The sequence below is a fragment of the Balaenoptera borealis genome, assembly GCF_965194805.1.
Source record: "Balaenoptera borealis genome assembly, chromosome: 1".
Taxonomy (NCBI): Eukaryota; Metazoa; Chordata; class Mammalia; order Artiodactyla; family Balaenopteridae; genus Balaenoptera; species Balaenoptera borealis.
This window is the reverse complement of record NC_138860.1, coordinates 7,708,470-7,780,558: the sequence shown is the minus strand read 5'-3', so window position 1 is coordinate 7,780,558 and position 72,089 is coordinate 7,708,470. Positions and strand designations below refer to the sequence as shown.

The window sequence follows — 72,089 nt, the reverse complement described above, 5'->3', positions numbered from 1 at the left end:
TGGCAATCAGAGAAGAAAACGAAATAAAAGGAATCCAAATCAGGAAAAAAGAAGTAAAACTGTCACTGTTTGCAAATGAGGTGATACTATACATGGAGAATCCTAAAGATGCTAGCAGAAAACAACTAGAGCTAATCAATGAATCTGGTAAAGTAGCAGGATACAAAATTAATGCACAAAAATCTCTTGCAGTCCTATACACTAAGGATTAAAAATCTGAAAGAGTAATTAATGAAAAACTCCCATTTACCACTGCAACAAACAGAATAAAATACTTAGGGATAAGCCTACCTAAGGAGAGAAAAGAACTGTATGCAGAAAACTATAAGACACTGATGAAAGAAATTAAAGATCATACAAACAGATGGAGAGATATACCATGTTCTTGGATTGGAAGAATCAACATTGAGACATTGACTCTACTACCCAAAGCAATCTACAGATTCAATGCAATCCCTATCAAACTACCACTGGCATTTTTCACAGAACTAGAATAAAAAATTTCACAATTTGTATTGAAACAAAAAAGGCCCCAAATAGCCAAAGCAATCTTGAGAAAGAAAAACAGAGCTGGAGGAATCAGGCTCCCTGACTTCAGACTATACTACAAAGCTACAGTAATCAAGACAGTATGGTCCTGGCACAAAAACAGAAATATAGATCAATGGAACAGGATAGAAAACCCAGAGATAAACCCATACACATATGGTCACCTTATCTTCGATAAAGGAGGCAAGAATATACAGTGGAGAAAAGACAGCCTCTTCAATAAGTGGTGCTGGGAAAACTGGACAGCTATATGCAAAAGAATGAAGTTAGAACACTTCCTAACACCATACACAAAAATAAACTCCAAATGGATTAAAGACCTAAATGCAAGGCCACACACCATCAAACTCTTAGAGGAAAACATAGGCAGAACACTCTATGACATACATCACAGCAAGATCCTTTTTGACCCACCTCCTAGAGAAATGGAAATAAAAACAGAAATAAACAAATGGGACCTAATGAAACTTAAAAGCTTTTGCACAGCAAAGGAAACCATAAACAAGAAGAAAAGACAACTCTCATAATGGGAAAAAATATTTGCAAATGAATCAACTGACAAAGGATTAATCTCCAAAATATACAAGCAGCTCATGCAGCTCAGTATCAAAAAAACATAAAACCCAGTCCAAAAATGGGCAGACCTAAATAGACATTTCTCCAAAGAAGATATACAGATTGCCAAGAAACACATGAAAGGATGTTCAACATCACTAATCATTAGAGAAATGCAAATCAAAACCACAATGAGTTATCACCTCACACCAGTCAGAATGGCCATCATCAAAAAATCTAGAAACAATAAATGCTGGAGAGGGTGTGGAGAAAAGGGAACCTTCTTGCACTGTTGGTGGGAATGTAAATTGATACAGCCACTATGGAGAACAGTATGGAGGTTCCTTAAAAAACTAAAAATAGAACTACCATATGACCCAGCAATCCCACTACTGGGCATATACCCTGAGAAAACCATAATTCAAAAAGAGTCATGTACCACAAAGTTCATTGCAGCTCTATTTACAGTAGCCAGGACATGGACTCAACCTAAGTGTCCATCGGCAAATGAATGGATAAAGAAGATGTGGCACATATATACAATGGAATATTACTCAGCCTTTAAAAGAAACGAAATTGAGTTATTTGTAGTGAGGTGGATGGACCTAGAGTCTGTCATGCAGAGTGAAGTAAGTCAAAGAGAAAAACAAATGCTGTATGCTAACACATATATATGGAATCTAAAAAAAAAAAAAGGTTCTGAAGAACCCAGGGGCAAGACAAGAATAAAGACGCAGACGTAGAGAATGGCCTTGAGGACATGAGGAGGTGGAAGGGTAAGCTGGGATGAAGTGAGAGAGTGGCAAGGATATATATACACTACCAGATGTAAAATAGATAGCTAGTGGGAAGCAGCTGCATAGCACAGGGAGATCAGCTCGGTGCTTTTTGACCACCTAGAGGGGTGGGATAGGGAGTGTGGGAGGGAGACGCAAGAGGGAGGTGATATGAGGATATATGTATATGTATAGCTGATTCACTTTATTATAAAGCAGAAGCTAACTCAACTTTGTAATTATACTCCAATAAAGATGTTAAAAAATATAAAATAAAATTAAGAGGAAAAAAACCAAAAACAATGCATGATGAGTACCCTTCATTCTACCCACCAGGTAGTAGGTGCTCTGTAAATGCTATCGCTGTTTAACACCTAATGTCATAACTCATTGCATTTGATCCAAGACAGAAAGTAGTTTGTACCTGCATATTTCTGCTTTTTAAATTTATCTTGATGTTTTACATAAATTTAGTGTGGTAGTGTAAGAGAGAGCTACTGCTGTCTAGTTGGTATGTGTAGTTTTTTCTTTTTAAAGAAATATCCATTCCAATATATGTCAGTAAAATCAATATGCTGTATACTTTAAACTTATGCAGTGCTGTCTCAATTACATTTCAATAAAATGGAAAAAATACCCCCCCAAAAAACATTTTTATTTCCCTGATTATTGGCAATGTTGAGCATCTTTTCATGTGCCTGTTGGCCATCTGCATTTCCTCGTTGGAAAAATGTCTATTTTGTTCTTCTGTCCAATTTATAATAGGGTTGTTTGTGGGGGTTTTTTTTATATTGAGTTGTATAAGTTGTTTATATATGTTGGATATTAATCCCCTATTGGTCATATCATTTGCAAATATTTTCTCACATTCAGTAGGTTGTCCTTTTGTTTTGTCAGTGGTTTATTTTGCTGTGCAAAAGCTTTGCAGTTAAATTAGGTCACATTTGTTTATTTTTGCTTTTATTTCCTTTGCTTTAGGAGATGGATCCAAAAAACTATTGCTGCAATTTTTGTCAGAGTGTTCTGCCTATGTTTTCCTCTAGGAGTTTTACAGTATCTCGTCTTAATTTAGGTCTTTAATCCATTTTGACTTTATTTTTTTATATAGTGTTAGAGAACGTTCTAATCTTATTCTTTTATTTTTATTGAAGTGTAGTTGATTTAGAATGTTGTGTTAATTTTGCTGTACAGAAAAGTGATTCAGATATATATAGTCTTTTCCATTATGGTTTATCTCAGGATATTCAATATAGTTCCCTGTGCTACACAGTAGGACCTTGTTGTTTATCCATTCTATACATAATAGTTTGCGATCATATTTGCTATTATAGTTTGCTATCTGCTAACCCCAAACTCCAAATCCATCACTCCCCCACTTTCCCTCCCCCTTGGCAACCACAAGTCTGTTCTCTATGTTTGTATGTTTCTCTTTCATAGATAAGTTCATGTGTGTCATATTTTATATTAAACATATAAGTGGTATCATATGGTATTTGTCCTTCTCTTTTCTGACTGACTTCATTTATTATGATAATCTCTAGATCCATCCATGTTTATGCAAATGGGATTATTTTATTTATTTTTTTATGACTGAGCAGTATTCCATTGTATATATGTACCACATTTTTATCCATTCATCTGTTGATGGACATTTAGGTTGTTTCCATATCTTGGCTATGGTAATTCTATTTTTAATTTTTTGAGGAATCTTCATACTGTTTTCCTTAGTGGCTGCACCAACTTACATTCCCACCCACAGTGTAGGAGTGTTCCCTTTATGCCACACCCTCTCCAGCATTTGGTATTTCTAGAATTTTTAATAATGGCCATTCTGACTGATGTGAGGTGGTACCTCATTGTAGTTTTGATTTGTATTTCTCTAATAATTAGCAATGTTCAGCATCTTTTCTTGTGCCTGTTGGCCATCTATAGGTCTTCTTTGGAGAAATGTCTATTTAGGTCTTCTGCCCAATTTTCGTTTGGGTTGTTTGTTTTTCTGTTGTTAAGTTGTATGAGCTGATTTTATATTTTGGAAATTAAGCCCCTGTCAGTCTGATCATTTGCAAATATTTTCTCCCAGTTCGTAGGTTGTCTTTTCATTTTGTTTATTGTTTCCCTTGCTGTGCAAAAGCTTTTAAGTAGGTCCCATTTGTTTATTTTGATTTTATTTCTATTGCATTGGGAGGCTGACTTAAGAAATCATTGGTTCTATTTATTTCAGAGAATGTTTTGCCTATGATCTCTTCTAGGAGTTTTATGGCACCATGTCTTATGCTTACATCTTTAAGGAATTTTGAGTTTATTTTCGTGTATGGTGTGAGAGCATGTTTTAACTTCATTGATTTCCATGCAGCTGTCCAACTTTCCCAGCACCACTTGCTGAAGAGACTGTCTTTTCCCCATTGTATATTCTTGCCTCCTTTGTTGAAGATTAACTGACCATAGGTATGTGGGTTTATTTCTGGGCTCTCTATTCCAATCCATTGATCTATATGTCTGTTTTTGTGCCAATATCATGCTGTTTTGATTACTGTAGCTTTGTATTATTGTCTGAGGTCTGGGTGGGTTATGCCTCCTGCTTGGTTTTTTTCTTCATGTTTGCTTTGGCAATTCTGGGTCTTTTATGATTTCATATGAATTTTAGGATTATTCTAGTTCTGTGAAAAATATCATGGGTAATTTGATAGGGATCACATTAAATTTGTGGATTGCTTTGGGTATAATGGTCATTTTAACAATATTAATTCTTCCAATCCAAGAGCATGGATATCTTTCCATTTCTTTCAATCATCTTTAATTTCCTTTATTAATATTTTATGGTTCTCAGCATATGAGTCTTTCACCTCCTTGGTCAGGTTTATTCCTAAGCATTTTATTATTTTGGTTCAGTTTTTAAATGTTTTATTTTTTTACATTCCCTTCTGATATTTCATTGTTAGTGTAAAGAAATGCAACTGTTTTCTGTACATTAATCTTGTATCCTGCTATCTTGCTGAATTTATCAGTTCTATTGTTTTTTGTGTAGAGTCTTTAGGGTTTTCTATATATAGTATCATGTGATCTGCATATAATAACAATTTTAACTCTTCCCTTCCAATCTGGATACTTTTTACTTCTTTTTCTTGTCTGATTGCTGTGGCTAGGACTTCCAATATTATGTTAAATAGAAATGGTGAGAGTGGGTATTATGTGTTGTTCCAGATTTTAGCAGGAATGCTTTCAGTTTTTCATTAAGTATTATATCAGATGTGGGCTAACTTCATTCTTTTACATGTAGCTACAAGTTTTCCCAGCACCACTTATTGAAAAGACTGTCTTTTCTCCATTGTATATTCTTGCCACCTTTGTCATAGATTAATTGATCATAACTGTGTGGGTTTATTTCTGTACTCTCTATCCTGTTCCACTGATCTGTTTCTGTTTATGTGCCAATACCATACTGTTTTGATTACCCTGGCTTTCTGGTATGTCTGAAGTCAAGGAGCATGATCCTTTAGCTCTATTATTTTTCCTCAAGATTGTTCTGTCTATTTGGGGTCTTTTGTATTTCCATACAAAGTTTAAAATTAGTTGTTCTAGTTCTGTGAATAAGCCATTGGTATTTTGATAGAGATTGCACTGAAACTGTAGATTGCCTTGGGTAGTTTGATCATTTTAACAATAATTAATTCTTCCTATCCAAGAACACAGTGTATCTTTCCATCTGTTTGTGTCATTTTCAATTTGATTCATCAGTGTCTTAATAGTTTTCTGAGTACACGTCTTTTACCTCCTTAGGTAGGTTTATTCCTAGGTATTTTATTCTTTTTTAATTATGGTAAATGGGATTGTATCCTTAATTTCTCGTTCTAATGTTTCATTGTTACTGTATAGAAATGCAACAGATTTCTGTATATTAGTTTTGCATCCTGCAACTTTACTGAATTCATTGATGAGCTCTAGTAGTTTTCTGGTGTCATCTTTAGGATTTTCTATTTGTTGGTTTTTTTTGTTTTTTTGTTTTTTGTTTTTTTTGTAATTGTTGGCTTCTAGAACTTACAATTACAATTTTCTGACTGATGACAAGCTTTCTTGTTTTTTATGGGCTGTCAGGCATGGTCTTTCTATGTTCTATTTATATTAATAGTCCTTTGTGCTCCAGAAACAGAAATAAGACTTCTATCTTGATATTAATTCCACTTATGTATTTATTGTTTGTTATATTTTAACCAAAAACTTTTTGTCTTACAAAAGAAAAAGGAGGGATGTCTTCTCATTTCCACTCAGTCTGCCAAGTCTAAAAGTAGGAGAAAATAATTTTTAACTAAGAGAAAATAAAACAAATATATAAAGAAAAAACTTACCAACTCAGTTTCAAATATGAATGAGGCAAGAAATAATTTTGTAGATAAATTATAGATTTTTAAAGGTCTACACACATATACTGATATATTTTTAATATCTATACTAATCAAAGAGCTTTGACAAATGGATTTTTTAAACTTTCATAAGTAACACAAAAATTTTGCTGGAAGTATCTATAATAGAAATATGTAACAAAGTAAGTGACTACTTTAGCATCAATTTATAGCCACCAGGATTTTGAACATTATAAAATGACCTATATCACACAAAATATGGGGAAAGGGAATATTAACATACTGCTAGTGGAAATATAAATCGTTACAGTGTTTGGGGTGAGTGCTAAGTAATCAGTAATTTCTATCTTGGAAATCTATTGCATACATCTAAAGATCACAAGTACATAAGTATGACTGATACTATATATTAATTTGTTCAGTTTCCCCCTAAACTATTTCTAACATGCAGAGGCTTGCATCCTTTGATATTTGGGTTTCAGTTAGTATTTTAAGATCTGTTAGTTGGATGAATTTGTACGGGCTTTGATTTGCAACTGAAGTATTCAGAGAGAAGAGCATTCAAGAAAACAACAATTTTGCTTGTATTGATTTGATTTTGGAAAAAATCAGCATAGTTCTGATATCTAAAGTTTTAAGGGAAGCTTCCTGATTCAGGATTCCAGATTGCAGCAGTGGAAGTAGCTTACTGGAAAGCAGACTTTTGTTGTTGTTGTTCATTTGTTTGTTTGTTTGTGAGGTGTTATTCCTGGAGACTTAGGCTAGTGATATTTTAATCCTCTCAATGATCCTGGAACATTATACATGTATATTATGTATATGTTTATATGTATACCCTCACATACATACACACACATTTCCTTCATAAAAATCCCCTTGTATGTATTCTCTCAAGAGTGATACATGTTATCAGTGACTAAGAATATTGATCAATACAGTAATTGAGACAATAAACATTTAAGGAATAGGGATCTGTATTGGTTTCCAACCTGTTAGTTTTGTTGGAAATGAAGATCCAGTTTCAGTAAAGAAACTTGGTAAATGATGGCACTCAGTGCTCAATCAGTGGGATACTTATACAGTCAACTGTGGTCATCTGGAATAACGTGTCTATTGAAGCAAAGCTTTGACAGACTGATTGACTGAAAACAGTAGACTAGCATGAGGCAGGCATCATAAAAAAATGTGAGAACTGTAGGGCTCTATTTACCTGCTATTTAACTGCCTGCTTCTACTTACCATGGAAAGCTAATAGGCTTATGTTTTAAAATTTTTATCTTAAGGCATGGGAGAAAAAAAAGCCACAGATGGTTTCTATAATTTACTTTAAAAAGCTCTTATATCAAAAGCCTAAGGGCTGACACAACTGAAATTAATGAGCAGTTTCTAATTTTGTAGGTTGGAGAATTAAAATACAGGTTTAATATATAACTTTCCAAGTCTTTGTTCATTTGTTTGTTTCAGACTTAGAAATCTGATTGGGATATAGGAAACCCAGATCTTGACTGGTGCCATCAGAGAAGAATGAAATGTCTTATTAAATAATAAAAACAAAACATTCCTGATGGTTGTTGAAGAATGATAAGGCAGACTTTATTCAGGAGGTTTAACACAATGGGGGTTTGCAGCATAGGAGAGAAGTGGAGCTCAACTCCAAATACTAGAAGGAAAAGTGGGAATTTATAGCCAAGGAGTAGGGTGGCTGTGAGTGGATGCTTTTGATTGAAATACATGATAGAGCCTATCATTTCCTGAATTACACTAGTGGCTTCTTAGGATTCTGAGCAAATCTCAATTCCTCTATAACTAGAAAAAAATTCCCCCTTTTAGATTATCTAGTTTACATAAGGTTTTGCATAAGATGCTTCCACACAGAGGAAATGAATGATTTTAGTATTACAAACGAATTCAGGGTTGGATAAGAAGGACAGTAGGGGTAGAGATGGCTTGTGGAAATGCTTCTATCAGCACTTATTGTTGTCCACTTTCCCTGGTAGGACAGATGCCATCTTCTAAAAAGCAGAGATCCATTCCAAAGTATAGGCAGTGGTTAATGGTATTGTTTGAGCTACTGGATGGTCAAGGATTTAAACAAATAATATTGGAGGATTTTTGAAAAAAAAAGATATTTGGGGAAAATATTTTGATTGAGCTTTCAGAACAGACATTGAATGTGAAGATGCTTTTCTCTCAGGGTATTGCTCATGAAAACCCTCCTGCCTTGACAATTCTTTATCTGGTAAAAAGATAATCTACTCCATGAAGTCACTGAGCCTCTTTCCCAGTCAATCCAGTGTTTCCTCCATGGCTTCATGATCAAATGTCTAGGGTGGCAGTGATAGAATTTGTGTATTTAAAAAAAAAAAACTTAATTTCTTGAAGGCTGATGAGGACACTGTCAATTTTAATACTAATTCAGCAGCAGTAGTGAGCAATGTTTAATCAATGACACCGGTCAATCTCTGGACCCATTCTAACATGGAAGAGGTAGAAATGTTTTCTTCACAGAACATAATAAATCAGGATCCGAGGGATTTGTTAAGCTAAAGTAGGAGAAATGAAATGATAGGAGATAATCAGAATTTGACAGAATATTTCAATGTGATTTTAGTTTTTCAAAAACACATTTAATACAAATAAGGAAGCCAAGATGAGTTATTATTTTTTCTTATATCCTACCTTGTTATTTTTGTCATTAAATAATTTGCCTTTTTTGAGAAAGAACATGGAAGGGAAAGTGACAATACTTATATATACAGTTATGGAAAGTTGGTTGAAATTTGTTCCATACTTGTCAGAGTGTGACAAAAGTAATACTCTGTTCTATTGTCATGAAAAAATCCAGTCATACAATTAGCAATAAATCATAACTTAAAAATGCCAAGTAAGAGATATAGTATATTCCCACATTCTGTAGGAAATTGTATCAATACTTTTGCACATAGAAATATTTGTTAAGTACCTACTGTTTTGGGAACCATTCTGCATGCTCTGGAAAAAAAAATACATAAAATTCCTTACCTAAAAGTACTCAGAGTTTACCTGGATAAGACAAACAGATAAGTATACTGTTCCAAAATAGTACAATGTCTGTACAACACTGGACAGAAGTTCTGTAAGATTAACAGTTTTATTTAAGACTTTACATGGTTTTAGATTCTTTATCTCTGCTCATCTGCTTTTCTCTCCAAAAAGTGGTCCCAACAGCAGCACATCCATACAAAAAATAAAAATAAAAATTAGTAAATATAAAATAAACACCTCAAGTGACAAGATAACTAGAACATGTAAACCATGATTGCAGCAGCCAGCTGGAAACTCAAGGGCAGAGCACAAGTGCAATCCATTGATAAAATAATCCTTTATCCACAGGGATGATCACTGTAGGTGTGGGACACTACTACATAAGTGGAAATAAGTACCCTCACTCTGTGAAAAGGAAGAAGGATCTCTTCTGAGTCAAATAATTCTAAATCTCTGAGATCAGTGGACAGATGCCTAATTCCACAGAGACATAAGGAAGAAACTTCAAACAAAAAAAGCAATTAAACATATTATGCTATAAAATTTTAGGGGTTGATCAGAATTCACCTGTATTTTACAGATTTTTATCCTCACTTAGGTATAATTACTATCATGAAGAGGTGGCTTTCTGATTGAATACATTTACTTAAATATGCACGCACTTCCATCTGACCATTTTATAAGTTCATCCTTTAATTGATTCACCTTTGTTTCTCCATCACTAAAAAACTCAAAAGTTAAATTACAAAATAAGTTTCTGTAAACAAAATAGGTATATGTAAATGAACAACTATTTTAACAATAAATGTATCTTACACCATAAATTTTTATATTTTTAGTTCAAGCAAATATTGCAGAAAGGGTACTCTTTGCATCTAATAAAAAATCAACTTGCATTTTTAAATGATAATATATTAAAGTTTAGTACTTTATATTTCAAACACTATGCAAAACTGCCTTAGGAAATAGTTTATATGCCATGTCATATAAAATAATGTTGATGATACCTGGAGTCAAAAATACTGCTAGTTAGGAAAGAGTCAAATTGAAATGGAAATTAAAAAAAATAATGTTCCACTTTAATTTGTGTTCATTTCCTTTTATAATTTTTGGTTTATATTGTAGTATAGTTCATTTACAATGTTGTTTTAGTTTGAGGTGTACAGAAAAGTTGATTCAGTTATATTGGGTTGGCCAAAATTTCATTTGGGTTTTTCTGTAAGATGTTACTGATACATATACACATATATATTCTTTTTCAAATTCTTTTCCCATTTAGGTCATTACAGAGCACTGAGTAGAGTTCCCTGTGCTATACAGTAGGTCTTTGTTCGTTATCTATTTTAAATATAGCAGTGTGTATATGTCAATCCCAAACTCCTAATTTATCCCTTCCCTCCCACCTTTCCCCTTTGGTAACCATAAGTTTGTTTTTTGCGTCTGTGAGTCTGTTTCTGTTTTGTAAATAAGTATATTTGTATCATTTATTTTTTAAAATTCCACATATAAGCAATATCATATGATATTTGTCTTTCTTTCTTGCTTCAGTTAGTATGATAATCTCCAGGTCCAACTTACTTCAGATAGTATGATAATCTCCAGGTCCATCCATGTGGCTGCAAATGACATAATTTCATTTTTTAATGGCTGAATAATATTCCATTGTATATATGTACCACATCTTCTTTATCCATTCATCTGTTACTGGACATTTAGGTTGCTTCCATATCTTGGCTATTGTAAAGAGTGCTGCAATGAACATTGGGGTGCATGTATGCTTTCAAACCATGGTTTTCTCCAGATATATGCTCAGGAGTGGGGTTGCTGGATCATATGTTAGCTCTATTTTTAGTTTTTTAAGGAAATTCCACACTGTCCTCCACATGAGCTGTTTGTAAATTCTGGAGATTAATCCCGTGTCGATTACATCAGTTGCAATTTTTCTCCCATTCTGTGTGTTGTCTTTTCGTTTTGTTTATGGTTTCCTTTGCTGTGCAAAAGCTTTTGAGTTTAACTAGGTCCCATTTGTTTATTTTTGTTTTTATAAAACAAAATAGGAGGTGGATCAAAAAAGATCTCGCTGCAATTTATGTCAGAAAGTGTTCTGCCTATGTTTTCCTCTAAGAGTTTTATACTATCCCGTCTTACATTTAGGTCTTTAATCCATTTTGAGTTTATTTTTGTGTATTGTGTTAAAGAATGTTCTACTTTTATTCTTTTACATGTAGTTGTCCAGTTTTCCCAGCACCATTTATTGAAGAGACTATCTTTTTCTCCATTGTATAATCTTGCCTTCTTTGTCATAGATTAATTGACCATATGTGTGTGGGTTTATTTCTGGGCTTTTTATACTGTTTCATTGATCTATATTTCTGTTTTTGTGCCAGTACCATACTGTTTTTATGACCGTAGCTTTGTAGTATAGTCTGAAGTCAGGGAGCATGATTCCTCCAGCTCTGCTTTTCTTTCTCAAGATTGCTTTAGCTAATTGGTGTCTTTTGTGTCTCCATACAAATTTTCAAATTTTTTGTACTAGTTCTGTGAAAAAAGGCATTGGTAATTTGATAGGGATTGCATTGGATCTGTAGATTGCCTTGGTAGTATAGTCATTTTTACAGTATTGATTCTTCCAATCCAAGAACATGGTTTATCTTTCCATCATTCTTTTTAATGTTTTGACTATTTTATATGGAAAAACAACTTCATGGATATAAACAGGTAAAATCAAATGGCACACTTTTTTGGGATTTAATATTTTCACTGAATCTGCAAACATACCAAGGTGTTAAAAATTGTAGCGTGGAAAGATACTATTGCTCTCAGTATTTTTTGAAATTTATCTTGCATAGGATAGTACTCTAATATATTTAAAGTTGACTAATTAGAACCAAATTAATTTAGGCAAATGACAAATACGAGGTTTATCACATGATTAAAATCTCTTTCTTTAATATACTTGCATTTTTACATCTTCATTAAGTTAAATATTTTCCCCAAAATTACCCATGTTCTTAAGCATTCTAATTCTTAGTAATATCTATATAGTATATTCACAAAATTTACCTCATTAACTTAATATTTCTCATTTTAATATAATTGGCATATTTCTTATTTCTTAAAAATATTTTAAATTGCTTAATTCTCTTTGGTTTAATAATTTTATCTTGCTATTGAAGCACCTGGATATTTGAATTTTCTATTAAAATAATTAATTTTGACTTTATTTTATGAATTAATTTTTGCTCTATTTTTCAATTGTTAATTTTATTCCAGTTTTATTGAAATATAATTGACATATAGCATTTTATTAGTTTATGGTGTACAACATACTGATTTTTTATATGTATATATTGCAAAATGATTACCCCAGTAAGTTTGGTTAACATGCATCACCTCATAGATAGTTACACATTTTTTTGCATGGTGTGAACTTTTAAGATTTACTCTCTTAGAACTTTCCAGTGTACAAAATTATTAACTATAGTCATCATACTGTACATTACATTGCTAGAATTGTCTTATTAGTGTAAGTTTGTACCTTTTTAATATCTTCTTCCATTTTCCCCACCTCCAACCCCTTCTTCTGCACTCACCAATCTGTTCTCTGTTTCTGTGAGTTCATTCATTTGTTGTTGCTTATTTGGTTCTTTAGATTCCACATATAAGTGAGATCACATAATATTTGTTTTTCTTTGACTTATTTCACTTAGCATAATGCCCTCAAAGTCCATTTGTATTGTAGCAAATGGCAGGATTTCCTTGTTGTTGTTGTTTTAATTTTATTGTAGTATAGTTGAATTACAATGTTGTATTAGTTTCTGCTGTACAGCAAAGTGAATCAGTTATACATATACATATATCCACTCTTTTTTAGATCCTTTTCCAATATAGGTCATTATAAAGTATTGAGAAATGTTCTCTGTGATATACAGTAGGTCCTTATTAATTATCTCTTTTATATATAGTAGTGTGTATATGTCGATCCTAGTCTCCCAATTTACCCCTCCCCCCTGGTAACCATGAGTTTGTTATCTACATCTGTGACTCTCTGTTTTGTAAATAAGTTCTTTGGTACCATTTTTTTTTTAGATTCCACATATAAGTAAGATCATATGATATTTGTCTTTCTCTGTCTGACTTACTTCACTCAGTATGAATCTCTAGGTCCATCCATGTTGCTGCAAATGGCATTATTTCATTCTTTTTTATGGCTGAGTAATATTCCATTTTATATATGTACCACATCTTCTTTATCCAGTCTTCTGTTGATGGACATAGGATTTCCTCCTTTTTTAAGGCTGCAAAATATTCATATATATATATATATATATATACACACACACACATATACATATGTATATATCTATCCAGGGACACTTAAGTTGTTTCCATATCTTGGGTATACTGTAAGTAATGCTACAATAAACATGGAGGGGGTGGAGATATATCTTTGAGATAATGATTTCTTTCTTTCAGATATGAACCCAAAAATTGAATTCATGGATCATATGGTAGTTCTATTTTTAATTTTTTGAAGCACCTCCACACTGTTGCTGCACCAATTTACACTCCCACCAAGAGTTCAAACGGGTCCCCTATTCTCCACATCCTCAACACATTTGTTATCTCATGTTATTGATGATACTCATTCTAACAGGTATAAGGCAATGTCCACTGTGGTTTTTATTTGCTTTTCCCTGATTATTAGTGATGTCAAGCACTGTTTCATGTACCAGTTGACCATCCATATGTCCTCTTTGAAAAAGTGTCTATTTGATTGCTCTGTCCGTTGGTAATTGGATTGTTTGCTATTTTTTGCTAATGAGGTGTATGAATTCTTTGTAAATTTTGGATGTTAACACCCTATCAGATATGGGATATTTTATCCCATTCCATAGGTTGCCTTTCCATTTTTTTGATAGTTTCCTTTGCTATGCAGAAGCTTTTTAGTTTGATGTAGCTCTACTTGTTTATTTTTGCTTTTGTTACCTTTGCTTTTGATGTGAAATAAAAAAGAAAAGAAATTATTGCTAAGACTGGTCAAGGAGCTTACCCTCTATATTTTCTTCTAGTTTTACGTTTGCAGGTTTTATGTTCAAATCTTTATTTTCTGTTGATTTTTGTGTATGCAGTAAGATTGGGCCCAATTTCATTATTTTGCATGTTGTGGCCTAATTTCCCAACACCATTTATTGATGAATTTATTCTTTCCCCATTGTATATTTTTGGCTCCTTTGTTGTGAATTATATTGACCATATATAGGTGCGTTTATTTCTGGGCTCTTTATTCTGTTCTGTTGATCTATGTGTCTGTCTTTATGCCAGTGCCATATTGTTTTGATGACTATAGATTTATAAATTGTTTGAAATCAGGAAGCATGATGCTTCCAGCTTTGTTGTTCTTGCTGAAGATTACTTTGGGTATTTGAAATCCTTTGTGGTTCCATACCAAAACTTCCAATTCTATGTTGACTAAAAGTGGTCAGAGTGGCACCCTTGGTTAGTACTTTTTCTTAGATAAAAGGCTTTCAACCTTTCACCATTAATTATGGTGCTAGTTGTGGGCTTGTCATATACAGCCTTTATTTTGCCAAGGTATGTTGTCTCTATACCCAGTTTGTTGAGAATTTTTATGGATGGATGCTGAATTTTGTCAAAAGATTTTTCTGCATCTTTGAGATGATCATGTGATTTTTATCCTCTGTTAATGTGATTTAGCATGTTGATTAATTTGCAGATGTTGAGCCATTCTTGCATCCCTGGAATCAATCCCACTTGATAATGGTGTATGATCTTTTTACTATATTGTTCTATTTGATTTGTTAATATTTTGTTGAGGGATGAGCTGACTTGTTGAAGATCACACTGCTGTGCCAGGAAGATGATACATTCTGATTACATGAAAAGAGAACACAGAAGCTCTGCTTTCTAGACCCTCCTACACTTGCCTGATGTGTCCATTCATTTGGCTCATCATTTGTATCCTTCAATATAAAACTATAATTTTCTGAGTTCTGCCATTCTAGTGAATTATCAAACCTGAAGGTATATGCAACCTCTGAATTTGTATTCAGTTGGTGAGAAGTGCCTGTGGCCTGGAGATCCCCAAACTTGTGGCTGTCATCAGTAGTGAGGATGGTCTTTTGGAAACTGTGCCTTTAAACTTGTGGAATCTACTAACTCTGGGTGGTTAGCATAAGAATTTCATTGCACAATTGCAGCTTTAAAATCTATCAATCATCAGGCAAACAAAGTAATGGAGTCAGACTCCTTATTATACATGTGAATATCCAATTGACCCATTGCTTATTAAAAGGACTGTCATTTCCACATGACACTGCAGTGTGACCTTTGCCATAATTTAGGTCACTGTATGTGTGTGATTCATTTCTGCACATTCAGGTGCCTTCCATTCATCTGTATGTTCTTATATCAAAAATGATCTAAATTACCATCGCCTTGTAATAAATCTTGATACCTGGTGGTCCAAGTTACCACTTTTTTTCTTCAAAAATTGACTTTGCTAAGTTGGTCAGTTGTATTTCAATATATGTTTTAGAATCAGCTTATCAGTAGTCACAAAAAATAAGACTTGGGGTTGTGGTCGGGATTGTGTTGAATCTATAGAATAATTGGGGAAAATTTTTTATATTACAGTACTAATTCTTCCTTCAGTGACTATGGTATAATCTTAATTTGTTAAGGTTTTATTTATTTTTCTCAATATTTTTATATTTAAGTACAGATATTTTACACATTCATTCCTAATATTTGCTATAGTTTGATGTTATCACTGATGATTTTAAAATTCCATGTTCTATTCATTTATTGGTGATATTGATATGATTTCACTGTGATCTGTAAAATATCCTAGTTTCAAAATTTGAAATTTGTTGTGACTTATTTTATAACCAAGTATATGATCTTTTGGGGTAAAATTTTAAAAGTACACATAAAAATAATGTGTGTTCTTAGGTTTAATGTTCTTTTTACAATAACATAGTCATTGAAAAAACCCATTAATTAAACCACTTCTATTCCATTTAGTGTGATATTTAGATTTTTTTTTAACAAGGCCCCATCTAAATGCTTAGACTTTCGTGGGATTATTTCACACTTAAGATTTCAAATTATTGCTAGTTTTTTCCCACTTGTATTTTAAGAATATTTATTTGTTTTTAAAGATTTATTATAAAATTTCAGGTATTTTACAACTATCCATTGATATTTATATGTGTACTATATTTATATAAATATACCATATTCACTTCATTATATACTGTCAACTCATTGTACTCTAGTTCTCTCTTTCCATCAGCAAAGCTTAGAAAAATATACTTTAAATATGTTGTGAAATTCATTATTCTACTTAGTTTCTACTGTGATATTTATGTTTTGCTTGAACTTTTTAGTTGGATTCTTTTATTCAGTTGTGAGTCATATGTCCTCACTGTCTCTGAAAACTTCGTAGATTATTTAAGCTAAGAAATTTTATGAGGCTAAGACTCATATTAATAGCCTTCCTATCATTCCTGTCTATAATTCAATAGTGAAATTCGTTTAGTCTGAGGGATAAAGTTTTTAATGTTTCTTTTGAATTAATTTTACTTGAAATATTTATTACTTGTATACACAGACTAGACAAAATAACTCAAAGTGCAACTTTGTCAAATCTTATCATTTTGTCAGGTTTGCTCCAAATATTATTTTATCATTTTTAAGCAAAAATAACTTACATATAAAAAAGATTTTTATGTATTTCTCCACAACCTATTCACCTTCTTCTTTCTCCAGAGGTAAAACTTATAATGAATTTAGAAATTCTTAAACAGTAGAGAGATTGAAAAATGTTTTTCTTGTGATAAAACATGAAATAAATATCTACTTCTGTAAATATCATTTTATATTCAACAAAGGTCTTTTGCATTTTACCAGTCTTGATGCATATAGTATCTCTATATAGATTTGAATTACTTTAATATATTTCTATATAGACATGTATATAAATACATATATTTCTAGTGTTTATTTTATATACAATTTATGTCATCTGATATTTAGATAAGTACATATATGTGTATATATATTCAGATATATATGTAGTCTTAAATTATACATATATGTAAATATTTAGTATTCATTTCCAATTTAATGTACATTTAAGATATTTCAAATATGGCTATACTGAATAATCCTATTTGAAAAATATTTTTATATTCTTGAGACATATGCACATACCTTTCTAGAATATTTCCTTATGAGAGAATTGCTAAATCTTGAGGAATATTATGTCACATGAAGTTTAAAATATGTTCTGAATGGCTTGGATAATTTATTGTCTTCTATTAGAAATCCTTTATTATAGTAAATCTATAAAATATTTTCATATATTTTATATAATCAAATAACACTTTCATGTATTTTGATATTATTTGAGATATATATTTTCAGTATGAATATCAGAAAATAATTAATGAGGAATAATTTATGGAAAGTTTGTCTTCTGGAATTCATATTTGTGTATGATATTAGTTAGAATACTCAATTTCAAAGTACCATTTACTTAATATTTCATTGTTGTCCAATCCCTATCATAAGCCAAGATGGTACCAAGGACACTGAGCCTTTCGGTTGTGAATTAGAGTGACACTGGCTCTGTTTTGAGGAACTTTCATAGGTGCAAGAGACCCACATACACCTGGAACATTGCCAATGGCTCTGACACCAACGTTAAATGAGCTGATGCAACTTGCCTACTACATGGATATTTCTGCACCAGAAACTCAGACCAAGGTACATATGCTCATAATATCTTGTATTAAACTGAAATTTCTCTTAAGGTGATGAAAGAGGGCATTCCACTGAGCCCAAAGGCAATCTTGTTGCTCTTACAAAAAACAACAGCAAAAATGTTAATTAAAGTAAGACTTCTACAGTCAGATTTTAGTTCCATATGTACTTGAAACGTTTTTATTTTTGTGTGTGTATTGGATTTTCAATATCTGTTATATAAAGCCTGTTAATTTCAGCCCTTTCTAAGGCTTTGCTAGTCATGATCTGTCAACTACCAAAACAGTGATTTACTGAATAGTTTTCTTATAGTGACTGTGGATATATAAAATTTTGTTTTTTCTCTACATATTTGAGAGTATGTAATTATATCCATCTACCAAAAAGTTAATTATTATATCCTCCTGATGTCTTTTTTTCATTTTATGATTACACAGTATCTCTCTCTTAATCATCAATTATTATTTCTTTCTTAAGGTATGGTATGAATTTATTGTGCCTATTTTCTTTATATGTATATCTACCCAAGATATATTTTAGCTTTTTATTTTCAGAAATTTTTATTTTCTTGTTAAGTGCTGACAAATGGAGTTCTACTTTTAGCCAAGATGTAGAAAGAGATAGATACTAGGTTTACCCTCTAGCATGAAGCAACTAAAAGGCCACACAAAACATAACAATGATTTTAAGACACTGGACATAAGACAATGCAGGATAATGATACCTGCAGGTGGGGAAACAAACAAACAAGTTGAAACCTCTGTTTGCCCCAGTACTGCCTGGAAAGAGTTTTTAGGCCACAGCAGAGGTAGAGAGAACTCTGGTGGAGCATAGTGCTTCACTGAGTGGAGAAGTGGATTTGGGGAGAAAGAAAAGAGCAAGGCAGTTAGTTAGAGATTTCAGGGCGGGCAACTAAATTGAAGAGAGCTACACTGAGGAGGAGCTTTGAAAAATTACAAAGTGTCCCCATCAAGTTAATAGTCTCAAAACAGCTTTTTCATCATTCCATATCCAGAGGTAGTCAGTCAGACTGTTGTATACGGTTAAATAATTAAGGTTTTACCACTTGATATACAGGACTAAGTAAGAGTAAATCCTGCATCTTACTAATTTGACAAGAAAATACTGGAGATCATCCAAGAGGGCAGAGTACAAAGACCCTGAGCTCACATCCTCTCACAAGCAAGCCAAAACCACAACCATCTGCAGAACAACCATGACTGAAACCTAACAGAGATCTTCTACAACTAAAGACATAAAGAAGGAACCACAATGAGACAGGTAAGAGGGGCAGACTCACAATATAGTCAAGTCCCATACCCTCGGGTGGGTGGGCCACAAACTGGAGAATAATTATATTACAGAGGTTCTCCCCCAGGAGTGACAGTTCTGAGACCCATGTCAGGTGCCCTAGCCCAGGGGTCCTGCACTGGGAAGATGAGCCCCCAGAGCATTTGGCTTTGAAGCTTAGTGGGGCTTAATTTTGAGAGTCCCAAAGGATCATGGGAAACAGTGTCTTCACTCCTAAAGGGTGCACACAAAACATCATGTGTACCAGGACCAAGGGAAAAAGCATTAATTTGATAGGAGCCTGGGCCAGACTTACCTGCTGGTCATGGAGAGTCTCCTGGAGAGGTGTGGGTGGGTGACTGCAGTTCACCCTGGGGACATAGACACTGGCAGCAGCCACATTTGGGAGCTTGTTCTACCACATGAAAGCCAGTATTGGCAGGTGCCATTGTGTGGGATCCTAAAGACTTCCTGAGCCCACAGGCACATCTAAACATGTCTCTACGCATGGCCTTGCCCCCCAGAGGACCAAGACCAAGCTCTGCCCACCAATGGGCAGGTACTAGCCCTGACCTCCAGGAAGGCTGCACCAGCCTCCAGACCAGTCTAACCAACCAGGGGGCAGACACCAGATGCAAGAAACTCAGTCCTATAGCCTATAGACCCAGGCTACATACAGCAGGCCCGGCCCTACTCTGGGACCAGCTGAGCCTCAGTCCTGACAACTACCAGGCCAACACAAGCTTTGGGACACCATATCCAAATGTGTCAGGAACCAGCTCCCCACCACAGCAATCTGACACCAGCTCAGGGATCACTGGGCCCTGCAGGCAGACTCTAGGACCTGGCTCTGCCTGCCAATAGTCTGGCACTAGCCTCAGGACTTGGCTTCAGCCACCAATGGAGCAGGAAACAGCACCAGAGTCTCAGGACCCTGACTCCTCCCAGCAGTGAGGCAGCACTAGTGCCAGTGTCCCCTGGCATTCTGCAGTCAGCCACTTCAGGACCAGACCCCACTAACCAACAAACAAACAGCATCCACACAAGGAAGGGTTGGGCAACCAAACGGGCCAGGGGCAAACCAAGCCTACCAGAAGCCCACATAGTCATCCCACCACAACAGAAGGACCCATGAAGACCTCTTAAGGGGAATCCCTAGAGCATATAGCTCGGGTAATGAGAGGAATGCACTGCACAGACACATAGGAAGACACTTCTCCAAGATTGTGAAACATAACTAACCTACTACATACATAAAAATACCAATAGCAACTTAGATAAAATGAGGCAGCAGAAGAACAAGTTCAAGAAGAGGAAACAAGATAAAACCCAGGAAGAACTAAGTGAAGTGGAGATAGATAGGTAATCTACCTGAGAAAGAATTTAGAGTAATGATTGTAAAGATGGTGAAAGAACTCAGGAGAAGAATGGATGCACAGAACAAAGAGAAAATATAAAGAACAACCAAAGAGATGAAGAATACAATAACTGAAATGAAAAATACACTAAAAGGAAACAATAGCAGACTAAATGATACAGAGAATGGATCAGTGAGCTGGAAGACAGAGTAGTGGAAATCACTGCCACTGAACACAAAAAACAAAAAAGAATGAAAAGAAATGAGGACAATGTAAGGGATCTCTGAAACATCAAGTGTACTAATATTTGCATTATATGGGTCCCAGAAGGAGAAGAGAAGGAGAAAGGGGCTGAGAACATATTTGAAAACATAATAGCTGAAAACTTCCCAACCTGGGGAAGGAAACAGTCACCCAATTCCAGGAAGTGTGGAGAGTCCCATATAGAATGAATCTAAAGAGGAACACAGCAAGACACCTTGTAATTAAGATGATAAAAATTAAAGATAAATTGAATATATTAAAAGCAACAAGGGTAAAGCAACAAATAACATACAAGGGAATTCCCATGAGGCTATCAGCTGATGTTTTTCTGCAGAAACTCTGCAGGCCAGAAGGGAGTGGCACCAAATATTCAAAGTGATGAAAGGGAAAAAACCTACAAACAAGACTAATCTACCCAGCGAGGCTCTCCCTCAGATTTGATGGAGAGATCAAAATCTTTACAGCAAGCAAAAGCTAAAAAAGTTCAGCACCACTAAACCATCTTTACAACAAATGTTAATGGAAATCCTCTAGGCAAAAAAGAAAAGGCCACAACTAGAAACAAGAAAATTATGAAATGAAAAGGCTCACTGGTAGAGGCAAACATACAGTAAAGGTAGGAAATCATTCACACACAAAATTAGAAGGGAGGTTAAAAGACAAAAGTAGTAAAATCAAATATATCAACAATAAGCAGTTAAGAGATACACAGAACAATTAGATGTAAAATATATCAGAAACAGTAATCATGAGGGGAGGAGAGCACAAATGCAGAGTTTTTAATATATATTTGAAATTAAGAGCACAACAACTTAACCATATATATTTTAAAAACCTCATGGTAACCACAAACCAAAAATCTATAATAGATGTACACACAAAAAAGAAAAACAATCCATATATAACACAAAAGGTAGTCATCAAATCCCAAGAGAAGAGGATAAAAGGAGAAGAAAGGGAAAAAAATACCTACAAAACAATTAACAAACTGGAAATAAGAACACACATATCGATAATTACCTTAAATGTAAATGAACTAAATGTTCCAACCAAAAGACATAGAGTGGCGGAATGGATACAAAAACAAGACCCATATATATGCTACCTACCAGAGACTCACTTCAGATCTAGAGACACACACAAACTGAAAGTGAGGGGATGAAAAAAGGTATTCCATGCAAATGGAAGTCAAAAGAAAGCCATAGTAGCAAGACTAGTATCAGATAAAATAGATTTTAAAATAAAGACAAGAGACTAAGAAGGATACTACATAGGATAGGATCAAGGGAGCATTCCAAGAAGAAGATATAACAAATGTAAATATATATTCACCCAACATAGGAGCACCTCAATATGTAGGGCAAATATTAATGGACAGAACAGGAGAAATGGACAGAAACACAATAATACTAGGAGAATTTAGCACCCCACTTGCATCAATGGACAGCTCATCTAGACAGAAAATCAATAAGAAAACACAGGACTTAAATGACACATTAGACCAGATGGACTTAATTGATATATAGAGAGAGAGCATTCCATCCAAAGCAGCAGAATACACAGTCTTTTCAAGCACACATGGAATATTCTACAGGATAGATCACATGCTAGGCCAAAGAACAAGCCTTGGTAAATTTAAGGAAACTGATATCATATCAAGCAACTTTTATGACCACAGTACTATGAGACTAGAAGCCAACTACGAGGGGAAAAAAACTGCAAAAAACACAAACATGTGGAGGCTATACAATATGCTACTAAACAACCAATGGATCACTGAAGAGATCAAAGAGGAAATCAAAAAATACCTAGAGGCAAATGCAAACAAAAACAGGACAGTCCAAAACCTATGGGACACAGCAAAAGCAGTTCTAAGAGGGAAGTTTATAGTGATACAAGCTTACCTCAGGAAACAAGAAAAATCTCAAATAAACTAACCATACACCTAAAGGAACTAGAGAAAGAAGACCAAACAAAACCCAAAGTTAGTAGAAGGAAAGAAATCATAAATAGCAGAGCAGAAATAAAAGAAATAGAAACTAAAAAAAAACAAAATAAACAAAATTGATAAACCTTTAGCCACACTCATCAAGAAAAAAGGCAGAGGGCCCAAATCAATAAAATTACAAATGAAAAGGGAGAAATGACAACTGACACCACAGAAATAAAGGATCATAAGAAACTACTGCAAAAAATACATATGCCGATAAAATGGACAACCTAGATGAAATGGACAAATTCTTAGAAAGGTGCAATCTCTCAAGACTGAACAAGGAAAATAGAAAATATGATGAATAATGAAATTGAATCAGTAATTTAAAAACTCCCAGCAAACATCCAGGAACATATGACTTAACAGGTGAATTTTACCAAACATTTAGAGAAGAGTTAACATGTGTCCTTTTGAAATTATTCCAAAAAATTGCAGAGCAAGGAACACTTCCAAACTCATTCTATGAGGCCATCCATCACCCAGATACTACAACCAAAGACATCACACAAATAAAGAAAATTACAGGCCAATATTGCTGATGAACATAGAAGCAAAAATCCTAAACAACATACAAGCAAATCAAATCCAACAATACATTTAAAGGACCATGCACCATGGTCAAGTGGAATTTATCACAGGGATGCAAGAATTTTTCAATATCTGCAAATCAATCAATGTGATACACCAAATTAACAAGTTGAAGGATAAAAAACAATGATCATCTCAATAGATGCAGAAAAAGATTTTGAAAAAGTTCATCATCCATGTATCTTAAAAACTCTCCAGAAAGTGGGCATAGAGGGAATCTACCTCAACATAATAAAGGCCATATATGAAAAACCCACATCTAACATCATACTCAATAGTAAAAAGCTGAAAGCACTTACTCTTAGATCAGGAACAAGACAAGCATGTTCACTTTCACCACTTTTATTCAACATAGCTTTGGGTGTCCTAGCCACAGCAAGCAGAGAAGAAAAAGAAATAAAAGGAATTCAAATTGGAAAGGAAGAAGTAAAACTGTCACTGTCTGCAGGTGACAGGATACTATACAGAGAAGACCTAAAGACACTACCAGAAAGCTAGTAGAGCTCATCACTGAATTTGGTAAAGGTGCAAGATAAAAAATTAATGTACAGAAATCTGTTGCATTTCTACACACTAACAACAAACTATCAGAAAGAAATTAAGGAAACAATCCCATTTACTACCACATCAGAAAGAATAAAATACCTAGGAATAAACCTATAAATAAAAGAAATATAAACTAAAAAAAAAAACCGAAAAGATCAGTGAAACTATTTGAAAGCTGGTTCTCCTATATAATACAGATATATTTTATGTAGACCTATGTTAAAATCGCATCAAAGTGGTTGTTTTCAAAAGGAAGCCTACTAATCAATATTGTGTGAAGCACATCTCCTCTAAGTAGGAAATATTCCTGAGAAGATAAGTTTTAACTCAGTTAGCTGAGTGGTTGTTTTATGACCCAATCAATAATTTCAAATCATCCATTCAAATCAATTAAAATATAATTATGCACTGGTGAATTCTTGCATTTCTGATGCATTTGCTTAATTTAAAAGAGCATGCAATTCCATAAAGGTCATGGGCTAGATAAAATATCATTGTTGTCATGGAAAGAACTGACATATATACCACTTAACAGAACTTTAAAAATAAATACAAGATTCCGAATCTCACAGAAGCATAAAGCTCTCTAGCTGTTCAGGAACTCCATACCAACCCGTCCCCGCCCTCTCTCTCCATTTGGATATAATGAAAGGAAAGCATTTTGGAAGAATATTTAACTAAGTGGAATCTCATCAGGAAGCACTTCAAAGAAGTGCTTTTTAATGTTCAAACATAAATGTACTTTGATGACCTTCCTTTTATCAAGCACACTATTAAAATGCTTTCCTAATACTTCCTTCTCCCAAAGCCCAGGCTGGTTAATCATATGATCTCTTTGAATAACCTTTGATCCTACCAGGTGATTAAAAGCAAATTTGAAAAGAATGCACAAGACATTGATGCAAGTTTGACCTTGGTAAAGTTATAAACTAAGTATTGTCTTCAAATACTCCCGCATCTAAATGTCATTTTCTCCTTTATCAATTTTCCTTTTATTACTTATGCTTTTCCTCACTTGTGTCTTTTACAAACCTGCTGTAGCTGTCTACAAAGATAACCTACCTCAGAAAATGTGAAATTTGTAAGAACACAGATCTTTTAGATAACCTATACTCAAATTCTTACTTCATGCATCCTACTGGGGTTAGCTGGAGCTAGTCCCTTTCTGAACTTCAATTTACTTATGTGCAAAGTAGGAAAAAAATCTGATGCCACACAAAATTTAGTTGGAATCAACTAATACTGCATGTTGATTTTTCCTTTACATAAAATATGCTACACAGATCAGAATCAAGATGGCACAGTAGTAGGATGTGGAACTCACCTCTTCCCACAAATACATCAAAAATACATCTACAAATGGAAAAATTCTCACAGAACACCTACTGAACACTAGCAGAAGCCCTCAAATGCCTGAAAGGACAAGAAAGGTCTCCACATAACTGGGTAGTATGAAAGGGAAAAAAAAGAGGAAGCAAAATAGGTCCTGCACCCCTGGGAGGGAGCTGAAGGAAAGGAGAGGTTCCCGCACCCAGGGAAGTCCCCTCACCGGTGGGGAGATAATCTGGGACAGAAAAGAAGCTTCAGAGGCTCAGCAGAGAGTGCAACAGTTAGTGTCAGGCAGTACAGAGAGAAACCTATACAGACGGTCCATGCCACTGCCTTGCGTAACTCAGCCTGAGACGCATATCCGCAAGTATGGGCAGGGGCTGGTGCTGGAACATGGGGTTTAGAGGACAGACCAGGTAGGGGACTGCTGTTGGCTGTGTGGAGACAGCCTGAAGGGGCTGGAGTGTGGGGCGTAGCAACCAGGAGCGCTCATGGAAGAAACCCAGGCCGCCATAGAAGCTAAGCATCATTGTTAAGTGGCCTGTGACGGGAGGGGCTGCCATTGCAGCCTCTTTCCCCACCCCTGGCTCCTGCCTCTGTGGGTTCCAGGAGAGACTCCCGCACAGGCAGGCTCACGTGCCTGGTGAGCTTCAGCCCCCTACCCACCCGGCAGGCTTGCTCACTCTGGCTGTTGCCTTGGTGGCCCTGGTAGCAGATGCCAGTGGGTTGCCAACATGCAGAGTTAGGGCTGAAATCACAGCTGAGGCTCAGGGGCCTTGCAGCTTAGGAAGCAGAGCTGAAATCTCTCCCTGTGGCTATGCAAACCACATATTTACACCTCTGCTGCTGTAAATTCAGCACCTGCAGAACATCTAAATGGACAACTGGTTCTCCCACAGCTGGGATGAGTCTGGCCTTAGTAGCTGTGGGTTTTGTGGGCATGTACACATGGGGGCTGAGCCAGGGTCTGAGCTGCCTCAGAGCTCCCACAGTGGGTTCAGGTGCATGACTACTGCAGTTCTGGGAACTGACTTCAGTGGATCTGCACTGGTGGCCTTGTGAAAACAAAGCCTAAGAGGCACCAGGCCAATTGCTGGCATACCCACGGTTGAGGTGGGGCTGAGGGCAGTGCCAGCAACAGTGGACTTTGTGAGCCTGCACAATGGTTGAAAGGTGACGCAACAGAGCACACTCACAGGCGAACAGCACCATTGGAGGAATACTCAGTGGCTTCTCTCCAGGCGGAACACTCCACTCCCACCTACCTCACACCTCACGCCACAGATCAGAAACACAGCTCAGGAATGGAGCTGGGGCTTCTACTCCAACAACAAGAGAGCAGACCCTGCCCTGGAAAGGGCAGTGACAACCACAGAGCAAAGAGGAGGCCCTGCTCAATATCCAGTGCAGGCTCTGGTCACCACAACATCAGTCACACTTCCTATCAAAGGGATAATGGCCAGCATACACTGAGGAAAGAGGTGGCAGGCAGCCTTACTAAAAACAGCCCTTACACCAACAACTATGAAACCCACGCAGGCTACACAGGATGTTCCCACATAAAAGTAAGTCTCCAAGACCACAGTAGGTAATTCTTTCTCCTAAACTCATAGAGCAAGAGAAATATAAGTAAAATGAAGAAGCAGAGGAACCACTACCAATTAACAGACCAAGAGAATTCCCCTGAAAGAATAAAGAAAGAGACTTCTTCATTCTAGTAGACACTGAGTTCAAAAAGGAGATAAAAAAAGTACTGACGGAATTAAGAAGAACTATTGATAGAAATGCAGAGTGCTATAAAAAGGAACTAGAAACTATAAGGAGGAGCCAAGAAAAATTAGAGCATTTATTTGAAGAGATGAAAGCTGAACTAAAGGCAAAGAATAGCAGAATGAATAACGCAGAAGAATGAATAAGTGATGTGAAAGATAAAATAATGGAAATCACCCAATTCGAAAAGCAGACAGAAACCCAAATAAAAAAAAATTAAGGCAATGTCAGAGATCTATGGGATAGTATAAAGTGTGCCAATCTATGTATAATAGGGATCACAGAAGGAGAAGAAAGAGAAAGGGGATTGAAAATGTATTTGAAAACTTCACAAACCTAATGAAAGAAACAGATACCCAGATACAGGAAGCACAGAGGGTCCTGAACAAGATAAAGCCAAACAGACTTACACCAAGACATATTATAATTAAAATGGCAAAAGTTTAAGAGAAAGTTCTAAAGGTAGCAGGAGAAAAACAGAGTTAATTACAAGGGAACCCCCATAATGCTATCAGCTGATTTCTCTACAGAAACGTTGTGGGCCAGAAGCAAGTGGTGGGATATATTGAAAGTCCTGAAAGGGAAAAATTTGCAACCTAGGATACTCTACCTAGCAAGATTATCATTTCAAATAGGAGAGATGATTAAGAATTTCTCAGACAAGCAAAAACTAAAAGAATACAGCAATACTAAACTATCCTAAAGGAAATATTGAGAGGTCTTCTCTAAATAGAAAAGAGGTAAGGATCTATAGGAAAGAGAAGATCACAATTGGAAAGTAAATCACTTAAATAAGACAGTACACAGATTATTTTAAAAATTCAAAAAATTTCTGTGAAAGAGATAATAACCACAATGAACAGCAAAAGGATAAACATGAAGATGAAAAGGTGGCCATCAAAATCATAAAATGTAGGGGAGGAGAATAAGAAAATGTAGATTTTTTTTCCCTAGAATCTGTTTGAGCTGATATGACTACCAGTCTAAAGCAAGTAGATATACGAAGGGGTTAACATACTTAAAAAAAGAGGATAACCACAAATCGAAAACATACAATAGATTAACAGAAAAAACAAAAAGAAGAGAAAACAAGCATAATACAAAAGAAAATTCATCAAACCACAAAGGAAAAAACAAAAAGAAAAAGAAAGGTACAAAGAATAAATATAAAATCAACAGGAAAACAAGGTTTAAAATGGCAATAAATACATACCTGTTAATAATTACCTTAAATACCAATGGAATAAATGCTCCAATCAAAAGACACAGAGTGGCAGATTGGATAAAAAAAAAAAAAGAGCCTACAACATGCTGCCTACAAGAGACCCACTTTAGGGCAAAGGACACGCATGGATTGAAAGTGAGGGGATGGAAAAAGATATTTCATGCTAACAGAAATACAAGAAAGTAGGGTTGTGATACTCACATTAGACAAAATAGACCTTAAAACAAAGACTATATAAAAGATAAAGAAGGACACTGTATAATGAAAAAGGATCAATACAAAGAGAGAATATTACCCTTGTCAACATATATGCACCTGATATAAGAGCACCCAAATACATAAAATGAGTACTAACAGACATAAAGGGAGAAATTGATAAGAATACAATAATAGAAAGAGATTTTAATAAGCCACTCACATCAATGGACAGGTCTTTGAGAAAGAAAATCAATAAGACAACAGTGATCCTAAATGATACAATAGAACAGTTAGACTTAATTGATATATTTTGGACATTACATTCAAAATAAGCAGAATACACATTCTTTTCAAGTGCACATGGAAAACTCTCTAAGATTAACCACGTACTTGGGCACAAAACAAGTCTCAACAAATTTAAGAGTTTAGAAATTATTTCAAGCATCTTTTCTGACCACAACACATGAAACTAGAAATCAACCACAGACAAAGAAAAAATGACCAAACTTAGAATTAAATGTATAACTAAGGCATTATTATTTCAAGAATTGTCAGCAGAACCCTGTGGAGTCTTCTTAATCAGAAAAATTCTCAAAATATTCCTCTTTTCTGTTCCTAAAGAAAAATGAAATACAATCTCAGAATTTCATGTTTGTGATGACTGAGATGTAATTCCCTGTAACCAAATGAGTAATTAAACCAATATTTAGTATTCATAAAATATTAACTTATCCATAATTTCCTGGAAACCTCTACTCAGTAGTCTAATAAATAATATACATGCCAAACGATGGCTGGCTAAGCTGCAAAGCTTCTTCTATATGAAGCACAAGTTTCAATTGTGGGCAACATTTTTGGAAATACATTTCTCATTGGTTATTCATGGTTTTCTGGTTATGACATGGCTATGGTTTTCAACTGTGGTCATTTTTCCTTTATTTTTTAAAATTTTTATTTATTTATTTTTATTGAAGTACACTTACAATATATTAGTTTCAGACGTACAGCATAATGATCTGATATTTCTATAAATTATTCTACATATAAAGTTATAAAATACTGGCAATATTCCCTGTCTTGCTTTATATTTATTAGTTGGTCTTAGTTTTGTTTCATTATCATTAGTATACTTTGTTATAGATGTTTGGTTAACTGCATGTTATAGTGATATTTGTAACGGTATTATTTGACTTAACCAAAAACAAGCTTTTAGTATGAATAAATAAGTATGATACATGCAAAAATATTAATCACTGAACTATTTTTTTCCAGTAGAAAATATGAATACATGGTATAGTTGATCCAAATGGAACAAGGTAAAACTGAATATTTCAGAAAAAATATAATCTCAAAGTTTACAAGACATAAAGAAGAAGCATATCAGTTAAGATTCATTTGTGTCAGGAAATGTAGACAACTAGATCATTTAAAGGAAAAAAGTTTACTGAAGGAGTAGTTTATAGAACTGAAACAAATCCTTAACAGCCTGGATAGAGCCTCTCCAGGAACCCAGGCATCAGTCACTATTGGCAAACTCTTCTGGGTACGACTTAAGGAATGACTTAGCTATAAACATTTTGTTTTGTTATGTGTGATGATTTTAAGTCTAATTAGCTAGAATTCATCTCCAGTAAATATTAAAAATATTTGATAGAAAACTTACATTATCCATCAGTGAATCACAAGTATGCATTGTATGCATACTACTTTATCAGCCTTTTTGATCTTCCTAATATAGAACATTGAATTGTTTTTAGATGGAAATCTATTTTATTATTTAAAATAACGTGTTTAAATATAACTGAATGTTAAGGCTAAACTCCAAAATTTCCAAAATTAGATAAAAATACAATGCTTCTTGGAACTATAACTTAAAGTCTTAATGCTCCCTAATTTCAGATGGTCCACTCAAATTTTATTTAAGCTTTTTCTGGAGATAGTTCATATTATAGCATACTTAAAAATGAAGTAGAGGACTTGATACATATCTCTAGGTTGTGAATCATTTTTATAGAGAAAAATAGTTTATTTTCTATATTTTACAAGAGGAGATTAGAAAAAAATTTTGGTAATGGCTGCTTTGGGTGGATGTTATTTTCTTTAAGAGAGCACTGAAAAGGCCCCAGGCAAGTACTTTAATTAACACCAATTCCATCTATCAATCACTAGAGTTCCCCAAAACTCAATGATCCACTTGAATAGTTCCAAACTTCCAGAATAAACCTTTGAACAACACAGTTGAATTATCAAAAGTGAGAAAAGCAGATTCATGTCTTACATTCTTCAACATGGTCATTTATTTTGTTATCACAGCCTTTGTGCAAACAATAAATAAATTTTTTATTTTACACAAGGTATATGATATTATGGTTATAAACCAGAAATATATTTTGCTATATAGATTATTGGCTTTCATTTATGTGGATGTTTTCAATCTTTTAATAAAACTTATTTAGAATAATTATTAAGAATTGTTAGACAAGAATGAAATTAATCATATTACTATAAATAATTTTCACTAATACTGATTTTATTAGCAACTTTCCCTTAGTATAAAGAGTATAAATATTTATAATTAATAAATTATTCATAAAATGATAATTTATATTTGTTAAGAGAAAGCTTAGATGTCAGAGCTTCACTTTGCTCTGATTTCTAATACCTTTAAAATGGACACCTGGGGGCTTCCCTGGTGGTGCAGTGGTTAAGAATCCTCCAGCCAATGCAGGGGACACAGGTTCAAGCCTTGGTCTGGGAAGATCCCACATGCCATGGAGCAACTAAGCCCATGCACCAGAACTACTGAGCCTGCACTCTAGAGCCGAAGCCACAACTACTGAGCCTGCATGCTACAACTACTGAAGCTCACGGACCTAGAGCCCATGCTCTGCAACAAGAGAAGCCACCGCAATGAGAAGCCTGTGCACTGCAACAAAGATTAGCCCCCGCTCGCTGCAACTAGAGAAAGCCTGTGCACAGCAACGAAGACCCAACACAGCCATAAATAAATAAATGAATAAATAAATTTTTTAAAAAAATGGACACCTGGCTTAAATCATCTAGCTTGGTTTCTTCATTTAAAAAAAAGGGTTTAAATGGTTTAATGGATTTATATCCATAGAAGGCTTAGTATAAAATCCTGTATATAGTAAATTTAAGAATTTGTTATTATATTGGCAAACTATAACTAATAAAAATTTATTTCTAACTATCTAGGCATGCAAAAATGGTTGAAGGTGTGGTTTTTCATTTTATCAACATGCAAGTATTTTTCTAAGTCCTGGTTCGTGGAACACATATTTTTGTTTTACATATTAGAGTTGTTTCACATCAATGCAAAAGGCTTAATTTCTTCACTTTATATTAACTTAAATGTTTGAATGACAAAATGTAATGTAAATATTTTGTAAATAAAAGTTCTAATTCTGAACTCAAGATGGGGTGTGATGATCCCCTGTCTTTGATAAGCTTGGGTTTTCACATTCTAGAGTATTTTATGTGAAATATAACCATATTAATTTATTGTTGTACCAAAGTAAATTTATATTTTTAAAAATCAAACAAAAATGTTATTGTGTAAAACAACACAATCTGTTCCAGGCCCATAAGATACTCAAATATGAAAGAAAGTTTATTATTGTTTGGCATCCTTAGAGACTTTAAAGACAATATTTCTTCTTACCTACTCCACGAAGTTGAGGAGAACAGGAAGAATATTTTTATTTGGTTTATTTTAGTTATTAGTCCTTCATTTATCCCTCCCTTTCTCTCTTTCCCTCCCTCCCTGCCATCTTTTCTTAATGTAATGGCATTAATTTCTCAGGAGGAATTCAGCCTCTATGATTTCCTCTTGTCCAAAAATCAGGGTTATTTAAAACAAAAACAAACAACAATAAAAACTAATCCAACAACAGATGTATAAAAATGAAGATTCAACCCAGTCAGAAGGCACTATGTTAAAAACTGAGGCCACCTAAAATTTCAGAATTGCATACATTTGTCTTCTGAAAGTTGAACCATTGCAGACAGAGTAACAATTTTCTATGATTAGTGGGTCATTCCTGACCAACCAATAATTAAACAAATGATAAAATATTAAATAGCAGCAGACATCAACCAGCAATACTATATAGGAAAGAATAGGTAGATAGCAGAGGACCAGCATATCAAAGAAGAGGAAAAAGAAAGAACAGAGGTCAGTGTCCACAACCTGTCAAATGGTCCCATCAATTATCTGGTGAGAAGGGGTCTAGATTGGGGTGCAACTTATACATTATTTGTATTATGTTATGATTAAGAGTGGAAATGTTATTTGCCACCTCAACATGCATTCACTGTATTTTTGGAAATAGTACGTCAATTTTCTTCTGAAGAATTGTTCACTCTCTCACTTATTACCTATATAATCGGGATAATTGGCTTCATCCCTGAGTTTAGGAATAATTAGCCCAACTCAGGCTTGCCAAAGTCAAGAATCACATCCTTCTGGCTATGAGAACAGATAGATAGGGAATCTTATCTTACCAAGGAAAGGGAATATTTTTATTTGCTTGTTTAGAAGGAGACACATAGATACCATTCTGTGTTTTCTGCTGGGTACCATCAAAATAAGGTTGATGTGAGAGTAGGAGCCTTGGACTGAAAGCAGTAGAAAGCTGATCCTAGAGATGGAAAGAAAGCCAAGCCATATGGTATTGTTTAAGCTTTGGAATTAAACCATACTTAATACAAGACCTCCACTAATTTTTTAAATTTAATTAAGTCAGTATATTCCCTTATACTTCAAAAAGTTTGTCTGTTCAAACCTCAAGAGTCCTAAATGGCCCATAAATATGCAATTGTAAACACACATACACATGTGAAGAATGCACACACAAACTCAAATAAGAAATTTAGGGATATTTTCCAAGTGTAACAAATTTTATTTTTCCATAAACATTAACTTATCTGATAATCTAAATTATTAAACTAAAAAATTTGTAAGAGAGCCACGGATTTTTTAAAAAATAGAATAATTAACATGCAGAAAATTGTTGCATTTATTCTCACTAATAATGAAATATCAGAATAGAAAAAAATTTTTAATCCTATTTAAAATTGTGTAAAAAGAAAAAATACCTAGGAATAAACCTGACAAAGGAGGTGAAAGACTGAGAGCTATACCCTGAGAACTATAAAACATTGATAAAGAAAACTGAAGATGATTCAAATAAATGGAAAAATATCCCATGCTCTTGGACTGGAAGAATTAATATTGTTAAAATGGCCATACTACCCAAAGCAATCTATAGATTTAATGCAATCCCTATCAAATTACCCATGACATTTTACAGCTAGAACAAATAATCCTAAACTTTATATGGAACAATAAAAGACCAAGAATTGCCAAAGCAATCCTGAGGAAAAAGAACAAAGCTGGGGGCATAACCCTCCCAGATGTCAGACAATACTACAAAGCTACAGTAATCAAAACAGTATGGTACTGGCACAAAAACAGACATATAGATCAATGGAACAGAATACAGAGCATAGAAATAAACCCACACACACCTACGGTCAATTAATCTTCAACAAAGGAGACTGGAGAAGACAGTCTCTTTAGCAAGTGGTATTGGGAAAGCTGGGCAGCTGCATGTAAATCAATGAAGTTAGAACACACCCCCACACCACACACAAAAACAAACTCAAAATGCCTTAAAGATTTAAATATAAGCTGGAACACCATAAAACTCCTAGACTAGTACATAGGCAAAATATTCTCTGACATAAATTGTAGCAATACTTTCTTATTTCAGCTTCCAAGGCAAGATAAATAACAGCAAAAATAAACAAGTGGGATCTAATCAAACTTATAAGCTTTTGCACAGCAAAAGAAACCATAAACAAAACAAAAATACAACTTACGGATTCAGAGAAAATATTTGCAAACAATGTGACTGACACGGGCTTGATTTCCAAAATAAACAGCTCATACAGCTCAATATCAAAAACAAAACCAAACAAACAAAAACCCCACATAACCAAATTTAAAAAGTAGGCAGAAGACCTAAGTAGACATTTCTCCAAAAACAAGACATATGAATGGCCAACAGGCACATGAAAAGATGCTCCACATCACTAATTATTAGAGAAACACAAATCAAAATTAATGTGGTATCACCTCACACCAGTCAGAATGTCCATCAACAAAAAGTTTACAAATAATAAATGCTGGAGAGGGTGTGGAAAAAAGGGAACCCTCCTACACTGTTGGTGGGAATGTAAATTGGTACAGCCACTATGGAAACCAGTAAGGGAGGTTCCTTAAAACACTAAAAGTAGAGTTACCATATGATCCAGCAATCCCACTCGTAAGTATATATCCACAAAGAAAAAAACTCTAATTTGAAAAGATATGTGCACCCCAATGTCCAAAGCAACACTATTTACAATAGCCAAGACATGGAAGCAACCTAAGTAGCCATCAACAGATTAATGGAAAAAGAAGAGGTGGTGTGTGTGTGTTTGTATATATAATGGAATATTACTCAGCCATAAAAATAAATATTGCCATTTGCAGCAACATGGATGGTCCTAGAGATTATCATACTAAGTGAAGTCAGTCAGAGAAAGATAAATATCATGTGATATCACTTATATATTGAATCTAAAAAAAATGATACAAATGAACTTATTTACCAAACAGAAACAGACTCACACATATAGAAAACAAATTCATGGTTTCCAAAGGGGAAAGTGGAGGGGGGAGGGATAAATTAGGAGTTTGGGGTTCACAGATACACACTATTATTGATAAACAACAAGGATCTATTGTATAGCACAGGGAACTATATTCAATATCTTGTTACTAGCTATAATGAAAAGAATCTGAAATTTATATATATCATGTATAACTGAATCACTTTACTGTACACTTGAAACTAACACATTTTAAATTAACTATCCTTTCATTAAAAAAAAAGAACAGCTCTCATCTTCAGCATGAGTGTCTTTAAGATCTCATGGACCTATAAATATCTATGGAATATGTAAAAAATTTCTTAGAAATTTTACAATAATTCTGATTGTTGCACACTACTTTTCTGATAATAATAAATAATAACAATGCGTCTTGTTCATTATACTATCTGCCCAAGACACCACTCATTTAGACTTAGATTTTCACCTTTTGGTTTTTATAAATAGCCCTGGTTTTAAATAAATGATATAATCAATTATCCTACATATTTTCTATATGCTGGTATAATGTTAATGGTCACAGTATCAGTTTATGTGAAATCTAACAGGTTAACTAAGTGAATATTAAATTTTGCCATTAAAGTCAGCATCAGGCATAAAAAGTTCTCTATTTCAAAATGTAATATGAATGTACTGTTAATCCTGTTCAGACCATTTTGCCTATCAAACAGAACTTGACACAGAATTATTATAAAATTTACCTCACACCTGCATTATACTTTGGGGAAAAATGTGAGTCATCGTGTCCTCTATTGATTTCTCGTTCATGAATATCCCTCCAATCCTTCACTGTACTCTGCATGAAGTTCCTGCTGGAGATTGCCATGTAAAGAGTAGGGCAATTATGTTGTTTAACTTCATTTCAAAATGTATAGCATTAAAAGGGAAATTTTTAAATAGTTACCTTCATTTAAAATCCTTTTAAAATGATACTCCTAGCATATTTAATAGAGGGAAACAATTTTACCAAAAGCAATCATATTTTAGCAATAATAAGATACTATTGTCATAAAATCTTGAAAAGATAGATACTCAGAAAATTATGTCCATATGGCAAGATGGTGGTGATTCATGGCACATAATATCGATCATTTTGCATGACTAAGCAGCTAGCCAAATGTGCAAATATAATTAGCCACACACCTCATCTGTGAAAGGGTGTCATTAAAATGAATCTGGTTCATGGAGAATATCAGGTTCATTAACTCTTTGGGGCCATTAGAGTGCCATTTAGAAGGCATTTGTTCTCTCTGACATAATTTTCCAAATCATACTCTAGTGGCTTGTCTTGGGTATTTATTTACTTGCAGACACGGGGAGAGAGATGGAAAAAAACTAAAAAGAAAAGAAGAGGATGGAAGGAGGGAGGGAGGGGGAGAGGAAGGAATGAAGGAAGGAAGAAAGGAAGGGAGGGAGGGAGGGAGGCAGGAAGGGAGGAGAGATTTTAACAAATGTAACTCTTTCAACAATAAAACATTTTCTCAGTCTAGTCCCAGTTTTCTCTAGTAAATCTATGTTACTTTTTGTTTAGAAACATCTATACATTATTTGTAAATACACTAATAAATAACTGTAAAATGTTTTTGGATAATTTTCTGAATCACCATAGTTAAGATAAAGCAGTGTGTCTTTTGACATATACATTCCAGGTAAATAATAATGATTATTTCCCAAATATCTATTTGTCTATCCATATCTATCTATCTATCTATCTATCTATCTATCTATCTATCTATCTATCTATCAATCTATCTGAGAAGCAAAACCATTTCACTGGGATCTTTATATTTTATTTTAATTAGCTAAAACTCAGATAATAAGCATATGCTATATTATATATATATATATATATATATATATATATATATATATATATATATATATATATCTCTCCTAAATATATAGAAATGCTTCTTTGAAGTTACACTTCTCTTTGTCAGAGACTACTGAATTCTTAACTATTTAAAAGTAAGGTAACTTAAAATTGTTATATTCACTTGTCATTGATACTGATTTTTTCTAAATATAAAAGTGAAGTATAGTCATTTCAAAAATTTTAGAAAAATGCAAATTATATACAGTAAACAATATTTTGTGTATTTTTCATATAGACAAATAAGAATTAAATTATATTGATTTACTTATAAAATAGAAATCTTAATGTATATATTGTATATTTATATATTTTTTTAATTTCTGTTTTTATTTTTACAATGAACCTGATATTCCAGCCAAAGTTATTATAGCTTTTTTCTATTGAGGACCATACAGAAGACATAGGACAGAGTCTTTAACAGGTGCTCTCTAAATATTTTATGGATAAATGTCCAGGCAGTAGAAATGAGACAGAAAAATTGTTGGTTCACATCTACTATTTTAAAACTAGCTATTTTTAAATGACTTGCTTCTAAAATTTCCCATTATAGTTTCAGTTTCCATATAACTGATTGAACCTATATAAAACAAATCTACCTTTTGAAAACATGTTTTGGAAAGAAAATTACCATCTTGTTTTTGATGCTATAGATACATGTGGAATAAATGGTGGTATAGTTAATGAATGTTTAGCTATTTAAACAATGTTTCCAGAAGAGTTTTTTGCCTCCTTTTTTAAAATTGAGATATAATTGACATGTAACAATTGTGTAAGTTTAAGGTGTACAGTGTATTGATTTGATACATTTATATATTGCAGTGTGACTCCCACTGTAGCATTAGCTAACACCTCTATCACCTCACATCATCATTTCTTTTTCGTGCGGATAATATTAAGATCTAGTCTCTTAGTAATTGTGAAGTATATAATAGAGTATTGTTGACTATAATCACTATGCTGTGCCTTAGATGTCCAGAACTTACTTATCTTCTAATTGCAAGTTTATTCACCCACCCCTCAGCCCCTGGTAAACACCATTCTACTTTGTTTCCATGATTTGGCTTTTTTAGTTTCCATATGTCAGTAATGTCATACAGTATTTGTCTTTCTCTGTCTGACTTATAAATCTCACTTAGCATAATGCCCTCAAGGTCTATTGATGTCACCTGTGATGGGATTTCTTTCTTTCTCATGGCTGAATAATACTGAGTAAAAAATGTTCTTTTTTGGGGCTTCCCTGGTGGTGCAGTGGTTGAGAATCTGCCTGCCAATGCAGGGGACACGGGTTCAAGCCCTGGTCTGGGAAGATCCCACATGCCGCGGAGCAACTAGGCCTGTGAGCCACAATTACTGAGCCTGCACATCTGGAGACTGTGCTCCGCAACAAGAGAGGCCGCGATAGTGAGAGGCCCGCGCACCGCGATGAAGAGTGGCCCCCACTTGCCGCAACTAGAGAAAGCCCTCACACAGAAACGAAGACCCAACACAGCCATAAATAAATAAAATTTTTTTTTAAAAATGTTCTTTTTTTGTCCATTCATCCATTAATGGACACTTAGGTTGTTTCTACCTCTTGGCTATTGTGAATAACACTACAATAAACATGGGAGTGCAGATATCTTTTAAACATTCTATTTTCATTTTCTTTGGATATATATCCAGAAGTGGGAATGCTATATCTTATGTATCTTATGATAGTTCCATTTTTATTTTTTAAGAAACCTCCATACTATTTTCCATAGTGCCTACATGGATTTACAGTCCCACCAAGAGTGAACAAGTTTCCCTTCTCTACATCCTTGCCAATATAGTTATCTCTTGTCTTCCTGATGATAGTTATTCTAACATGTGTACGGTGATATCTCATTATGGTTTTGATTTTCATGTTAAATATGATTAGAGATGTTGAGCATCTTTCATGTACCTGTGGGCAACCTGTATGTCTTCTTTGGGAAACTATCTACTCAGGTCCTCTGCCCATTTTATACTCTGATTGTTTTTTTTGCTATTGAGTTGAAAGTGTTCTTTATGTATTTTGGATATTAATTCCTTATCAGATGTATGGTTGGTTCAAAATTTTCTCCCACTCCATGGGTTGCCTTTTCATTATATTGATTGTTTCTTTTTTGTTTAAGTATAGTTGATTTACAATATTATATTACTTTCAGGTGTGCAACATAGTGATTCAATTTTTTTATAGGTTATACTCCATTTAGAGTTATTACAAAGTAATGGCTACATTTCCTTGTGCTGTACAATATATCCTTGTTGCTCATTTATATTACACATTGTATCAATAGTTTATCTGTCTTAATCCCATAGCCCTATCTATCTCACCCTTTCCCCCTTCTCTTTCCTCACTGGTAACCACTAGTTTGTTCTCTATATCTGTGAGTCAGTTTGTTTTGTTATATACATTTATTTATTTTTTAGATTCCACATGTAAGTGCAATACAGAGTATTTGTCTTGATTTGTATGACTAATTTCACTAATCATAATACTCTCTAGGTCCATCCACATTGTTGCAAATAGCAGAATTTCATTCTTTTTTATGGCTGAGTATATACATACCACATCTTCTTCCCACATTACATTCTTCTGTTGATAGGCACTAAGTTTGATTCCATATCTTCGCTTTTGTAAATAATGTTGCTATGAACATTGGGGTGCATGTATCTTTTTGAATGAGTGTTTTCATTTTCTTCAAATATATATCCAGCATTAGAATTGCTGGATCATATGGGAGGCCTATTTTTAGTTTTTAGATGAACTGCCATACAATTTTCCATAGTGGATGTACCAATTTACATTCCCACCAAGTGTTGGAGTGTACCCTTTTTCTACATCCTCACCAACATTTGTGATGTGTAGACTTTAATGGTGTCATTTTGACAGGTGTGAGGTGATATCTCCTTGGTTTTGATTTACATTTCTCAGATGATTAGCAATGTTGAGCATCTTTTCATGTGCCTGTTTCACATCTGTGTATCTTCTTTAGAAAAATGTCTATTCAGGTCTTCTGAAATTTTTTAAATTGCATTTCTTTTTTATTGAGTTGTAAGAGCTGTTTATGAATTTTGGATATTAACCCCTTATTGATCATATCATTTGCAAACATTTTCTCCCATTCTTTAGGTTGCGTTTTTGTTTTGTCAATGATTTCCTTTGCTGTGCAAAAACTTTTACATTTAATTAGGCCCTATTTGTTTATTTTTAATTTTATTTTTTTTGGTTTAGGAAACAGATCCAAAAAATATTGCTATGGTTTTTGTCAAAGAATGTTCAGCCTAAATTCTCTTTTATGAGGTTTATGGTTTCAGGATTTACATTTAGGTCTTTAATCCACTTTAAGTTTATTTTTTTATATGGGGTGAGGAAATGTTCTAATCTCATTCTTTTACATGTAGCTGTAAAGTTTTCCCAGAACAACTTATTAAAGAGACTTTTATCCATTACATATTCTTCCCTTCATTGTTGTAGATTAATTGACCATAGTGTGGGAGTTTATTTCTGGGCTCTCTTCTGTTACATTAATCTATCTGTCTGCTTCTGTTCCAAATACTATGCTACAGGACATTCCACCCAAAAACAACAGAATACATATTCTTTTCAAGTATACTTGCAACATTCTCCAGGATAGATCTAGGAGATCATGCTAGGCCACAAAACAAGTCTCAAGAAATTTAAAACAATAGAAATTATATCAAACATTTTTTTCCAACTACAGTGGTATGAAACTAGAAATAATTACAGGTAGAAAAATGGGAAAAGCATAAACACATGGAGACTAAACAACATGCTACTAAGAAAACACTAGGTCAATGAAGAAATCAAACTGGAAATCAGAAAATACCTCAAGACAAATGAAAATAGAAACACAACTTTACAGAATTTATGAGATGCAGCAAAAGCCGTTCTAAGAGTAAGTTTATGGTGATGCAGGCCTACCTCAGTAAACAATTAAAATCTTAAGTAAACAACCTAATCTTCCATCTAAAGGAATTAGAAGAAGAAGTAAAAAGCCCAAAAGCCCAAAGTCAGCAGAAGGAAGAAAATAATACAGATCATTATGGAAATAAATAAAAGAGACCTCCCCCAAAAGAACACAACAGTAGAAGAGATAGATAAACCAAGAGCTAATTCCTTGAATAGATAAACAAAATTAATAAACATTCAATCAGGCTAAAAAAGAAGAAAAAAGAGGAATTAAATTAATAAAATAACAAATGAATGAGGAGAAATAATAACAACTCAGAGATACAAAAAAAATTATATGTGAATATTATGAACAATTAGATGCTGACAAGTTGAACAACCTCAAAGAAATTGACAATATTCAGGAAGAAATAGACAATCTGAACAGACCAAACACTAGTAGTGAAATTGAATTTGTAATAAAAAAATACTCCCAGCAAACAAAAGTCCACAGGGGATGGCTTCACAGGGGAATTCTACCAAACATTTTAGGAAGAGCTAATACATATGCTTTACAAAAAATTGCAGACAATTGAAGAACATGGAACATTTCCAAATTCATTCTATGAGGCCACCATTACCCTGATACCAAAAGCAGACAAACACACTACAAAAAAGAAAATTACAGGCCAATATCTCTGATGGCTATAGATGTAAAAATTCTCAATAAAATATTAGCAAACCACATTCAACAATATATAAAAAGGATCATACACCATGATCAAGCAGAATTTATTCCAGGGATGCAAAGATCATTCAATATTCACAAATCAGTCAATGTGGTACACCACATTAAGAAAGGATAAAAATTACATGATCATCTCAATAGACAAAGAAAATCGTTTAATGAAATTCAACATCAATTCATGATGAAAATCCTCATCAAAGTTGATATACAAGGATCATATTTCAACATAATAAAGGCCATTTATGACAAACCCACTGCTAACATCATACTCAAAGGTGAAAAGATGAAAACATTGGCTCTGAAATCAGGAAGAACACAAGGATGCCCACTCTTGCCATTTTTATTTAATATAGTATTGGAAGTCCTAGACACAGCAATCAAACAAGAAAAAGAAATAATAGGCATCCAAATTGGAAGGGAAGAAATAAAACTGTCACTATTTGCAGATGACATAATACTATATAGAGAGAATTCTAAAATATCCACCAAAAAACTATTTGAACTAATAAATGAATTCAGTAAAGTTGCAGGATACAAGATTAATATTCAGAAATCTATTGTTTTTCTATACACTAATAATGAACTATCAGAAAGAGAAAGCAAAAAAAAAAAAAATCCTATTTACAATCACACTGAAAAGAATAAAATACCTAGGAATAAGTTTAAGCAAGGAGGTGAAAGACATATTCTCTGAAAGCTATAAAACAATGATGAAGGAATTTGAAAATGATACAAAGACATGTAAAGATATCCCACATTCTTGGATTCAAAGAATTAATATTTTTAAAATGTCCATACTACCCCCAAGCAGTTTACAGATTTAATGCAATTCCTGTCAAAATACCCATGAGATTTTTCACATAACTAGGACAAATAATCCTAAAATTTATACAGAAACACAAAAGACACTGAATTGCCAAGGCAATCTTGAGAAGAAAACATACAAAGCTGGAGGCTTGGGCTATGGAGGTCAGAACCAGGGAGAGGACTGGGGTTGGCTGTGTGGAGACAGCCTGAAGGGGCTGGAGTGTGGTGTGGCTGCAACCGAGGTTTTACACAGAAGAAGCTTGGGCCCACCAGAGAGGCAAAGCACCATTGTTGGGGGGTGCACAAGGAGAGGGGCAGGACTGCCGTTGGAGCATCTTTCCCTGCTTGCACACATGCACTCTCAAACAACAGGACACCACCTACCTGAGCTCTGGGGGCAGGTGCAAGCTCTTGCTGCCATCATGGGCTCCAGAGGTGGGCACAGACTGCCACTGCTGCTGAGAGACCTGCAAGCAGGCACCAATCACTGCCCCTGCGATTGCAGGCCCAGGGAGTGAGCGCAGACAGCTGCTGCCACTCTGACACACACAAGCAGGCAACAATCACTGCCCCTGCTGGTGCGGGGCCCAAGGAGAACATGCAGGTGACCACATCTGCATAACCCCTATCAAGGAGAAAACAGACAGCACATGCTGAGGAGAGAGGCAGCATGCCTCTAAACTAAAAGGAGCCCTCTTGCCAAAAATATTAAACCCATACAAGCTACATGGGGACACTCTCACATATAAATAGCCTTCCAAGACCACAGGAGATTACTATTTCTCCTAAACTCACAGCATAAGAGAAATATAAGTAAAATGAAGAAGCAGAGGAACCACTTCCAGTTAAAAGACCAAGAGAATTCCCCTGAATGAACAATGAAACAGACCTCTTCAGTCTAATAGACACTGAGTTCAAAAAGGAGGTAATGAAAATACTGGAGGAATTAAGAAAGACTGTCAACAGAAATGCAGATTACTATTAAAAGGACCTAGAAACTTTAAGGAGGAGCCAAGAAAAATTAGAAAACTCATTTTCAGAGATGAAAGCTGAGCTAAAGGCAATGTTAGCAGAATGGATATTGCAGAAAACAAATAAGTGATCTGGAAAATAGAATAATGAAAACCACCCAATTAGAACAGCAGAAAGAAAGCCAAAAATAAAAAATAAATAAAATGAAAGCAGTATAAGAGACCTATGGAATAACATAACGTGTGCCAATCTATGCATAATAGGGATCCCAGAAGGAGAAGAAAGAGAAAAGGGGATTGAAAATGTATTTGAAGAAATTATGGCTGAAAACTTCCCAAAGGTAAGAAGGAAATAGATATCTAGGTACAGGAAACACAGAGAATTCCAAACAGGATGAACACAAACAGACCTACACCAAGAAATATTATAATCAAAATGACAAAAGTTAAAGAGGGGATTCTAAAAACAGAAACAGAAAAACAAATGGTTTATTACAAGGGAACCCCCATAATGCTATCAGCTGATTTCTCTAAAGAAACATTGCAGGCCAGAAGGGAGTGGCAAGATATATTCAAAGTCCTGAAAGGGAAAAATCTTCAACCTAGGATAACCTACCCAGCAATATTATCATTTAGAAGAGAAGGAGAGAAAAAGAATTTCTCAGACAAGCAAACATTAAAAGAATATATAGCAATACTAAATTTATCCTAAAGGAAATATTGAAAGGTCTTCTCTAAATAGAAAAGTAGTAAGAATCTATAGGAAAAAGAAAATCACAACTGGAAAGTAAATCACTTAAATAAGCCAGTATACTGATCAAAAGGAAAAAAATCTATTTTTGCAAGTAATGATAAACATAAGGAAGAGCAAAAGGATAAATATAAAGATGTAAAAGAGGACATCACAATCATAAAATGTCAGGGAAGAGTAAGAAAGTGTAGATTCTTTTTTTTTTTTTTTAGAATGTGTTTGAACCTATATTACTATCAGTCCAAAGCAAGCAGATATAGAAAGGGGTTAACAAACTTGAAAAACAGCATAACCACAAATCAAAAACATACAATAGATTCACAAAAACCAAAAAGAACACAAGGATAAAATAAAAGAAAACCATCAAACCACAAAAAGAAAAAGAAATGAACAAAGAAGAAACATAGACTCAACTGGAAAACAAGGTTTAAAATGGCAATAATTTATCAATAATAACCTTAAATATCAATGGACTAAATGCTCCAATCAAAAGACATAGATTGTGGGTATATCCAGAGAAAACCATAATTTGAAAAAATACATACACCCCAATATTCATTGCAGCACTATACAAAGCCAAGACACGGAGCAACCTACATGCCCATCAAAAGATGAATGCATAAAGAAGATGTAATATATATATATATATATATATATATATATATATATATATATATATATACATACACATACACACACACACAATGAAATATTACTCAGCCATAAAAAACAATGAAATAATACCATTTGCAGTAACATGGATAAACCTAAAGATTATCATACTAAGTGAAGTAAGTCAGACAAAGAAAGACAAATATCATATGATATTACTTATATGTGGAATCTAAAAATATGATACAAATGAACTTATTTACAAAACAGAAACAGACTCACAGACTTTAAAAATGAACTTATGGTGGGGAAAGTTGGGGAGAGGGATAAATTAAAGAGTTTGGGATTAACATATACACACTACTATACATAAAATAGATAATCAACAAGGACCTACTATATAGCACAGGGAACTCTATTAAATAATCTGCAATAACCTATAAGGGAAAAGAGTCTGAAAAAAAATGGATGTATGTTTATGTACAATTGAATCACATTGCTATACACCTGAAACTAACACAACATTGTAAATCAGCTATACTCTAATATAAAATAAAAATTAAATTAAAAAAAGACACAGAGTGGCAGACTGGATAAAAAAACAGAGCCTAAAATATGCTGCCTATAAGGGACCCACTTTCAGGTAAAGAATACACATAGTTTGAAAGTGAGGGGATTGAAAAAGAAACAGAAATGCAAACAGAAATGACAAGAAAGCGGGGGGTTGCAAAACTCAAATCAGACAAAATTGACTTTAAAACAAAGGTCATAAAGAAAAATAAAGAAGAAAACCATATAATGATAAAGGGATCAATACAAGAAGAGGATTTGACATTCATCAACAGATATGCACCTAATATAGGAGCACCCGAATACATAAAACAAATACTAACAGACATAAAGGGAGAAATTGACAGGAATACAATAATAGTAGGAGACTTTAACACCCCACTCACATCAATGGACAGATCTTTTATACAGAAAATCTTCCTCAAACAACAACAACAACAAAATTCTCAAATAAATAACCTAACCTACCACATAAAAGAACTAGGAAAAGAACAACAAAAAACACCTTAAACTCAGCAGAAGGAAGGAAATAATAAAGATCAGAGAGGAAATAAGTAAAATAGAGACTTAAAAAAAAAAAGTCAATAAAAGCAAGAACTGTTTCTTTGAAAGGGTGAACAAAATTGATAAAACTCTGGTTAGGCTCACGAAGAAGAAAAGATAGAGAATCCAAATAAACAAAATAAGAAACAAAAAAGGAGAAATATTAACCAATACTGCAGAAAAACACCATAATAGAATACTATGAACAATTATATGGCAACAAATTCGACAACCTAGAAGTGGACAAGTTTGTAGAAACATAGAGCCCACGAAAATTGAATCAAGAAAAAATACGTTGTTGGAGGGGAACAATCAAGTTGGCAGAGTAGTAGGACGTGAAGCTCACCTTCTCTCACAAATACATCAAAAATACATCTACATATGGAACGATTCTCACAGAATATCTACTGAACGCTTGCAGAACACCTCAGACTGCTGAAGTGGCAAGAGAATCTCCATGTAACCAGGTAGGAAAAAAGAAAAACGAAAAAAAAGCAAGAAAGGAATTGGGACTGGACCTGCACCACTGAGAGGGAGCTGTGAAAGATGAAAGGTTCCTGCACCCTGGGAAGATACCTCACTGGCAGGGAGACTGGCTGTGACAGGAGGGGAACTTCAGAGGCTTGGAGGATAGCACAGCAGCCAGTATGCAGCAGCCAGAGCAGAGGGAGAACTGCACAGATGGCCAGTGTCGCTGTCCTGCACTACCCAGCCTGACATGCACATCCCCAGTGATGGTGGGGGCTGGGGGCTGGAACTCGGGCTTCGGAGGTCAAAACCAAGGAGAAGAATGGCGTTGGTGGTGTGGAGAAAGAATGAGGGGGCTGGAATCCAGTGCAACTGTGGCTTGGGGTATGCTTGGAGGAAGCCTGGGCTACCTTAGATGGCCAGTCACCATTGTTTGGGGTGTGCATGAGGGGAGGGGTGGGAACCGAATCATGGCCTTTTTCCCTATGGGTGTGCTTGTGGAGGTAAGGACACTGCCTGCATGGGCTCCAGGGGCGGTCGCAAGTCACCACTGCCTCCCTCCTGGACCCTAGGAGTGGTCGCTGGCCACTGCCACAACCTGCCCAGAACCAGGAGTGGATGTGGGCCCCCAACATCTCACGCCTGGACCCAAGGAGTGGTCGCAGGCCTCTGATGCCACCCACTTGGACCCCAGGACTGGTGACGGCCCACCACCACTTCCCTCCTGGACCCCAGGAATGGTCACAGGCCCCCACCGCAGACTGCCCAAACTCCAGGAGTGGTTGTGAGCAGCCTTTACTCCCATCTTATAACCTGGAGGCATGCCTGAGCCACCACTGCCAAGAACCCCAGGACTGGGCACCAGCCGTCACATCTGCACATCCACTATGAAGGGGATAACCACCAGCACACTCTGAGGAAAGAGCCAACAGGCACCCATACTTAAAAGAGCCCTTCCACCAAATATATTAAACCCACAAAAGCTACTCAGGGACGATCCTACATATAAATAGCCCTCCAAAGCCACAGTAGATAACTGTTTCTCCTAAAAACTCACAGAGTAAGAGAAGTATAAGTAAAATGAAGAAGCAGAGGAAACACTCCCAGTTAAAAGATCAAGAGCATTCCCCTGAATGAACAAACAATTAAGCAGACCTCTTCAGTCTAATGCACACTGATTTCAAAACAGAGATAATGAAAATACTGAAGGAATTAAGAAAAACATATAAATGCAGAGGACTGTAAAAAGGAAGTAGAAAATATAAAGAGGAACCAAGAAAAACTGGAAAACTCATTGCTGAGATGAAAACTGAGCTAAAGGCAATCAACAGCAGAATGAATATTGCAGAAGAACGAATAAGTGAGCTGAAGATAGAATAACGGAAATCACTCAATCGTGACAGCAGACAGAAAGCCAAATTAAGAAATAAAATGAAAGTAATATAAGAGATCTACCAGATAATAAAAGTGTGCCAATGTACACATAATAGGGATTCCAGAAGGGGAAGAAAGACAAAAGGGGATCAAAAATGTATTTGAAGAAATTATGGCTGAAAACATCTCAAACCTAAAGATGGAAACAGAGATCCAGGTACCAGAAGCACAGAGGGTCTCAAACAAGATAAACCTAAACAGACCTACACCCAGATATATTATAATTAAAGTGGCAAAAGTTAAAGATAAAGAGAGGGTTCTAAGGGAAGCAAGAGAAAAACAGAGTTAATTACAAGGGAAACCCCATAAGGCTATCAGCTGGTTTTTCAACAGAAACGTTGCAGGCCAGAAGGGAGTGGTGAGGTATATTCAAAGTCCTGAAAGGGAAAATCGGCAACCTAGGATACTCTAAGCAGCAAGATTATCAATTAGAATAGAAGGAGAGATAAAGAATTTCTCAGATAAGCAAAAACTAGAAGAATGCAGCAATCCTAAACCTCTCCAAAAGGAAATATTGAAAGGTCTTCTCTAAATAGAAAAGAAGTAAGAATCTGTAGGAAACAGGAAATCACAATTGGAAAATAAATCACTTAAATGAGCCAGTAACCACAATGAACAGCGAAAGGATGAACATGTAAAATAGGACATCAAAATCATAACAGGTGGGAGAGGAGAGTAAGAAAATGTAGATTTTTTTTTCCGACAATATGTTTCTGCCAATATGACTACCAGTTTAAGGCAAGGAGATATAGAAAGGGGTTAACATACTTGAAAAACAGGGTAACCACAAATCAAAATGTACAATAGATTCACAAAAATGAAAAATGAGAGAAAAGAAGTATAATATGAAAGAAAATAATCAAACCACAAAAGGAAAAACAAAAAGAAAAAGAAAGGGACAAAGAATAAATATAAAATCAACAGGAAAACAAGGTATAAAATGGCAATAAATGCATATCTATCAATAATTACCTTAAATGTCAATGGACCAAATGTGCCAATCAAAAGACACAGAGTGGCAGATTGGATTAAAAGAACAAAAGATTACAATAGGCTGCCTACAACAGACCCATTTTAGGGCAAAGGACACACATAGACTGAAAGTGAGGGAATGGAAAAAGATACTTCATGAAAATGGAAATGACAAGAAAGCAGGGTTGCAATACTCATATCAGACAAAATTGACTTTAAAACAAAGGCCATAAAGAAAGATAAAGAAGGAAACTATATGATAAAAGGAACAATACGAGAAGATACATGTAAACATATATGCACCTAATACAACAGCACCTAAAGACATAAAACAAATACTAACAGACATAAAGGGAAAAATTGACAGGAATACAATAATAGTAGGAGACTTTAACACCCCATGCACATCAATGGACAGATCTTCCAGACAGAGATTCAATAAAGCAGCAGAGATACTAAATTATATAATAGAACAGTTAGACTTAATTGATATTTTCAGGACATTACATCCAAAAAACAAGAATACACATTCTTTCAAGTGCACAAGGGACATTCACTAGGATTGACCATATCATATACTTGGGCACAAAATAAGCCTCAACAAATTTAAGATTATTGAAATTATCTCAAGCATTTTTTCTGACCACAACAGCATGAAACTAGAAATTAACCACAGAAAAAGAAATGAAAAAAACGTGATTACATGGAGACTAAACAACATGCTACTAAAAAGTCAATGCATCAACAATGAAATCAAAGAGGAAATTTAAAACTACCTTGAGACAAATGACAATGAAAATACAATCATGCAAAATCTATGGGAAGCAGCAAAAGCAGTTCTTACAGGGAAGTGCATAGTGATACAGGCCTTCCTCAACAACGACAACAACAACAACAAAAAAAAACCAAGAAAAATCTTAAACAAACAACCTAACCTAAAACTTAAAAGAATGAAAAAAGAGCAAACAAACCTAAATTCAGAAGAAAGAAAGAAATAATAAAGATAAAAGAGGAAATACATAAAATAGAGATAAAAAAATATAGAAAAAAATCAGTAAAACCAAGAGCTGGTTCTTTGAAAGGATAAACGGGATTGACAAATCTCTGGCCAGGCTCATGAAGAAGTAAAGAGAGAGAACCGAAATAAAAAAGGAGACATAGCAACTGATATTGCACAAATACAAAACACACACACACACACACACACACACACACACACAGACACGCACACCATAAGGGAATACTATGAACAATTATATGTCAAAAATTCAACAACCTAAGAGAAAAGGACGTTTCTAGAAACATACAGCCTACCAAAATTGAATCAGAAGAAATAATTTGAAGAAATGGATACTAGAAGTGAAGTAGAAGCTATAATTTAAAAACTCCCTACAAACAAAAATCCAAGATCAGATGCCTTCACAGGTGAATTCTACCAAACATACAAAGGAGAACTTATACTGATCCTTCTCAAACTCTTCCAAAATATTGAAGAGGAGGGAACACTCCAAAGGACATTCAATGAAGCCACTATCACCCCCAATACAAAAACTAGACAAAGATACAACCAAAAAAGAAAATAACAAGCCAATATCTTTGATAAATATAGATGCAAAAATTCTCAATAAAATATAGCAAACCAAATCCAACAACACATAAAAAAGATCATATGCCATGACCAAGTGAGATTCATCCAAAGTTCACAAGGATGGCTCAACATATGCAAATCAAAGAATGTGATACACCACATCAACAAAAGAAAAACAAAAACCACATGATCATCTCAATAGAGGCAGAAAAAGCATTTGACAAAATTCAACATCCATGCATGATAAAAACTCTTACCAAAGTGGGTATAGAGGGAACATACCTCAACATAATAAAATCTATTTATGACAAACCCACAGCCAATATAATAGTCAATGGTGAAAAGCTGAAAGCCTTCCTGCTAAGAGCTGGAACAAGAAAAGTATGCCCACTATCACAATTTCTATTCAACATAGTATTAGAAGTCCTAGTCACATCAATCAGAAAAGAAAAAGAAATAAAACGTACCCAAATTGGAAGAGAAGAGGTAAAATTGTCATTATATGCAAATGACATGATATTATATATAGAAACCCTAAAGATTTCACACAAAAACTACTAGAACTGATAAATTAATACAGCAAGGTAGCAGTATACAAATTTACATACAGAAATATGTTGCCTTTCTTTAACAATGAAATATCAGAAAGGGGAGGTAAAAAAAGAATATCTTTTAAAATTGCACCAAAAAAAAAATAATAATAATTAGGAATAAACCACACCAAGGAGGTGAAAGACTTATATGTTGAGAACTATAAAACATTAATAAGGGAAATTAAACGTGATTCAAAGAAATAGAATGATATCCCATGCTCTTGGATTGGAAGAATTAATATTGTTAAAATGACCATATTATCCAAATCAATCGGCAGATTTAATGCAATCCCTATCAAATTACCCATGGCATTTTCCCAGACCTAGAACAAATAATCCTAAAATTCATATGGAACCCTAAAAAAAAGACTCAGAATTGCTAAAGCAATCCTGAGGAAAAAGAACAAAGCTGGAGGCATAACCCTCCCAGACTTCCGACAATACTCCAAAGCTACAGTAATCAAAACAGCATGGTATTGGCATAAAAACAGATCAATGAATATGGATCAATGAAACAGAACAGAGAGCCCAGAAATAAACCCACATACCTATGGTCAATTAACCTTTGACAAAGGAGGCAAGAATATGCAATGGGGAAAAGACAGTCTCTTCAGCAAGTGGTGCTGGGAAATTTGGACAGCTGCATGTAAAACAGTGATGTTAGAACACACTCTTTCACTATATACAAAAATAAACTCAAAATGGCATGAAGACTTAAATATAAGACAGGACACCATAAAACTCTTAGAAGAGATCATAGGCAAAACATTCTCTGAGATAGATTGTACCAATGTTTTCTTAGGTCAGTCTCCCAAGGCAATAGAAATAAAAACATTAACCAATAAATGGGACCTAATCAAACTTACAAGCTTTTGCACAGCTAAGGAAACCATAAATGAAACAAAAAGACAACCTACAGACTGGGAGAAAATTTTTGCCAACTATGCAATCGAAAAGGGCTTAATTTCCAAAACATACAAACAGCTCATACAACTCCACAACAAAAAAATAAAAACCCAATCAAAAAGGGACAGAAGACCTAAATAGACATTTCTCCACAGAAGACATACAGATGGCCAACAGGCAAGTGAAAAGAAACTCAATATCACTATTAGAGAAATTAAAATCATAACTACAATGTGGTACCACCTCACACCAGTCAGGATGGCCATTATTAAAAAGTTTACAAATAACAAATGCTGGAGAAAGTGTGGAGAAAAGGGAACCCCCTATTCTATTGGTGGGAATGTAAGTTGGTGTATCCACTATGGAAAACACTATAGAGGTTCCTCAAAAAATTAAAAATAGAATTATCATATGATCCAGAAATCCCTCTCCTGGACATATTCCCACACAAAACTATAATTCAAAAAGATACATGCACCCCTATGTTCATAGCAGCACTATTCACATAGCTAAGACATGGAAACATCCTAAATGTCCATCAACAGACAAATTGATAAAGAAGATGTGGTACATGTATACAATGGAATACTCCTCAGCCATAAAAAGAACGAAATAATACTATTTGCAGCAAAATGAATGCAACTAGAGATGATCATACTAACTGAAGTAAATCAGAAAGAGAAAGACTGAAACCACATGATACCACTTATATGTGGAAACTAAAATATGACACAAATGAACCTTTCTATGAAACAGAAACAGACTCACAGACATAGAAAACAGACTTGTGGTTGGTTGCCAAAGGGAAGTGACGGGGGGATGGACTGGGAGTTTGGCATTAGTAGATGCAAACTATTACATGTAGAATGCATGGACTACAAAGTCCTACTGTATAGCGCGGGGAACTATATTCAAAATCCTGGGATAAGACATAATGGAAAAGAATATATAAAAGGATGCATATATATGTATAACTGAATCACTTTGCTGTACAGCAGCAATTAACACATTATAAATGAACTATAATTTTAAAAAATTAAAAAAAAAAAAACAAAAACAAGGAGGCTGGAGGTCAAGATGACCAAGTATTAGAAAGATGTGGGCTCACCCCTTCTTACGGAAACACCAAAATCACAACTAACTGCTGAACAACCATCGACAGAAAAATGCTGGAACCTACCCAAAAAGAAACCCTACAGCCAAAGACAAAAAAGAAGCCACAACTAGATGGTAAGAAAGGCGCAGTTGTGACGAAATCAAATCCCACACCTGCCAGGTAGATGAACCACAGATTGGAGAGCAATTGTACCACAGAGTCCCTCCCACAGGAGTAAGAGTCCTGAGCCCAACATCAGGCTTCCCAGCCTGGGGGTCTGGCTATGGGAGGAGGAGCCACCAGAGAATCTGGCTTTGAAAGCCAGTGGGGTTTGATAGCAAGAAATTCATGGGAGTAGGGGGAAACAGAGACTCCACTCTCAGAGGGCACAACAAGGTCCCATGTGAAACAGAAGCCAGGGAGGAAAACACATTGACACCATTAAAGACAGCCAGACCTACCTGCCAGTAATGGAGGGTCTCCTGTGGAGGCAGGGGGTGGCTGTGGCTCACTGCAGGGATAAAGACACTGGCAGTGGCAGTTCTGGGGAGTACTCATTGGCATGAGCCCTTCTGGAGGCCACCATTAGCCCTACCCAACAGCCTGTAGGCTCCAGAGCTGGGACAACTCAGGCCAAACAGCCAACAGGGTGGGAACACAGCAGCCCCGCCCATCAGCAGACAGGCTGCTCAAAGTTTTCCTGAACACAGCCTTGTGCACCAGAGGGACAAGACCCAGCTCCACCCACCAGGAGAGTCACTTCCATCAGGAAGCCTGCACACACCTCTTAGACAGCCTCATCCACCAGACAGCAGACAGCAGAAGCAAGAAGAACTACAGTCCTGCAGTCTGTGAAATGGAAACCACAATCACAGAAAGTTAGACAAAATGAGAAGGCATGGGAATATGTCCCAGATGAAGGAAAAAGATAAAACCCCAGAAGAACAACTAAGTGAAGTGGAGATAGGCTACCTGCTGGAGAAAGAGTTCAGAATAATGATAGTGAATATGACCCAAGACCTCGGAAAAAGAATGGAGGCAAGGATCGAGAAGATGCAAAAAATGTTTAACAAAAATGTAGAAGAACTAAAGAACAAACAAACAGAGATGAACAACACAATAACTGAAATGAAAAATACACTAGAAGGAATCAATAGCAGCATAACTGAAGCAGAACGATAAGTGAGCTGGAAGACAGAATGGTGGGACTCACTGCTGTGGAACAGAATAAAGAAAAAAGAATGAAAAGAAATGAGGACAGTCTAAGAGACCTCTGGGACAACATTAAATGCACAAATATTCACATTATAGGGGTCCCAAAAGTTGAAGAGAGAGAGAAAGGAACTGAGGAAATATTTGAAGAGATAATAGCAGAAAAATTCCCTGACATGGGAAAGGAAACAGTCACCCAAGTCCAGGAAGCACAGAGAGTCCCAGGCAGGATAAAGCCAAGGAAGAACACACTGAGACACATAGCAGTTGAATTGACAAAAATTAAAGACAAATAAAAACTACAAAAAGCAATAAGGGAAAAGCAACAAATAACATACAAGGGAACTCCCATAACGTTATCAGCTGATTACCTGCAGAAGCTCTGAAGGCCAGAAGAGAGTGGTACAATATATTTAAAGTGATGAAAGGGAAGAACCTACAACCAAGAAAACTCTACCCAGCAAGGCTCTCATTCAGATTCAATGGAGAAAGCAAAAGTTTTACAGACAAGCAAAAGCTAAGAGAATTCAGCAACACCAGACCAGATTTGCAACACATGCTAAAGGAACTTCTTAAAGCAGAAAAGAAAAAGCCACAACTAGAAACGGGAAAATTATGAATGGAAAAGCTCACCAGTAAAGGTAAACCTACACTAAAGGTAGGAAATCATCCACACACAAATATGATATTAAAACCAGCAATCGTGATAAGAGGAGGGGACAAAGGCAGGATATTGGAAATTCATTTGAAATGAAAAGACTAGCAACTTTAAAAATCTTGTTTATACATAGACTGCTGTATCAAAACGGCATGGTAACTGCAAATCAAAAATCTACAATAGATACACATACAAAAAAGAAAAAGCAATCCAAATACAACATTAAAGTTAGTCATCAAATCACAAGAGAAGAGAACAAAAGAGGAAGGGAAGAAAAGAAGATCTACAATAACAAATCCAAAACAATTACTGAAATGGCAATAAGAACAAACATATTGATAATTACCTTAAATGTAAACAGATTAAATGCTCCAACCAAAAGACACAGACAGGCTGAATGGATACAAAAACAATACCCATATATATGCTGTCTACAAGAGACCCACTTCAGATCTAGGGACACATACAGACTGAAAGTGAGAGGATGGAAAAAGGAATTCCATACAAATGGGAATCAAAAGAAAGCTGGAGTGGCAATACTCATATCAGACAAAATAGAGTTAAAAATGAAGACTGTGGGCTTCCCTGGTGGCGCAGTGGTTGAGAGTCTGCCTGCTAATGCAGGGGACATGGGTTCGAGCCCTGGTCTGGGAAGATCCCACATGCCGCGGAGCAACTAGGCCCGTGAGCCACAACTACTGAGCCTGCGTGTCTGGAGCCTGTGCTCCGCAACAAGAGAGGCCGCGATAGTGAGAGGCCCACGCACCGCGATGAAGAGTGGTCCCCGCTTGCTGCAACTAGAGAAAGCCCTAGCACAGAAACGAGGACCCAACATAGCAATCAATCAATCAATAAAATAAATAAATCTTTAAAAAAAAAATGAAGACTGTTACAAGAGACAAAGACGGACACTACATTATGATCAAGGGATCAATCCAAGGAAAAGATACAACATTTGTAAATATATATACATCCAACATAAGAGCACCTCAATATATAAGGCAAAAACTAACAGCCATAAAAGGAGAAATCAAAGGTAACACAATAAAAGTGTGGTATTATTTAAAACCCCACTTTTATCAATGGACAGATCATCTAGACAGAAAATCAATAAGGAAACACAGGCCTTGAATGACACATTAGACGAGAGGGACTTAACTGAATCTTATAGAGCTTTCCATCCAAAAGCAGCAGAATACACATTCTTCTCAAGTTCACATGGAACATTCTTCAGTATTGATCACATGCTGGGCTACAAAGCAAGCTTTGGTAAATTAAAAAAAAGAAATGAAATCATATCAAGTATCTTTCCTCTCCACAATGCTATGAGATTAGAAATCAACTACAAGAAAAAAAAAAAGAAAACTAAAAAACACAAACAAATGGAGGCTAAACAATATGCTACTAAACATCCAATGGATCACTGAATAAATCAAGGAGGAAATTAAAAAATACCTAGAGACAAATGAAAACAAAAGCACAATGATCCAAAACCTAATGAATGCAGCAGAAGCAGTTCTAAGAGGGAAGTTTATAGCAAGAAAAGTTCACATCAGGAAACAAGAAAAATCTCAAATAAACAACCTAACCTTACATCTAAAGCAACTAGGGAAAGAAGAACAAACAAAATTCAAAGTTAGTAGAAGGAAAGATATCATAAAGATCAGAGAAGAAATAAATGAAATAGAAATGAAGAAAACTATAGAAAAGATCAATGAATCTAAAAGCTGGTTAGTATGTCATAGTAATGACATAAAATAAACTATATAAACTGTTCAGTACTTATTTTCTTTCTTGTATAATACTCTGTTCAAGATTCAAAGAAATGTTTGCTTTATATAAACTTTTGGGAAGTTTATATAAACTTCCCAAAAACAGTCCCCAAGAAGTATGCTAGGGGAAGAGAGAGAGAGATAGAAAGAGAGATGAGAGAGAGAGAGAGATATTGCAGGGTGGTGGAAGGAGGGAGAAGGCCCTTTGTTCAAATAGAATATTGAGAATTGTATTCCTATATAAAATTTAATATGAAATGTAATAGAAATCATTCTCTTTAGATCAATATGGCTGTTACATTCTAACAATCATATTGTTTAACAATGCAGGTTCAAAGAGGTTGTTTTTTTTCCATGTGGAAAATGTATTAAGCACAGCACTAAGCTGATTCCAGGGCTTATTTTGAGCAGCTAATTCTACAGAGTTAGCTGCTTGAAGATATTTTTAATAACATAAAAACAGATAACCTTTAAGTAATCCATTATAGCTCACTTTTATGTGCTTCCTTTTCATTTTTTCCCCTGTAGCATCTGGGCAAAAAAATCATCTTCTTTATTTCCTTGTTTCTTCTTTTAATTCTGTTTTCTCTTTTTCTTTCTTTTCTTTTCTTTTTTTTTCTTTCTTTCTTTCTTTCTTTCTTCTTTCTTTTCTTTCTTTTCTTTCTTTCTTCTCTTTCTTTCTTTCTTTCTTTCTTTCTTTTCTTTTCTTTTCTTTCTTTCTTCCCTTCTTCTTTAATTATAAATTTGAAATTTCCCTTTATTTTTAAAGTTATAATAACATTTTGGTCCAGATTCTGACTGCGTCTTCAGTTCTATTGATTTTAGGATTAATTTGTTTTAAAACTTACAGGGAAATTAGAACTTATCTAGTCCTGATGCCATTTTTATAAATTTTTATAAATGTGGAAAAATTCTCAGGGTGGTATCTGAAACTAGTAGCTAATGGTAGGTTAAGAATTAGGTCTCTGGTCTCCTGGTAGTGTTCTAATTTATATGTGTGTATATACATACACACACACACACACACACACACACACACACACACACTTTGAAAGGCTAATTTTGTCAGTGAACATAAATCAATGTCATCCTCCTATTTCTGGAAATCAGCCAATCAAGAAAGTATACACTCCAATAAGCACACCTTAGAATACCAAATAATGCCAACTTAATTCTACCTCTAAAAGTCTACCACTCACTGATCTACATGCTTACCAAAAAACTAAAATCAGCAGTCTGCACTGGTTGGAATACTGTGATTGAGATGCATACAACTGTATATAGCAAGAACATGACTTATAATAGTAAGTTATATAGTCTGCTTTATCTTTTCATTTAAGAAATTAAGCTATGATCTCAACAGCTTTTGAGAATTCTGGAAGTGGTACTGAAATTTTGCAAAGACTCCCAAGTTTGGATCCTTGAAAGGACTCATAAGACTCACAAGACATACTCACAAAAGCCTTTTATTTGAAGGCAGAGGATATTGCACTTCAAAATAAGTAGAGTGCAGGAAAACATTGGGGGTCCTAGATACAGCCCACAAGCAAGCTCCCCAGAGTCCTCATAAATATATGAACTGTCCTATATTTCCAAATTGAATCTCTGATATCTACCTGTAGAATTTTAGTTTTTGGAAGAGATCAAAGCAGAAATTTCTGGCACAGTTTTCATGTCATTTTGGTCATGTAACCAAGCCAGAATATCTAGCGTTAGGTCAGTTGAAAACCATCATTTAAAAAAAATTCTCTTTGGGAGGAGAGGAGATCACGATGGCAGAGTAAAGGGACATGAAGCTCACCTCCTCCCACAAATACATCAAAAATACATCTACATGTGAAAAAATTCTCACCAAATACCTACTGAAAACATGTAGAAAACCTCATACAACCAAAGCTGCAAGAAAGATCCCCATATAACTGAGTAGGATGAAGGGAAAAGGAAGAAGAAGAGGAAGAGGGACAGGACATGCACCCCTGAGAGGCATCATGAAAGAGGAAATATTCCTTCAACTTGAGAACATCCTTCACTGGCTGGGAGGTCTGCTGGGACAGATAGGGAGCTTCATAGGCTCAAGAAGAGAGTGTGGAAGCTGGTGTACAGCCCTGCAGGGTAGAAAGAGACCAATACAGATGATTCTGGCCATGTGGCCACTCTTCCCAGCCCTAGACATACGCCTGCTGGTGTGTGCATCAACTGAGTGCTGAAACTCAAGCTTTAACAGACAGACCTGGAGAGAGAGCTCAGTTTGGCTGCACAGAGACAGCTCAAAAGGCCTGGAGTGTGGCCCAGGTCACAACTGGGGATGCACATAGGACAGAGTATGGGTCTGTCATGGCAGCCCCATTGTCAACACAGGAAGGTAGGGCTGTGGATCCTCAACAGCAGCCTCATTATCAGCATGCGCACAGCAGTGTGCACCTCTGCCCACAATGGGTTTTGCTAAATTTGTGCATGCACACATGCGGAAGCAGGGACGAAACCTGAGCTTATTCCAGGGGTGTAGCTTTGGCATGTTTTCATGCCGGTGCCTTTGTTATTGCATATGCATACCTAAGGGACTTCTGAGACGATTACCACTGCTCCCAAAATGGAGGCAGCCCCCAAAGGCAGTGTGAGCAATGGTGATCTTTGTGGACACACAAACTGGGTGAGAAGTGGCATCACAGATTTGCACTTCTGGTCGACAGCTCCTGGGGAAGAACACACAGTGGTAAATTTCCCAGATGAAGCATTAACTCACACTGCAGCTTAGAAATGGATATGGGGGCTTCTACAACAAAAACTGGGGAGCAGACCCTGTCCCTGACAGGGTTGTGACAACCACAGAGCAAAGAGGAGGCCCTGTCCGATATACAGGCTCTGCACATCACAACACCAAACACACACCCTATCAAGGGGACAAGGGCTAGCCTACCCTGAGGAAAGATGTGGTAAGCATCCATACCAAAAACAGCCCTCTCACCAAAAATTTTGGAGTCGTAGAGTCTACACAGTGTTGTTACCACATAAAAATAGCCCTTCAAGACCACAGCAGACAACGGTTTCTCCTACATTCATAGAGTCAGAGAAATATAAGTAAAATGAAAAAGCAGAGGAACTACTCCCAATTAAAAGAACAAGAGAAATACCCTGAAAGGAAAAACAAAGAAACAGACTTCTCCAGTATACCAGACCCCAAGTTCAAAAAGAAGGTAACAAAAATTTTGAAAGAATTAAGAAAGACTATTGATAGAAAGAAAGATCATAGTAAGAAAGAACTAAAAATTATAAAGAGGAGTCAATCAAAATTAGACAACTAAATGGCCAAGATGAAAACCAAGCTAAAGGCAATAAATAGCAAACTAAATAATGTAGAACAAATAGGTAATCTGGAAGATAGAATAATGGAAATCACAAAATCAGAACAACAGACTGAAATACAAATTTAAAAAAATGAAAGCAACATACAAGATATATGGGATAATATAAAGATTGCCAACCTATGCATAATAGGAATCCCGTAAGGAGAAGAAAAAGAAAAGAGGATCAAAAATATATTTGCAGAAATTATGGCTAAAAACTTTCCAAACCTAAAAGGAAACAAATATCCAGGTACAGAAAACACAGAAGGTCCCAAACAAGATGAACCCAAACAGACCTATGCCAAGGCATATCATAATTAAAATGGCAAAAATTAAAGATAGAGAATTCTAAAGGCAGCAAGACAAAAACAGAGTCAGTTACAAGGGAACCTCCATGAGGCTATCAGCTGATTTCTTTACATAAACATTGAATATATCTTGCCACCCCCTATGGTCTGCAAAGTTCTGAAATGGAAAAACCTGCAACCTAGGATACTCTACTTGCAAGATCATCATTTAGAATAGAAGAAGAGATAAAGAATTTCTCAGACAAGCAAAAACTAAAAGAGTACAGCAATACTAAACTTCTATTAAAATAAATATTGAAAGGTTTTCTCTAAATAGAAAAGAAGAAGAATCTATAGGAAAGGGAAAATCACAATAGGAAAGGTAAATATATACAAGGACTGAAGATCACTTAAATAAGCCAGTACATAGATTAAGAAACAATCATAAAATTCTGTGAAAGCAATAATAACTACAATGAACAGCAAAAAGGTAAACATGAATATAAAATAGGACATCAAAATCACAAAATGTGGGGGAGGGGAGTAAGGAAATGTATATCTTTTAGAATGCGTTTGAGTTTATATGACTACCAGCCTAAAGCAAGTCAATATACTTATGGGTAATATACTTGAAAATCAGGGTATCCACAAATGAAAAACATACAACAGATTCACAAAAACCCAAAAGAAAGGAACTCAAGCATAATACAGAAGAAAATCATCAAGCCACAGAAGAAAAAACAAAAAGAAGAAACAAAGAACTACAAAATCAACTAGAAAACGAGGCTTAAAATGGCAATAAGTACATACTTATCAATAATTACTTTAAATGTCAATGGAATAAATGCTCCAATCAAAAGGCTTAGTCACAGATTGGATAATAAAACAAGAACCTACAATATGCTGCCTACAGGAGACCCACTTTAAGGTGAAAGACACATATATATTAAAAGTGAGGGGATGGAAAAAGATACTTCATGCAAATGGAAATGACAAAAAAGTCAGGGTAGCAATACTCATATAGATAAAATAGACTTTAAAACAAAGGCCATAAAGAAAGACAAAGAAGGACACTATATAATGATAAAAGGATCAATACAAGAAGAGGATATCACACTCATTGACATATATGCTCCAAATATAGGAGTACCTAAATACATAAAACAAATACTAGCATACATAAAGGGAGAAATGGACAGGAATACAATAATAGTAGACTTTAACATCCCACAGACATCAATGGACAGTTCTTCCAGACAGAAAATCAATAAGGCAACAGAGATTCTGAATGACACAATAGAACAGTTAGATTTAATTGATATCTACAGGACACTAAAAAAAAAAAGCAGAATAGACGTTTTTTTCAAGCACAAATGGAACATTCTCTAGGAGAGATCATATTCTAGGACACAAAACAATCCTCAACAAATTTAAGAGGATAGAAATTATTTCAAGCATTTTTTCTGACCACTATAGCATGAAACCAGAAATCAACCACAGAAAAAGACATGAAAAAAAAAAAAGATTACATGGAGACTAAACAACATGCTACTAAAAAACCAATGGGTCAACATGAAATCAAAGAGGAAATTTTAAAAATACCTCAAGACAAATGACAATGAAAACACAACCACACAAAATCTGTGGGATGCAGCAAAAGCAATTCTAAGCAGGAAATTTATAGGGATACAAGCCTTCCTCAAAGAAATAAGAAAAATCCCAAATAAACAACCTAATCTACCACCTAAAAGAATTAGAAAAGAGGAGAACAGACAAAGCCTAATATTAGAAGAAGGAAAGAAATAATAAAGCTCAGAGAGAAAAAAATAAAATATAGATTAAAAAACAAAAAGGAAACCTATGGAATATGAGAAAATATTTGCAAACCAAGAGACTGACAAGGGGTTAATTTCCAAAATATACAAACTGCTCATATTGATACAACTCAATATTAAAAAAAAATAAATAAACCCTATAAAAAAACGGGCAGAAGACCTGAAGAGATATTTCTCCAAAGAAGACATACAGATGGTCAATAGGCACAAGAAAAAATACTGAACAACACTAATTATTGAAGAAATGCCAATCAAAACTACAATGAGGTATCACCACACAGCAGTCAGAATGGCCATCATCAAAAAGTCTACAAATAATAATTGCTGGAGAGGATGTGGAGAAAAGGGAGCCCTCCTACACTGTTGGTTTGAATATAATTTGGTGCAGCCACTATGGACACCAGTATGGAAAGTTCCTTAAGAAAACTAAAAATAGTTACCATATGATCCAGAAATCCCACTCCTGGGCATATATCTGGAAAAGACAAAAACTCTAATTTGAAAAGGTACATGTGCCCCAATGTTTATAGCAGCACTATTTACAATAGCCAAGACATGGAAGCAGCCTAAGCGTTCATCAATAGATACGAAGATGTTATATATATAGATATAGATATAGATATAGATACAATGGAATATTACTCAGTCATAAAAAAGAATCAAATAATGCCATTTGCAGCAACATGGATGGACCTACAGATTATCATACGAAGTGAAGTAAGTCAGAGAAAGAAAATTATATATATATAATTTTATTTTATATATTAAAAATTTTTGTGTGGAATCTAAAAATGATAAAATGAGCTTATTTACAAAACAGAAAAAACTCACAGACATAAAAAACAAATTTATGGTTACCAAAGAGGAAAGAGGGGGAGGGATAAATTAGGAGTATGGGATTAACAGATACACACTACCATATATAAAATAGATAAACAATAAGGATTTACTGTAGAGCACAAAGAAGTATATTCAATATCTTATAATAACCTATAATGGAAAAGAATTGAATACAAGAATATTTACATATATAAAGGACATATAACTTTGCTGTACACTTGAATCTAACACAATATTATAAATCAACTGTACCTAATTTTAAAAAATGGATCAAAGACCTAACTCTAAGAGGTAAAGCTATTAAATTAGAAGGAACCCAAGGCATGAAGTTTAGTGACCTTGATTTAGGCAAAGCTTTCTTAGACACCTAAATCTCAAGCTACCAAAAATATTAAACTGGATTTCAAAATAATTGTTTTTGGAGGTTATCTGTGGAGTTCTGATTTTAAGCATCACGTCATGAATCCCAGTGCCCTTACTATGCCCAAAAGTAAAAGAAAAAAAATCCCCAAAACCCAGACATCTAAAAATCTCCAGAGATTTTCCAGTCCAGCTCTAAATCAATTATATATCTATACACTGTATAAAACACCCTTTGTTGACAGCCTTCTAAAGCTTCCTTGTGCCAAGATGTGCACTCACTAAGTCTCTTGAGCTTAAATGCCATTTTTTTCTTTCACTTTGCCACCAGGTGATTTGTATTCAACAATGATCTAAGCATTAGTAGTGTGACATAGCTTTTGTTGAATTTAGTTTGTTAAGCATAGTACTGCTAACAAAATAGGTCTTTCTATGGTGTCTTTAGACCTATGTCATTGTGTAATATAATTAGGCAAAGATATTTGTATAAAGTAAGTAGACCTTTTGGTTTTAAGGTATACTATGTAGTAAATAATTTGACTTGGTTATTAGCATAAGGTAATCAGGCCTAAGTTTTTCTATTAAGTGAGTTGATTTTTGGTTTGAAGATGTAATATTTGGTAATAACTAGACTTTGTTTTTTATATAAGGTCATTAGACACTTTGTTTTGGAAACATAAAATCTAGTAAATATTTTTACATTAACCTGCTTATTCTTTTACCACATGCTTTGCTATTGCTATTGCTTATCTATATCATTGGTTATCAGATTTTACCATAAAAGGCTACATGATAAATATTTTACTTTTTTTTTTGGCTATTACAATTTCTAGTGCACATTCTTCTTTTGTAATTTTTACAAACATTTATAAATGATAAAATCTTCCTTAGGTCATAACCCATATGACCTGTTAAGCTCATTGACCATAGTTCGATGATTACTGTATGTATAAAGACATTTTTCATGTATTTTTCTTTTGTACTTGATTGTCTCATTTCAGCTGAATTTAGGAGAGACTTTTCCACAGGAAAAGTAGGGGGCATAGGCCCAAGAAATCTCCAATCCAAACAGTCTCTGAGAGGTAATTGTTGGAGATCTGCTAGACTGATGAACAGTTTGAAAAACTACAATTAGCCAAATTATGCCTTGTACCCTGCAATGCCTTTAGAAGAACACTTCGTGTAGCATTAATTTGCAAAATCAAAAGTCCTCATCAAAAGTAAATGCAGACGTAGAGAATGGACTTGAGGACACAGGGAGGGGGAAGGGTAAGCTGGGACGGAGTGAGAGAGTGGCATGGACTTATATATACTACCAAATGTAAAATAGATAGCTAGTGGGAAGCAGCAGCATAGCACAGGGAGGTCAGCTGGGTGCTTTGTGACCCCCTAGAGGGGTGGGATAGGTAGGGTGGGAGGGAGACGCAAGAGGGAGGAGATATGGGGATGTATGTATATGTATAGCTGATTCACTTTGTTATAAAGCAGAAACTAACACACCATTGTAAAGCAATTATACTCTAATAAAGATGTTAAAAAAAAAAAAAGTAACTTACTGTACAAAGTAGCCAACTTTTGGCCAAGACCATTGCAACTACATTTATCTATATGTCATATACATTTTAAAATTATCAATTTGGTCATACTTTTCCTCTTTACTTATCTAAGTTTACATACTTTTCAATTAGTCTATCTTGTTCATTTCACCAATAATAATAACTTTTCAAAGTCTAGGATTTAATAGATAAAATCATCAACTTAAATATAAATCCAGTTGTCAAGCTATTAATAGTACAACCAATTTAAAAAATGATATAAACCTATCATATACATTAATCTTGGTAATAATAATACATTTTTGTAAGCAATGAATACATTAAGAAAAATTCCTTGCACTAGAATTATTAAGATGCAAGAATGTATGTGTGACAAAAACATCCAGAGAAAATATTCCTACAGCTCCAGCAAAGTTGATTACAACTTTTGTGTGACTGTTGGATTCTTCTTTTGTAGGTATAAATTGGGCTCTTGATGTCAATCTAAGACCAAGGCAAATTGTTTTGTGGGGCTATTAGATGATTCCAAAAATACAACTCCCTCAAATACTCAGGGGAATACGTGTCCTTATGAAACTCCAAAGGGATAAAACTCTTTCTAGTGAAATAGTTAACAAGCGGAACAGACCACCAAAGATATTCGTTCTGTAAGAGTTGGAGAATTTGAGATACTCCTCAAAAATGTGTCACTCACTGTGGCTGAGGTGTTAAATAGTAATATCCAAACCCTAGGTGCTCAATGATCCAAACTAGTATCCTTATTTCAAGTATAAATTAAAAAATAGGTTTGTAATGGGTGGGGAAGGGAGGTGGTTGTATATGAAATATTTAAAATATAATAGTCCATGAATCATTGGGACATGTCTTCTGTTAGAGAAAAATTATGCCACATGTATTACTTGTTGTAATTTTATTATTTTCATAGTGATTTATTGTTTGCATAGCAATTATTTTTTGTCAATACAGGATATGAGCTTAAATTTCAAAAATATGTGTAACGGTGTTTACTCAAATTTCTTATCCAGATAGTCTACATTCACTCAGTATTTTGAACAGGAGATAAGGTCTTATATGAGTTAATTTTAAGACCACTGTATCTAATATTAGAAAATGTCTGTGTTTATTATTACCTATTTGCACATATAAGCCTGGCTTTAGTATTTGAAAATATAGACTATAAAAATAATTTTATTTTTTTGCTGTTCTTTTTAATAGAAAGATTGTTATTTTTTTCTTTTGTGAATGTAATACCATACAGAAAATTCTAAGTTTAAATTTAAAACCTAAGTGTACTACAATATGATCTTAATCTTAGATTTTTAAATATCACTTGAAGGTTTAAATTTATAACTTAGATATTTTTTATAAATTTATGTAGATTTTAGAATTTTAATTTATGCACTTCGTAATTATTTAGAACATTAAGTTTCTGGATTCTATGTACTGTTTTAATTGTTATGCTGATTGGCATTATATTTTTAGTGTTTAAACATCCTAATTAGATTATGTAAAATTATTGTAAATGGGAATTCATGCTTAAAGAATATTCTATTAAGTTTTTCAGTAGAGGAAGTAAATGTATTGAGGCATGATATAACCTTTCCTTTATAGGTTTCCATTTCAACTAGAATTAATGGTATTCTAATACCAAGGATCTTAAACTCACTCACACATACACAGGTCTTTAAAGAAATAAAGAAATATCCGTATTATTCTAAAGAATCATACTGGAAACGTTCATTGACATTTTCTGAAATATGCCTAATTTAATATGTTACAATACTCTGCCTTTAAAAATGGTCACGGGGCAGGATTTCAGAATGGTGATAAGAGGAGCTCAGCAGAACTTCTCCCCAGTGAAACAACCATTTAGCTGGTAATATTATATGACAAAACCACCAACTATCTAAAGTCTGTGGAAACTTTTCTAAAGGCATGCAGTATATGGAGAAATGTTTATTCAAGAAAATCTACTAACTCTCAGTAAGGGTAATGAGAATCTGTGGCATTTGAGCCATGAACTATTTCTCATCTTGACTCCCATCTCAGTGTGATGGAAGCTCTACTCTGGGTGGATATGACCAAGAAGATGGGGTTCCCACTTACCCCAGCTCCAAATCTAGGGCTATTTTTTTATCCCAGGAGGAGTAGGACATTAGCATTCTCACCCCCTCCTTAGCTCTTGAGTCTTAGAAGCTGTAATTCAGACACCTGTGAAAGAAAGGACAAAGCTTCCCTTTCACAAGACAGGTAGATATAGTAAATCTGATTAAATTTATAATAATTACAAAGAATGAATAGTAAATTTAAATATTAAAATTAAACACACAGGTGAATTCTACCATTTAAAACATAATTAATAGTAATCCTTCACAAATCCTTCCATAAAACAGAATAGGCACAAGCAGTCCCCAACTCATTCTATGAGGCCCATATTACCCCACTACCAAAATCAGAAAAAGATGCAGAAGAAATGAGGGGTATAGACCAATATCTCTTATGAATATGAACACACTAATGTCCTTAGCAACATACTAGCAAATGTAATCCATCAACATATAACAAAAATTATACATCAGGACCAAGTAGGGTTTATACCAGGTATGCAAAGTTGTTTAAACATCAGAAAATCAATTCATTTAATACACTATATTAATAGAAGAGAGTACAAGAAACCCATGATTGGTTATATATCTAAGAAGAAATAGCATTATGACAAAATCCAAAAAGCTTTCATGGAAAGAAAAGAAACAGTCAAAACACTAGAAATATAAGAAAAATCATCAACATTTTAAAAAGCATCTAAGAAAACAATCTAGTATCATCATTAATGGTGAAAGAATGTTTCCCTCTTAAGATCAGGAAAAATCCATGGATGTCTACTCTCTACTTTCATCCAGCATTCACTGGAGGATCTCTCCAGAGCAATTAGACACACACACACAAAAAAAACATATGAGACACTCAGAATAGAAAAGAAGAAAACAATCTCTATTCACAGAAGACATGATATTCTATATAGCAAATCCTAAGGAAAACACTAAAATACTATAGACTAGTTTACAAAAGTTGTAGGATAAAAGTCAATAAAATCAATTGTATTTATATAAGGTAGCAATAAATACTCCATAAATGAAATGTGAATAATAATGTACAATAATATTACAAAGAATGAAATACTAGAAATAAAATTAATAGATGAATTGCAAAACTTGTATACTAATAACTACAAAACAAGTGCTAAAAGAAATTAAAGATCCATTCCTCCAAAAACAAGGAAGGCATGAATCAGAAGGCAATACTGTGAAGATGATATTACTCTCCAAACTGATCTACAGATTCAACTTAGTCTGTGCAATGTCAGTTGGCTTTTCTTTTTCCAGAAATGCTCTTTACTGAGAAGACTAGAAAATAATTTTTAAAAAGAAACACAAAGTCAGAGAAGTTACAGTCCTGATTACAAAGCCACAATAATCAAAACAGGGTAGTCATGGTAATAGGTTTTTTGGGGTTTTTTTTTCCAAAAAATGGTGCCGGTACAATTGGATTTCCAAGTGCAAAAGAATGAAGATGGACCTCTACCCCATACCATACATAAGAATTAAATAAAAATGAATCACATTTCTATTTGGTAGAGCTAAAACTATAAAGCCCTTAGAAGAAAACTTTGGGGTATATCTTTGTCATCTTGGATTTTGGGTTAGGCTAGAGAGAGAGAGAGACAGAGAGACAGAGACAGAGAGAGAGAGAGGAGGGGGAGAGACAGAGAGAAAAAAAGAAACAAGCAGGATACTACAGTGCCTTTTAGGACCTAGTCATGGAGTCACACACCATCACTTCTGCTTTCTTCTATTTGTGAAAATGGAGTCATGAAGTCCAACCCACACTTAAGTGGGGGGGAAATAAGTTCTGCTTCTTAACGGGAGGAGTATCCAAGAATCTGGGGTCATGTCTTAATACCTCTTCACCTGCATGATCTCCCCAGCTAACTGTCAGATCCTGGGACCAATCTGCAGGGCTGCGAGTCCATTTGGCTCCAGTGCAACCCTTCACTTGTAGCTGGGGCTCTCCATCTGTCCTTGTTGGTCACCAACAGGAGGAGGGTGAGAGGAGAGGAGGGCAAAACTTTCAAAACAGTCTCCTGATGAAAAGGGGAAAAGAGAGTGAAAGAAGGGAAATACTTAAGCCCATGAAATCTCCCTGACTTCTTCTCGTGCTTAACCCAGCTCAACTCTGCCACAGGTGGGTAGACCCTGTTAGGGTCAGGGATCTCTGCCTAGGCAGCTGAAGATGCCCTTTCGTGCAAAGGTGAACAGACAGCTGGGCTCCCTCCCTAACTAAGCGTATACTAAGCACATAAGCTTCCGGGGTCCGGGGTTCAACTTTATGCTACCACAAAACTAAGAACCACTATGCACCCAACCCTTTGAGTTACAAATGAAACTTTAAAGGCCAAGGGCCTGCTGAACATCCTGGCCCATGTGAAACTCCCAGCAGAGATTTCAACCAACCAAACTAGAGTCTAGAGGAAGGGGCAGAAGCTCTAGGGGAAACCTAGGAGAAATTCCGCAAATGGAGCGATGGAAGTGGGGCGTGAAGTGGGCAAAGCATCTTGACCTAGAGGCTCTGGCCTCTGCCAGTCAGAGGCCCTCTAGATTCACTCTTTGGCAACCCACACAGATCCTACTGGTGGAGGATTCTCAATTTGGAGAGGGAGCAGCAGGGATATTAAGTTTTAAAAATGATATCTTGGTGGCTGTTCAGAGAAGTTGTCGGTAAGGATGATGGTCTTGTATCAACCTCTGTCTCCTTTATTTCTAAAATTGCTTGGGAGTGGCATTTTGGATTCCTATCTCCCTTGGGATTCTGGCCTATTTAGAGCCCAGAGACTAAAGGCCTCCTTCTGGGCCCCACAAGGGTCTGAGTAAAGTGGAGAGGATATGGTGTTGTCCCCAGGGCAGGCAGGACCCAGAGAGGGCAACAGGGCCACTGTGAGTTGGGGGACTGGTGGCCATTGAGGGTGGCAGTCTTCCTTAAGTAGTCCCACTATTTACTTTTTGGTCAATAATTAGAAAGATTTTTGGAAAAAGAGAACATATGGAGCTTGGCCCAAATGAGAAAGGCTCAGGTGACTTACTAGATCAAGTAGGCAAGTCACACAAATGTCAGTCTTCAAGGCAATGAACTGGGCTGGATGGTGCTAGAGGCAGCCCGACCCCAGAAAGCCTTGTTTGTCCTGGGAGAGCCCTGGCCATGCACATGGCCAAAAGCCCTAAGGCTGTGAGCTGCCCAAGCAGCGCCGCTGGCCCGCCCTCCCTGAACAGACTGGGTGGGAAATGGGGATCCGTCAGACCCTGGACAGAGCCTGTGAAGCTGGGGCCAGCTCCTTCCCTGGGAGTACTTTTCAGTTTTTGAATTATTTTTTCCTCCATCTCCTGTTGCCCAAACATAGTGACTCCTTTTGGGAGCAGTTGAGACTTTGTGTTCAATGGTGAGATTGCACCCCTTATTGATGTTCAAAAAGTGTTCAACGGGCTCCTGGTGGCAGAGCTGGTTGCTACAACCTCATTGGAAAGTAGTTTGGCAGAATCTACCAAAGTGGCACATACTGGATGCCCCAGGAATTCCACTCTTACCCAAGGAAAACAAGTGCTTACATTCACCCAAAGACATGAAGCAGAGTGTTCCCACCACCCATAAATGTGGAGGAGAATGTTCCCAGCAGCTTTCTTCCTAAGACCTGGGACATACACAAATGTCCACAAAAGGTAGAACGGATCAAGGGTGGTATATGCACACAAAGGAAAACTACACTGCAATGAATGTGCCAGAGCCCAACTAGCCAGGGCAACATGGATGGATCGGACATATAACCTTGAGAGAAAGAGACCAGACAGAAAGGTGTATACTGCGTGGTTCCATTTATGTGAAATCCAGGGACAGGCAAAACCATTCTGGAGGACAGAAATCAGGATGGGGGCTCTCTTGGGTGGGGTGATGACAGGAAGAGGTTAAGAGCCTTCAGGGGTAGGAAATGTAATTTTTTATCTCAGTGGTGGTTACACAGATATATACCCAGGTGAAAAATTCATCAAGATATACCTTTCAGATGTGTGCATGTCACTGTATGTGTGCTATGCCTAGAAAGAAAGATAATTCAAGTGGTAACCAGGTTTCCTGCATGTTCTGGCTCTTTCTGGAGCTTTTAGAAATGTTTCCTCTACAATGAAAAAGTGATCTTTCCATAAAGAAACAGTACAGATGTCACTTTACCTCCTGGACTTTAGAGTCTTTTCAGGAAAATATAATCTGAGGGGAGTGACATTCTAGTAGCAGAACTTTCTCCCTCTAAGGTGGTGAGCCCTGCCCCATCCCTCTGTGTCAAGGTTTGTGCAGCAAATAGTTTCAACTTTCAGATGTCATCTTCCGAGGAAAGAGTTCTCATTATCGTCTAATTACCTTGACTGTTGGAAACAGGAAACAGATAGCTAAGTTATTGAACTTGGGGAAAAAAAGAAGAGAACAACTTCCTACCAATATTTTTAGTTTCAAAAAGATCACTGCCTAATCTCCCCAGGGCTATTAGGTACATTAAAAATCTGCCTAATTATATGTTTTAACAGGAAACCAAAGAAAGGACCAAGAAAGTGTAGTTTCAATCTTTTGGATAAATAGAAATAAATGTGTGGGTATAAGCTATAAATAAATACATCTTGTATTTTAAAATGCCTAATCACATATTTGCTTAAGGAATTTCTGCACATCATGTTAAAAATAATATATGTCATATATTTTCCTCTGAAAGATAGGAACATACAAATACATAGAAAACACTCCACTTAAAAAAAAAATGTGTAATGAATTCTGGTCAATGGGGCTCCATTTTATTCACAAATTTTAATGGTTTGTGTAAGCAGTCTAGGCAAAGGAACATTGTGAAAGAGATTGTACTGACAGAAAATTCCCAGAAATAGGAGCGCTTGTCTTTCTGCTGAGGGCTTTATATCACAGCCATTGACCCAT

General features: G+C 35.2%; 1 long non-coding RNA gene across 1 annotated transcript; it reads left to right on the top strand.

The window, feature by feature from the left end:
* The first annotated feature begins 15,106 nt into the window (after positions 1-15,106).
* Positions 15,107-45,235, top strand: LOC309630626. Its single transcript, XR_014245847.1, has 2 exons — positions 15,107-19,333; positions 29,886-45,235. It is a non-coding gene; the product is annotated as an uncharacterized lncRNA (long non-coding RNA).
* Positions 45,236-72,089: the final 26,854 nt, after the last annotated feature.